Here is a 72,089-nt window from a genome sequence, read left to right as displayed (position 1 = left end):
TATCCTCATCCCTCCATTCACAAACTTCTTAATTTCATACTAAACCACAAGTTCCCAAAGCCTTCGATGCAAACCCTTATTTTCCTTTCCTTAAGAGTGGGGATAAAAATGTTCCCTTTAACTATAGGTCCATTATTATGGATTCCGTTTTATCCAAACTATTTAGGCTCATTTTGAAAGAGAATATTAGACTTTGGCTTGAGAGCCATGGTAATAGCTAAAGGGAAAGTTGGATTTAGGAGACATCACTCAAATATTGACCAAATTGTCACCCTTAGCATCATTGCATAACAACGTCACAATAGTAAAATTGATCTCTAATGTTATTTTGTTGACTTTAGAAAATATTTCAACATTGTTCCTGAGGATAAGGTATGGAAAAAACTCATAGAGATTATGGTTCTTCTCAAGTTGATATATGTTGCAATTAAACTATACGAGAACATTGTCGCTAACATTAAGACAACAGATGGTTAGTCTAAAGAGATTAAATTTATTTTTTCCATTAAGTTGTTGAAACGTGTAACTAGGTTCGTTCTTCATAAACATGAAATGATCTCTTGATTCTTGTTTATTGTAAAAAGACAAAAAAATTATTATTATTATTCTTGTATCATGGAATTCATGCTCAAGGTTATTTCGTTTAGAGTAAAGCAACAATTTGGTGCTTCTAGGTTTTTTTTCAAGTGTAAAGAAGTGAACAGAGTCATTATCATATGAAGAAGACCCCATTGGGAAAATTATAACGTATCAAAAGAATTATTTTATGTTAAAAAGTGTCAAAATACCCTCCATGACTAGGTCATCTCAGTAGATAAGATGTTTTCCTCATTAGGTCATGTCATCCTCCATGGAAGCCTGTACATAGGAGGGAACTTGACCTCCTATGGACACTCACTCACTCCTCGCCATCTAGGTGAAGGAGAATTAGAAGAAAGGAAACAGAAGAAGGATAGAAGGATGAAGGAAGAAGTTCTTGGGTTATTTATCTCTCTCTCTCTTACATGTGTGAAGATAATTCTAGGGTTTTTGCGGTTGCAGGGTAGAGGTTGTGAAAGTTGTAGAAATAAGGTCGAATAAGGGACTATCAGGCCACCTAAAAGCCCTAGAAGGAGAAGAAACAAAAGAGAAGATAAAAGGAAGCCTTGGAGGCCCTAAAATTTCTCACATGTGTGGAAGCAACAACAATTATAGGAACCAAGAATTTCAAACTTGCAGTGGAGGCTGAAATTCTGTAGTTGGGAGTTGAAATTATGTAGCTAGAAGAGATTTGACTAGGTTTGACTTGGATAGAAGAAGAAAATCACCAAGAAGGTTTGGATTGGTCTTGGAAGGGTATTTTTATTGGCCTAGAGGTATTGGAATTCAACAGTTGAAGAATCTATAATAAGAGGAGATTTGTGGGTTTTCCTGTCAAGTGGAGAGGTTTTGGTCCTAGTTTGCAGCCTACATCTTGAGTTCTTATGTAATGTATATATTCTTGTTTTTGTATTTTTTTAATGATAAGAACAACATAATAGCAAGAGATGAAGTTAATAATCAATAAAAAGTAAAAATACATCACAAGCAGTTATCAAGTTTAAGAGATATCATCCTAATTATAGCCCTCTAGATTTCTCAACATAGTTTCAGAGCTAAGCTTGACTAAGGAAATGATGAATATCACTATGTCTTTGAAGAACTCATTGAAGCAATTTTCTATGGTGGCAAGTCATCTCAAGAAAGGCATCAAAATGTTTTGGAATCTCCTATTGTATATCAAGAATCATATGACTAAGACGTCTACAAAGGAAAAGGGTTATTCTTAGCACTTACACGTACGTTTGAAGATGAAAATATATGGATAATCAATAGTGGAGCATCTATACATATGATAGGTGAGCACAAACAATTTAAGACCCTATAAATATTAAAATATTCTTAGTCTTTTAAACTTGGTGATAAGAAGAGACATACTGTAAGAGGAATTTGATTAACATGGTTGGAGTTGGAGAATGGAGGAAACATACATCTCAACAACATTCTATTCATACCAAGTTTTCAAAAGAATTTACTCTCTATTTCATGTCTAGAAGATAAGGGAGATAGATTCACTTTATAAATGGAAAGGTTATGGTATGGGATAAAAGTTCTAGCATCAACAATGCAAAAGTAATTGGGATTCATGAAGGAAGACTCTACAGGTTGTTGACACCTCTCTCTCAATATTTGGCTCACATTGAAGTAAGTCCATGCAAACTTTGGCATGAAAGGTTTGGACACGTTCACTATAAAATCTATTATGAAAGCACCTCACAAAAAGATAGAAAAGGTAGATCAATGCCTTAGAAATAAGCCTCTTCGAGGGGGAACTTGCTTTACATTACACAAATGAACAATTCTTAGATGATTCAAATAAAAAAACCTCCTTTCTATATATAGGAGTTTAAGGGGTCACAATATACCCAAATCCGACCTAACAATAATAATATAAAGGCACAAAATAACAATAGTGGGATTTTATGGGGCACAATAATAACAATATGGGGACAATAGGGGCACAACAATAATAATAAGGGATATAACGACAATAGTAATGGGGAAATCACTAGTATTATAGGTACCTAACATGCCCCTCTCCTTCAAAAAAGTGTTTTCGTCAATTCTTGAGTAGTTTTGGATGCTTCTGTATAAAATTCTCATCCTCCCATGTGGAATCTTTAATGGGTAAGTTCTTCCACTTGATGAGGTACTTCGAAATTGATTGATTTCATAGCTGTCGAGTTCTTGTTTCCTTGACTGCTTCAGGTTCCAATATGATTTTTCTTTCCTCATCAAGTTTTGGCAATATTGTTTGGACTAGAAGCTTGTCACCTAGAACCTTATTTAAGCATGAAACATGGAAAACTAGGTGCACTTGAGAATTTGCAGGAAGCTCCAATTTGTATGCCATAGTACCTATAGTTTGCAACACCTTGTACAAACCATAATACTTTGGTGATAATTTATTATCCTTCTTAGCTTGCTTGAGGGACATTTTATTATATGGTTTTAGCCGTAGGAATACCCAATCACCTACATCAAAAATTATTTCGTTGTGATGTTGATCTGCCTGTTGTTTCATTCTATTCTATGCCAAGGTGAGGTTATCCTTTAAGAGTTGGAGAACCTGTTGCTGATGCTCGATGTGATCCTCCACTGCTTGAACCTTAGAATTTTCTCTTAAATATGATGTGATGGATGGTGGATGATATCCATAAAGTGCCATAAATGGGGTCATTTTTGTTGTAGTATGGAAGTAAGTGTTATACCACCATTAAGCCATAGGCAACCATTTGACCCATTGTTTTTGTTTATCAGATACAAAGAAACAAAGATATCCTTCCAAACATTTGTTTACTATCTCAGTTTGCCCATCAGATTGAGAATGATAGGATGAGCTATGAGCTAACTAAGTACCAAGAAAAGAAAATAATTCTGTCCAAAAATTTCCAGTGAAAATGGGATCTCTGTCACTTACAATAATTTTTGGGTTTCCATGTAGCTTTTGAATTGTTTCCATAAATGCAGTAGAAACTGTACTCACTTTAAATGGATGAGATAATGAAAAAAAGTGTGCATACTGGGTAAGTCTATCAATTACCACCATGATAACACTATTTCCTTCATACTTGGGTAAACCTATGATAAAATCCATTGAAACCTCCTCCCAACATTGGCTTGGAATGGATAAAGGTTGTAATAGTCCCGGGGTCTTAATTGTCTCAACTTTATTTTGTTGGCAAATAAAACGCTCTGCCACAAACTTTTGAATATCTGATGTAAGTCCATCCCAAAAAAAATCCTTCTTAACCTTGTGATAGGTTCTTAGAAATCCTGAGTGCCCTCCTAAGGGAGAGGTGTGCAATTCCCTAAGAATCTTTTGTTTGAGTTGAGAATTCTTACATAGGTATAGCCGATCCTTGCACCATAACAAATAATTTTTCCAACTAAATGTATCAGATGTACCGGGATCTTGTTGTATCTTTTGAATGAGTGCCAACAATTCCTCATCATTCTTCCATTCATCCCTTGCTTTGTTTATACAATCTGGTTGGATAATAGAAATGGTGAAAATAAATGCTTCCACATCCTCATCCTTTCTTGAGAGTGCATCTACCATAACATTTTTCTTCCCTTTTTTGTAGATGATTTCAAAGTCATAAACCAACATCTTTGTGACCCGTTTTTTCTACTCTTTTGAAGATAATCTTTGTTCTAAAAAGTATTTATGACTATCATGATCTATTTTTACTTTGAAGTGTCTTCCCATTAGGTAGGGTCACCATTTCTTAAGGGCATGTAGTATTGCCAACATTTCCTTCTCATAAATAGCTTTGTGTAGATAATTTCCTTTGATTGTATGACTTTCGAAAGAAATGGGTCTTTCTTCTTGCATTAAAACAACACCAATTCCATTTCCTGAGGCATCAAATTCGACAATAAAGGTTTTTGTGAAGTCTGGTGTAGCTAAGACTGGTGCTTGGCACATTTCCTCTTTAAGATGTTCAAAGGCATTCATTGCTTCTAGAGTCCATGAAAATGCATATTTCTTCAATAATGTTGTTACTGGTGCTTCTATTCTCCCATAATTCTTAACGACCTTGCGGTAATACCATGTCAACCCAAGAAATCCTCGTAGATGCTTTATGGATGTGGGAATTTTCCATTCCTTAATGGTTTTAATTTTTCTAGGGTCTACCTTAACACCTTCGTGACATACAATATGACCTAGATATTCCACCTCTTGTACTCCAAAGAATCATTTGGAGTTTTTTTCATATAATTATTTCTCCTCCTACAGTTTGAGCACCATGTCAACATGTTGGACATGATCTTTCCAAGACTTGTTGTATATTAGTATATCATCAAAAAATACTAACACAAATTTTCTAGGTAATGGTTTGAAAATGGAATTCATCAAACCTTGAAATGTAGAAGGTGCATTAGTAAGGCCAAGAGCCATGACCAAATATTCATAATGACCCACATGAGTTCTAAATGTTGTTTTTGGAATGTCTTCAGTCTTCATTCTAATTTGATGATATCCTCAATGAAGATCCAACTTGTTGAAGTAAATTGATCCATGCAATTCATCCAATAAATCATAAATGAAATGAATGAGAAATTTATCTTTAATAGTGAGCTTGTTTAGCTCCCTACAATCTGGACACATGCACCATGATCCATCCTTCTTGTGAACCAATACTACTGGAGCAGATGTTTGGAGGAACACTTACTGGAATCAAATTAGTAGCATGATCATGATCACAAATAGGTGGGAGGCCTTTGAGAGTCTCAAATACCTTGGAATGATTTTCCAATAATTTTTGGAGATCGAGAGAAATGGATGATTTCAATGTGGGACCCTCTAGTGAACATAATTGTGTAATTATGCCTCGTTTTTCTTTCTCTAGAAGATTTTTCATTCCATTAGAGTTGATTATCTCTCTTGGTTTCCTTGTGATACCCCTTAATTCAACTTCCTTTCCTTCTAAAAAGAATTTCATGAAAATTTCTTCAAAATTAAAAGCTATTATACCCAAGGATTGTAGCCATTAGACTCCTAGTACAAAATCAACACCACCCATTGGAATAGAAAACATTCGGCTATTCAATACATATTCTCCCATGGATAGCTTGATATTATGGTACTTTCCTGAGAAATTTATTGTTCCTCCACTTGCAACCATCACTTGACACTCTGGTGCTAGATATAGGAAGCAATTCAATTCCTTGGCTATCTTATAATGAATAAAATTATGGGTACTTCCCAAACCAATTAACACTATTACCTTTTCTTCTTGATATGCCCTTCTATCTTGATAGTATGAGGAGTGGTAATTCCAGTCAATGCATTAGAAGATATGGTCAGATTCATTTATTATTTTCTAGGGTTTGTTCCTGGTGTATATCCTCTTCTTTTGACGTTTCTTGTTCATTTTCTTCCTCCTCTTCACAATCTATGTAAAATAATTTCTTCTCAGCACACTTATGACCTTTAGTGTATTTGCTATAACAAATGTAACAAAGCCCTTTCACCCTTTTTTCTTCCAATTTTTGTGGTGTGAACCTTGTAGGTTTTGGATGGCTAGGGGCAGTAACACTTCCATCTTTATGATTGTGAGTGGTAGGCTTCCTTGTTGGCATAATTTTTCTTTCCATTTTTCTTGCCAACTTGAATGCTTTCTCCAATGAATTTCATTCCCAAAGGTGAAACTCATGTTGGATGTTATCTTTTAAATTCCCGATGAACACATCAATCCTATCCTCTTCTGGAATGTCCCTTACCCTTATATTCAATTTTTGGATGTCCTCAATGTGCTCCATCATTGGACCGTTTTGTTTGATATTTATCAATTGGCTAAAAAAAGTGTTGCTTTTTGTATCCTCATAATGTGCTATCATTTCATCCATAAAAATAACCCAAGTGACAATTTTTTTACGAGATAAAAGCCATTGATACCATACAAACTGATTTGGTTCCAAATATAAAGTTTCAATGCTTAACTTTTGTGTGTTTTGCACATTATGGTGATCAAAAGAATGCTCCATCTCTAGTATCCATGTTCCAGGATCCTTGCCATCAAACTTCCTCATATTGATCTTTTGAACATGGTGGTTCTTCGATCCAACATTAGAGTCTATGAAATCATGATTAACGTCTATTTTGTTTTCATCATGAGTTTCCTTTATTACCCTTTCACCATTAGTAATAATTTCTTGTACAAAATTTGTCAAATATGTCTTCAAATCTGTCTTCAAATCTTCCATGCCTTTCTCTAAATCATCCATCTTAGCTTCCACGCCATCTATCTTAGATTCCATACCATCCATATTAGCTTCCACGTCATTCATATTATCTTTTATGTCTTTCTTTAAACCATCCATATTAGCTTCCATGCCATACATCTTAGATTCTATGTATTTCTTTAAACCATCCATCTTAGCTTTTGTCACTTTTTGTGCGAGTGAAATTTGTTGAACTTGTTCTTGTAATTTTGATATATCATGTTGCATTTTTTCCTATTCTTCATGAGTCATGTTAGAGCCTTCAGGTTGCTTACTAGGTGTTTCCATTTTCTTTCTTCAGGGAATTAATTACCGATAATAATGCTTCACTATGCCATTTGAATTCCTTCAAACTAATTTTTCAAACCAAGCTTATGCCAAAAAAAAAAAACTACACACCTTTTTTCACTTTGTAGGAGCTCGATATTAAATCTCTAATGTATCTCTTTAATTTTGGATCTCCAAGGTTTGAAATTTCTTCCTGCAGTAACCCTGTGAGTAATATTTCTAACCCAAAATTCTGATCAAGATTCGATTCTCCAGTGAATAGTTATGCCAAATCTCCCATGATGACCTATTAAGTATAGACTAGTTCGGTAGAGTGAACTTGTACGACATGCCGCGGGGTAGTTTTCAACCTTAGGTTTTGAAAATGATGTCCAAAATACTACATCCTGTCCTCTTTCTATAACTTCTTATGAAAATTCAATCTAATGCTCAGCGTGAAAGTTATGATGATTTTCCCAAGGTCACCTGTTTGGAATGTAATTTAGGTATCTGCTAAAAACCCTAACTTCCTGAGATTATATCTCCAAAAATATAATGAGGCAAGATCTGAAATTTGGACCCGACGTTCAGACTGATTCTGTCTCAATTGGGTTTTTAGTTTAGCTTCTAGACTTTGTAGCGAAAATGTTATAGCAAAAATTCCATGATGACTTGTTTGGAGCAGTGAAACCCTAGAATCCAAAGCTCTCATACCAAATGTTATGAAACCAAATAACAAAAAGATAGAAACACTATATCAATGCCTTATAAATAAGCCTCTTCAAGGGGTAAACCTCCTTTACATTACACAAATGAACAATTCTTAGATGATTCAAATGACAAAACCTCCTTTCTATATATAGGAGTCTAAGGGGTCACAACATACCCAAATCCGACCTAACCATAATAATATAAAGGCACAAAAATAAGAATAGTGGGATTCTATGGGGCACAATAATAAGAATATGGAGATAATAGGGGCACAAAAATAAAAATAAGGGATACAATGACAATAGTAATGGGGGAATCACTAGTATTATAGGTACCTAACAAAATCTTACCAACTCTAAATTTAATGGCTAATGGAATCCATAAACTTAAGGAGGATCATAAAGGAGTGTGCAAGGGATGTGCGTTGGGTAAAAATGTGAAGAAACCATTTGGAAGTGGTGCTTCAAGATGAAAATAAATCTTGGATCTCATTCAATATGATGTCTATAGTCATATGTCTACAACGTCTCTTGGAGGTCATCTATATTATTTAACTTTCATTGGTGACCACTCAAAGAAAAAATGGATCTATTTTTGGAATTCCAAGGATGAAGTATTTAAAAAATTTGAAGAATTCAATGCAGAAGTAGAAAATATTACATAAAGAAGGATAATGATACTAAGATCTGATAATGGAGGAGAATACACTTCAAAGGAGATGATAAACTTTTGTAAGGAGGCTAAAATTAAGAGGGAGCTCATAGTTCCATATAATATAGAGAAAAATGTAGTAGAATGAAAGAATCACTCGATATATTAAAGTGTTAGAGACATGTTACATGATCAAGACTCGCATAAATTTCTGTAGGGTGAAGCAACCAAAAATGTTTTTTAGATTCAAAATCAAAGTCCTCGTAGATCACTACACAAAATGAATCCTGAAGAAAGATTCATGGGGAAGAAACTGTGTATACCATCTCTAAATATTTTGATCATCATGTCTACATTCACATTCAGAAATATAAAAGAAAGAATTTAGATCCTACAAGCATGAAGGGTATATTTGTTGGCTATAGTAACACTTAAAATGTATATACGATTTACATAAAGGAAGGGCACCAAATTGAAGTAAGTTGAGCTGTGATCTTTGAGGAAAGTATTGCATTTAAGAAATCAAAGGACCTTTCAATTGAATCTTATGATGAAAAAATCATATATTTGAAGAATTCCTAGGGAGGAAGAGGATTGAAATCATGAAGAAGGTAATAGTGAACCTCTGAAACAAGTCGTCATCCCTGAAAATAGAAATATACCTAATTAGTTAAAGTCATCTCTTCTAGATGTGGAAGGACATTGAGCAACCAAAGGTACATTGACAGAAAGTAAGAATCCTAAAAGATTTTCAGGGTAGGTAGCTTATATGAAAAGGTTAATTGAAGAAAAACCATCCACCTTTGAAGAAGTCAAACATTAAGAATGGAAAGATGATATGAATGAAGAATATCAATCAATAATGAAGAAGGGGGTTTGGGAAATAATTCTTAACCCTAAAGAAAAATGTGTGGTAGCTTCCAGGTGGCTCTACAAGATTAAACATGTAGCAGATGGAAGTATTGATAAATACAAGGAAATATTTATGGCTAGGGGTTCTCCCAACAAGAAGGCATCTGTTATGAAGATAGATTTTCAACTACATCTAGGTATACAACTATATGATTATTGTTCTCTTTGGTGGCATCAATGGGATGGAGAATCCGTCAAATTGATGTTAAGCCAACATTTTTGAATGGAACTATTGATGAAGAAGTATATATAGAATAGTCGTTTGGATTTGAAGTGAATGATTGAGAGACTCATGTCTACAGGATGAAGAAGGCACTTTATGGCCTTAAGAAAGATCCAAGGGCTTGGTATGCAAGGATGGACACATATCTACAAAAACTGGGCTTCTCGAAGAGTTTTCTGATATGAATTTCTATATCAAGGTTGTGAAGGGTAAGCCTATAATCATTTTTTTATATGTGGAAGATCTTCTCATGACAGGTGTGAAAGGTCATATTCAAGAGTGTGAAAAGCTATTGGTAGCGTAATTCAATATGAAGGATCTAGGGCTAATGCATTATTACTTGGGATTGGAAATTTGGTAAGGACATGATGAGATATATCTAGGTCAAGAAGAAGATGGTATTAAGATGTTGCAAAGGTTTGACATGGAAAATACTGAGATATTTGCTATGAAAAATTCAATACTGCCTGAAGTATGATAGAGAGAATGATATTTAATTGATTGGATATACATATTTTGATTGGGGCGGCAATGAGATAGATGAAGAAGCATTACTAGAGAATTTTTTATTTTGGGATCCTCTATGATATCTTGGATGAGTATAAATAAAGAGTTAATTGCTTTGAGTAGTGCTAAGGCTCAATACATTTCAGGATGTAAAGTAAGAAGGGAAGTTTTCTAGTTGAGGAAGTTATTGTCTGACTTGTTTGCAGGAACAATGGACCCTACAGTTATATGTTTTGATAACACTAGATGCATAATGTATTTTAAGGCCTAGAATTCCATGGAAAGGAAAAGAAAATAAATAACAACTATCATTACATACGAAATTTGGTGCAAGATGGAGCATTGCAGCTATAGTATATCTCCACTCATGAGAAGGTAGCTAACATTTTCACAAAATATCTTCCTAATAAGAATCTTGTATACTTTACACACAAGCTTGGATTGGTTGATATATCATCCCTAGTTGATAGGGAGAGATAGGCACATCATTATTGTATTCACTTTGTGAAGAAAGAATGGAGGATTAGGTAAGAATCTAGTTTCTGATACTGTTTGAGGATGAGGTAAGGCATTTGATAGGTAAGATTAGTCGAAGAGGAAATTCCTTGAGAATGTGTTATTTCAAGACATGAATTATCCTAAAAGGACATATCCTTTGAACACCCATTGTGGGCATGTGCCTTCAGAGACAATGATGATGGTTACTATCAGTCATTGGTCTCGCTAACATTGTGCTCTAATATTGTGGAGAGATAGAGCTATTAGCCAAGGCCTTTCTATGTGACAATGTTGGTTGGTATGATGAGATGAAAATAGATAAGATGAAATTATAGCTTATAATATGGCTTACCGATCTGATTATTCTTATGAGATATCTTCATTTTAAGAATGTCCATGTACCATTATGAACCACCCCCTAGTTAAGAGGGAGTGTTCAAATGTGTAATTAGGTTCGGTCATCATAAATATCAAAATATACTCTTGACTCTTGTATATTGTAAAAAGAAATAAAAAATATTATTCTTATTTTTGTAGCATGGGTTTCATGCTCAATTTCATTTTATCTAGAGTTCAAGCACCCATTTGGTGCTTCTAAGGTTTGTCCTAGTGTCATGAAGTCAACAAAGTCATTGTCATATGAGGAAGACACCATTGTGCACATTGTAACATGTCAAAATAATTATTTTTGAATTTAAAAGTGTCAAAATACCCTACAAGACCAAGTCGGTCTGGAAGCTAATAAGTCGACCTCATTACAACATGAAATCTTCCTTGGAAGCCTATATATAGAGGTAACTCAATCTCCTATGGACACTCACTCACTTCTCATTATACAAGAAAAGGAGAACTAGAAGAAAGGAAAGTGAAGAAGGATAGAAGGACAAAGGATGAAATTTTTTTGTTACTTCTATCTCTCTATCTCACATGCAAAGATAAGGCTAAGATTTTTGCAGTTATAAGGTTGAAGTTATGAAAGTTGTAGAAAGAAGGTCGAAGAAGGGACTCTTAGGTCACCTAGAAGCCCTAGAAGGAGAATAAACCCAAGAGAAGGAAAAAGGAAGCCTTGGAAGCCATAAAATTCCTCACATGTTTGGAAGAAACAACTATTACATGGGCCGAAAATTTCAGACCTATGGTGGAGGCCGAAATTTTGTAAGTGGGTTCGAAATTGTGCAACCGGAATAGATTTCACTGGCTTTCACTTGGATAGAAGAAGAACATCATCAAGAAGGTTTAGCTTGGCATTTGAAAGGTATTGATCTTGGTCTATAGTTATTGCAATTCCTCATTTGAATAATCTATAAGAAGAGAAGATATTTTTGGGGTTTCCTCTCAAGTGGAGAGGTTCTGGCCCTGGTTTGCAGCCTACATACTTTGTTCTTGTGTACTATTGATATTCTTGTTTTTGCAGTAGTTTGATGATAATAAAATACATAATAATAAGAGAAGAATCTAATAATCAAGGAAAAGTAAAAATACATGACAAGTTGTTATCAAGTTTAAGATAAATCACCCTAATTGTAGCCCTTTAGGTTTCTCAACATATGAAAATGTGGCCCCATTCTCCTACCCATTTGGAATTTATAGTAGTAAGCTATAAGAGTATTTGGAAGTTGCGGGATGAAATGTCCCCAAGCTCACCATTAGGGTCATTACTCATCTCCTTTATTCTAACAATATATTTCTTCTATCTAGAAGCCACGATGATCTCAATAAATAGCTTAAAATCCTCCATGATTACTACTCCAAGATGGGCATGACTATTAATATTGACAAGACTAAATTCATGATAATTAAATTCAAAAAAATTAACCAGGATATTGTTATCTATGATAAAAATTACCAAGAAAAGTTGTATTCATATAAATATTTACATATTTATTTTCATCATCAACTCGACTCGAATTATAGAAATGAGAAAAGGATCATAAGAGGTCGGAAAGCTTATTATGAGTTTTAAAACAATTATATATTGAGTAATATTTTGGTTTGGAGTAGGAAAAAATTTCCTCTTTGAGATTCCTGTCAGCCATGTATCTTATATGGTCATGAGGTTTGGGGCTACAATATCTCTAGAGAATTATGGATGAATATTTAGTTGATCGAAAAGAAATTTATAACCTACAACCTTAAGCTTAAAGGAAATACTCTCTATCATATCCTCTTGATTAAAGCTAGACTTTCCCCATTGAAATCATGGCTATGTTTAGGTACCTCATGTACAAGAATAAGATTTAGAACATTGAAGCGAGGGGGATCCCCAAAATTGCTTCTAACTGTAGCAAAAATGCCCATCTTCGGCTCAAGTGAGAATGGCACAAGGTTGCCTAGTCTTGGCTCGACAATTAGAGGGTAAAGGAGGATATCATCTTGGAGAAAAGGCATAATATTAAAAATACTTACCTCCAAATTTAAGGATACATTGTGGGATGATCCAAATTAGATCCTAGAAACTCTCTAAGTTTTCATGACTGTTTCAAATTATGCTAAAAGATTCAAGTCCTAGAAAAATAAAGCTATTAGAAGGAATCCTCGTAAAAATTACAATTGCGGCCAGAGCGAAGAAACAAGGACCCTCAGTCAAGCGCACAGACCGTTGGCCCATGGTGAGCATGCGATGGCGCAAAACTGGAAAAACTAGAGGTCAAATCAAGAAACAGGGGTGGTTTCTGATACACGATTGTTATAGACATATTTGGGCACTGCAACCCCAATCAAATATGTCCATAAACCAAGTGATTCTAAGTCCCTAAAAGTGTTGTTTCATACCCTAAAGGAACAAGGTCATCTGATTACATCATCTCCCAGAAGTTCTCCATGAAAAACTACTCAGAAATGGTCAAAACTGGACCATACTAATTACTCAGTGCTGAGGGTGAGATGCATCGCACCTATTACACACGGGGAGTGCGATGCATACTGAAAAGTCCTTCTATAGGGTGTGATGGATGAGAGTAGACAAATTGCGGAGGCAGTTTGCTAAGTGGATGATCTTGGAATCTTCTAGAAACTTCCCCAGGACACTTGTCTCTCTGAATTCTCCCAGGGATGAGTAAGAGATCATCAATCTCCAAGTGGAATCAAGAACTATCAGAGAGAAGACACTAATCAAAATACCGGAAGCTTACTCACCTCCCTACAATCATCTATATATGGATCCCTCATCCCAGAGATCGAGACGCTGGAATTTTGTATCTTGTAAGGAAGTGTTGTTGGTTTCTTGGTGGAATATCATAGTGTTGGGTGATCTAAGCTTTTCATGAGGTGAATAAGGGCTTTCATGCTTAGAGGATGACACTGGGTCAGAACAATTGGTTGTAATCCTCTTTGATATTCTTGATATTAATAAATCTATTCAAGTTTTCCTCCACATTCTTGTATGTTTGATGATATATGCATTTGTGTGGTCAATATATATCTGGTACTATATTATTTATGATTGTAGATCTCTATTCTTCGATAGTATTATGCTGCTTTGATTCCACGGGTGCTCTCTGAAGCTGTGTAGATGAAGGAAAAGCAGCAAGGATTTATCAGAAGCGAGAGGGACCATGAAAGGAACCAAGCACAAGACTGAGGTTGGTGTCCTTTGTTCCCCTCTTATCTACTTCTCACAAAGGAAAGCGAAAGTAGTTTTAGTTTGTTTGTTTCTAAGATATCTACTAGTCTTAGTGGGATTAGCAGCTCTGAGTGGAAACTAGATTTCTTGATAAAAAAATGGCGACTCCGTTGGGGAGCGAATAGATTGTTTGCTTGTCTATATTTGTTTGTTTTATAAACTTACAGACGGAGCTTGAAGTCAAGCCAGCTAGCCTTCGAACTGCATTTGCTATGCAAGTGCAAAGTAGATCAATGTTGCTTCTGTCTATCTCCGGGTTTTGTTTATAAACTGAACAATCGATTTGCAAACCTTCTAATTTCCCTAGTGGTGGCTCTAGTAACCTCATTAGATCAACCCCTGTCATTTATATTTATTGAACATCACTTGCTCAGCCTAAATCCCTAAACTAAGCTACAAACTGTGACCCGGAACCAAGTTGAAGTCTCGTCCCTAGACCATCGCAGTTTATCCTCTTGGGAATTTGGATGAATCACACCTCCCGTGTGTAGTAGGTGCACTGTATCGCACTTTCCCTGTGTTGTAGGTGTACTGATCAGACAAGACCTCTTTTTCTCTCAGATTTTGGTTTCTGTGTTCACTCTCTTCAGCTCTGTTCAGGAGTTTTGTTTTCTGTGATTAGTATACCACTGTAGAAACTCCCTTCCTTTGCATGATTCTGCCTCCATAGTACAAATAATTTTGAATGTTTTTATGTATTGTGCGCCATTTACTGTTCTCTTTTACAAAAAAGTAGCATAATCAAACTGTCGTCTTTTGGTTTTAAAGTGTCGCAAGTGTTGTTTTCAGTCAAAGAAAAGAATTCTATTGTTCTTGATGGTTGATTATATAGTTACTCTTGTATTTGATTTGAATTAGTAGTTTTCCAAGTGTTGAAAGAAATTTTCAATTCAAAATAGCAAAGTGTCATCATTATCTTCCTTTCATTTTTGAAGAGAAATTTGTTAGTACTGTCACTTTGAAAAGGTAATTCAGATTTGTACTTAGCATTCTTCCTGTCATTCACACATTAAGAAAGCTAAAAACAAATACATGCATGTGCATTTTCATTTAGACTGCTTATTGGTTTGATTTAGGACAGTGCATCTAGTGTGTGCTCTCTGCTCTATGTTGAAAGAATATCATCTCTCTTTCTTTAGTAGCTAGGATTTTCATTGCAAAAAAGAATATTAAACGATTTTTTATCATCATAGATTGCATTTTATGAATTTTATATCTACATCACGCGGTGAACCTGAAAGGAAAATTCCTTAAGAAAGATCAACTGTAAAATAAATGTAATGAACATAAAAACGCCTTGGAACCTAATGCACAACATCTAGAAGTCTAGGCTAGAGACTTATTCCGGCGTCGTAACACCTGGTAACTATCGCTTTCATTGTTGGCTGGCTAATTCCTCCTGTTTGAGACGACAAGTGCCAGTACGGACTTGTGCTCCCACGTACCGTTGAGTATATATTGGGAGACCATAATAGGCTATATCCTTTATCCATAGGAAGTCATGTCTATCGCCTTATCGATCGCAATGCACTGAACACAGCATTCAGGAAGATTGACTGACGTACCGTAAAAAGTATTTTGCTGTTTTGCGATTGGTTTGGTAATCGCTTTGTCTAGATTTCCAGAGTAGTCTCTTTCATTCCTTTTCGGACTCCTTAAAGGAAAGGGTCCATCTGAGCACTTGTCACTTCAGGCTCATTAAAAATCGAAGGCGACTAGAGTCATATTTTGTTTTTTCTCGACTCTTAAAAATTGAAAAAAAAAGTTGTGTCAAAGCATCTAAAATTCATTTAATTCGGAATCATTTTCCCCTTTATTTTTAGTTGATCAAGTAATCTGCAATCGTGGAGGAAAGTCAATTGAAACCCCGTCATTCGCGGAGACTTACAAGTCAACTGTCTTTGTCCCTAGAATCGAAACTATTTCGGACAAAGCGAACTCGTTTAACCGGTTCAAGGTCCCCTGGTCTGGTTGGAACAAGTGTTCCGACACCCTCAGAGACTCTGGTTACTCCAAAAATTTCTAGTATCCCTTCCTTTACAGAAGAAGTTCCGCAAGCACCAGAGGACAGTAGAATTGATCCTAGTGTAAAGGTAAACACTTCTATTCCTGAACCGGCTCCATCTACAGTTGATTTGGAAGGTGTTATTCCCCAAACATTTGTCGCTTCAGAATCTATACCTTCTTCGGCACCAGAAATATTTTACGGACCTGACGGTCTACCTCTTCCACCTAGATTGATTGCTATAGAAGAGATTGTAGAGGATCCCCCATCTAGCACTCCATCGCATTTTGGAGTTTGGATCACCCTATATCCTTCTTCGTCAGAAATTAGTCTACTGTTATCGGAAGTTCCTGTAGAATCACTAGGAAATCTTTTGGATAGAATAGATATGTCTGAAAAACCGCCGACATCTAGGATTGTGTCATCTGACACAACAATGGCAGAACTTCCTGCTGTCACTCCAACAATGTTTGTCGGCATACCATCTGTCACAATTATCTCTCAATCACTGGATGGGATCCATCCAGGGGTTGTTTTGACGGTATGGTCTATTCCCGTTTGTTCATTCGGAATAATATATGGAATCTTTTATGTTGAGTCTTAGCAAATTGATCCTTCGCAATGTCAATTTGGACAGTCCGGTCCTCAAAGGCAAATCATTCCCTTAAGCACTTGATTACCGCCATATGGGGGGCAATATGCCCTTTCATTGTCTCCTCCGGGAGAACAAAAATACGAGAGTTCACAACAGAATTCAGGTTATGCTGGAATTACATCCAGTGGTTGGATGCCAATACTGCCTCAAAAACCAAGAGTTATATACTCAACGCAACAAAGTCTGCCTATGTCAAACATCCCCACTACACCGGCTATTGTGACAGTGTCGCAAGTACAAGCGTTACCTGTTGTATGACAACCTCAAGTCTCTAAGGTTGCAATCCAACAACCCCTTGTCCCTGTCACGCCACCACAATCATCGATTAGTGGCTCTCTAACTGGAGTGACCCAGGCTCAAACGGGTACCATTAGCCCTCATCTTGGTCAAACAGCTAGTATTGGACAATAGCACATGGTCTCACAACCATGGTTGGTGCAATATCAACAACCACAATTCCAACAAGTTTACCAAGGATCTGAGCACCAAATCTTTGCAAGTAATGGGCAGCCGTATATTCCAAACAGTCAACATCAACCATTTCATAATTGTTATGCCCATCAACCTTACCAAAGTTATCAGCATCAAATGCACTATGCTGGTATGCAAAGACCTACTACTCAGGCAATCCCACCTTATCCTGGGTATGCTTCCCTGAACCTGAATCAACAGTTTCCCTTCATGGCAACTTTAGAGTTACCAGATCCGAATCGGCTAAAAAAAATCCAATCGCTTACGCCCCTTGGTGGCCAGTGATTCCTCATAAAATTCCGTCAGATATTCCTAAATTTAATGGAAATATGGGTGAAGACCCGTCGAATCATGTGATGACCTTTCATCTGTGGTGTTCATCTAACACTCTGAATGATGATTCGATTAGGCTTCGCCTTTTTCAGTGAACGTTAACTGGTCCGGCAACAAAATGGTATATCGAATTTCCTAGAGCTTCGTTTGATAACTTCAGTACCTGAGCCACAACCCTTTTAACCCATTTTCAGTTACCCATAAGGTACGAAACGGGAACAGAGCTTCTTACCAATTTCAAGAAAACGACAGCCACTCACATATCCGATCATATTCATGAGTGGCGACGTCATCGTAGAATGGTAAAAACATATGTTCCTGATCAGTTGTTGGCTGAGTGGTTTATTAAGTCATTGTTACCTTCTATTATAGAAAATGTGGCAAAGGGAGGAGTCGTCACTAAAGAGCAAGTCATTGCTCGTGCGCAATATTTAGATTTGATCTATACTGAGTCTGGCACGCTCTGCGATAAAATCCCTGACGCTCCTAGACCGGAATTTTCCGTTCCTCCCTCTCCTAAATCAAACAAATGCCAGGGACAGCGTGATAGGAATGACCAGCACAAAAAACGTAATGGCTAAGTCGAAGAAGGCCCGTACAATTTCAGGTCAAAATGAAAATGAATAACTTCTCGCCTCGAAAGTAAATTCCGTATTGACTAACAAAGGCAAAGAAACCAAGAAACCAGGAGGCAAGAAGAAAAATAAAGGGAAGAAGAAGAAAGAGGAGGAGTCGTCCACTGAAAATTCTTCTGCAAACCCTTCTAGAGATAGGAAACCAAATCGTCCATGCCTTATATGTGATGAGGATCATTGAACAAGAGAGTTTCCATATAAAGCTGAGCTTAGAAAATTCTTCAAGAATTCAAAAACCTCGGCAGTATTGACTGATCCGTTTCCAAATCCAGAAACAAATCTGGTTGCTAGTGACAATGCTTCCCCGTCCCAAGTGCTAATGTTTTGGTTTCGAAGCAGCAAAATGATGCTTTGATATCGACAAGGAATAAAGACTACGAGAATCCACAGCTGTCGGACAATAAGGCTAATGATCAACCTAGTAGTTCGACAACAACTTTGACTGAAGTTGTGCCACCCATCATTCCTGAGTTAACGATAAAGCCACCAAAGGGAGTAGTACACAAATCGACATTTAATCCTCGTGCCAGAGCAGCACAACATTATAATATAGTGGAGGATCTGGCCCAATCGCCATCCGCTATGTCGACACTTGAGGTACTGCAAAATTTCCCCTCCCAAAAGCAGGCTTTATTATCAGCAATAGGTGGGATTGACCCAATGGATTCCAATCTTGTGTCCTTTAATCACAAAGGATACGATCCTTAGTTACCAGATCAACTAGCTTTCCTTATTCAGGTGAAAGCCCTCAACAAAACTATTCATCGAACAATTATTAATGAGGGGGCATCTACATGCATTATGTCGATGAGTTGCTAGAAAAATTTAGGACCTCCACCCTTATCGCAATCTTCGACCAAATTAAAAGCATTTGATGGACGAACATACACCCCATATGGGATTTTAAGTAACTTGCAAGTTGAACTGGGGGGAAAAAAAGTAGAAATAGATGTTGAAGTAATCGACGGAAACCTCAATTACAACATCCTACTGGGAAGGCCCTGGATATATGCTATGGCTGCCATTGTGTTGACCTACTTCAGGAAGATTGCATTTCCCTTCCAAGGAAGTATTACAATCGTCGACCAAAAAAAATTTCTCACCAACAGTTCATAAGTTATGGGAAGCTTTCCAATGATCCATGGAAGCCATCATTCGCTTGAAAATGTCAGAGTAGGCCTACTAAAGGACCCTACATTGATGGGTACTTTTTCCCTACCACCTCCAAACAATCTGGCGGAAGTGGCCACGGTGGGAACCTGCAATATGATATCTTCTATATCTAAAACATTCGGAAGATTCCTAAACATTTTGTCAGCATGGATCATGGCCATTTTAGAAATATTGTAGCAATAAATTTTCTTAGCCTCGGGGTCAAACCCAAATCAATTCTCATCGAGTGTTTGCATAGATAGGTCTAAGGAATATGACACCCCTTCAAATCCTTCGTCACAAGTACATTCTATAGCCGAAGGAATTGTTCAGTCAATGATGATTGACAGGGCACCATGGGAAGATTACCACCATCGTTCCCATCTTCCATATTGTAAGGAAGATAGTTCCAGTGACCTTAATCAACCTTCAGTTTTTTATTTTCTATCAAATACTATAAATATGGTGGATTCGGAAGACGGTTCTTATCTCATGATGACCTCATTAAAAAATTAAACAAGGAGTCATGAGGATAGTTCTTTTACTATGTCAATCTCATTAAAAAATGAAACAACTCCCTTTCCAAATTGAGTCTTTGATTACGATCTTGTAAAATCCAAGTCGAGCCTTTCAAAGATCTCGAAGGTAAACCTTCATTCCAACCACCGTGTTGAATGCAATGAAGCTTGGGTGGTATGCACCTAGATTTGCGTTATTATGCTGGGGGCATGCAAACTTATCACGAGCAATGTTACTGCATGGTTCAAGCTCATTAAAAAATAAACCTGCAACAAGCAGTGTTACCACATGGTTCAAGCTCATTAAAAAATAAACCCGCAATGAGCAGTATTACCGCAGGGTTCAAGCTCATTAAAAAATAAACCCGCCATGAGCAGTTTTTATGAAACGTTCAAGCTCGTTAAAAATTAAACCTAAGCAATGAGCAAATGTTTCCCCCGGAGTTTAAGATCATTAAAAAAAATGAACCAATTTCCGGTAAATAACCATTGTGAATGCATTATCATCAGCTTTTGAGCCTTGTTCGTGTTCTCATCATCACCTCCACTCTGTTTTAGCTGATCATACACCTCCATTTGATTGTTTACACTTTTTGAGGAAAATTTGCAACGATGATTCTGTTAGCCATCCTTGTGACATTGGCCATGATTGGAAAATTCCAAACTTTACATGGAATCAACTGCTACCCGAAATTATCAATTGTTCCTCAAAAAACGAGTCTCCTTTAAGCTCTTTTCACCTGACTCATAAAATATGAAAAGATCTCCGAGCAATTGGCCTCTCCAGCTTGTTAAAGTCATCAGAAGTGCTATCCCTCCTTTAGATTTTAATCTTTTTGGACCTGAGGGATTATTACACAAAAAGATCAAGCACTTGTTTTGTTCGGCTCGTTAAAATTACCGAAAATTCATCCCTCTCATATTATTTTATACTTTTTTGGACCTAAGGGATTATATGACGAAAAATGATTATTGGAGTTTCCTTTACGTCCCTTTCAAACGCTCTAAAATTGAAAAGGACTAAGTTATCTTTGTCGTTAAACTCGTTAAAACCAAATAGTGACAAACTTGTCCATATAGACAAGAACGAGTTTCAGTGTCGCTAGGTTCGTTAAAACATAGCGATGGCTTTGCCCGAAGGGCAAATTATAGAACAAGCATATGTTATCCTCCTCAAGCTTGATAAAAATAAAGAGGTACTGGTCAGCAATGACTGGGGAAAAATTGGGAAGAAAACTTGAAGAAACTTTATTGGTAGCAAGTTGCTCTTGAACATGACACTTTCACTCCACATCCGAGTCGGGTTGGGTTATTCTGTTCACCTATCATATCACTATTGGTCCATTGCAGCATCCATATTTGGGGTTAACGCTACCAATCCATGTCAGTGTCACCGGTATGTTCAAGAGAAGTCGCTTAGAGAATTCACCTGTGTCTCATCCGTTACAATACATTCACGCTCCATTCTTTCATGACCGCCACCTTGAACCCTGTATCACAGAACTTTTTCAACCCCGAAACCATTTACTCCGTTCCGTGTCGTAGATGTGGGATTCATTAAGGCCCTCCTACGATGGGTCACTTCTTGGCGACATCAGCTCATTATCCAAGAAGTCGACTTAGGAACAACCCTTTCAGTACTTTGAAGCTTGCATGCCTCAATGGCAAGTTTCTCACTTCCGGCGACAGGTTTACATCAATGGCCTTCAACCGAAAGATTTTGCATGGTGTTCAAAACCAAGTCCCTTTTTCACACCATGTGAATTGTACTGTAGTACCTTGAGGTTCATAATCATTATCGGTGATTCCTCTCACGCCTATTAACAGCTTACATCATTGGCTGGTAATCAGGCGATGTCTTTCCGTGTTCGACTCCAGAACATCTTTCACATGGATCGACTTGTACTCCAAGTGAAGATTGGATGAGTTTGAAGACTCTGGATCTAGTTTCATCCATCCAAGCTACGATATACATCAAATTTACATTTTTGTTGCACAGGTGATCATTTGAATCAGAGGATGATGACTCTATCAGAATCATCAGTCTGCCACACAGACGGTTGTCTGTCTTATGTACATGAAAATGAATTTATAAAGTTGAGCATGGGAATGCCCGCCTCAACTAGATCATGAAAAATATTATGAAGATAATGTATTGTGTTTTATCTTATTACAGGTCGCCTTCTAGCTCGAAGAAACTTCGGATCCTCATGATAAAGCATTTCACCCAACATCAAAAGATTAACGACCTCATGCTTTAGGGGCAACTGTTATAGACAATTTGACCCGACATCAAAAGATTAACGACCTCATGCTTTAGGGGGCAACTGTTATAGACATATTTGGGCACTACAAACCCAATCACATATGTGCATAAACCAAAGGCTTCTAAGTCCCTAAAAGTGTTGTTTCATACCCTAAAGGAACAAGGTCAGCTGATTACGTCATCTCCTAGAAGTTCTCCATGAAAAACTACTCAGAAATGGTCAAAACTGGACCATACTGATTGCTCAGTGCTAAGGGTGAGATGCATCGCACCTATTACACACGGCGGGTGCGATGCATACTGAAATGTCCTTCTATAGGGCGTGATGGATGAGAGTAGACAAATGGCGAAGGCATTTTGCTAAGTGGATGATCTTGGAATCTTCTAGAAACTTCCCCAGGACACTTGTTTCTCTGAATTCACCCAGGGATGAGTAATAGATCATCAATATCCAAGTGGAATCAAGAACTATTAGAGAGAAGATACTAATCAAAATCCCAGAAGCTAACTCACCTCCCTACAATCATCTATATATGGATCCCTCATCCCAGAGATCCAGAGGCTGGAATTTTGTATCTTGTAAGGAAGTGTTGTTGGTTTCTTGGTGGAATATCATAGTGTTGGGTGATCTAAACTTTTCATGAGGTGAAGAAGGGCTTTCATGCTTGGAGGATGATGCTGGGTTAGAACAATTGGTTGTAATCCACTTTGCTATTCTTGATATTAATAAAGCTATTCAAGTTTTCCTCCACATTCTTTTATGTTTGATGATATATGCATTTGTGTGGTCAATATATATCTGGTCCAATATTGTTTATGATTGTATATATCTATTCTTCGATAGTATTATGCTGCTTTGATTCCATAGGTGCTCTCTGAAGCTGTGTAGATGAAGGAAAAGCGGCAAGGATCTGTCAGAAGGGAGAGGAACCAAGCAAGGAACCAAGCGCAAGACTGAGGTTGGTGTCCATTGTTCCCCTATTATCTACTTCTCATAAAGGAAAGCGAAAGTAGTTTTAGTTTGTTTGTTTCTAAGATAGCTACCAGTCTTAGTGGGACTAGCAGCTCCGAGTGGACACTAGACTTCCCGATAATAGCGATTAGCGCTTGTGCTAATTGCATATCACAGGGGTGCCCCTCAATGAAGGAAAGCCCCGAAGCGCATGGACCCGAAATTGCTATAAAATCAGAAAAAGTAATGCATTTAGATCCGTATGGCATGATTCCCCAAACCGGCAGGATATCGGAAGGCTTCAAGGCTCTAAGAAATTTTGACTAAGTCCCATTCGATGACCTACACCAAGCGACATGCGTCTGGTGGATGAGAGAGGGAATCACTTGCATCGGATGGGCAAATGTCATGAAACTTACCTACCCGATATGAGCGATGACCATAGGATCTAGGGGGCCTAGATCGACAGTGAAGATGTGTCCCAATGACTGACCAGATTTGACAAGTCAGAAAGCAAGATTAAAGGGGATTTGGATTCCGATGAGGATGATGAGTTGGAAAACGATTCACGTTCCTAGGTGATCTTGAAGCAAACAGAATTAACGGCCATTCTAATATGATTCAAGGAATCTGACACCAGTTCATTGGGAAACAGGTGGCCACCTCCCTATGAGATGTTACCAAGTGATATGACACAGAGCAGAGGAATTTGAATGGACAGAGGTAAAGAATCTAGAAGTCCAGGAAGCGGAAATGAATAGTCAAAACAACAGACTAGCTTTAAGAGCCATTAACTGAAAAAAGCAGAGCAAGAGGCAGAAACCGAGAATACAAACAGAAAGGTAGTGACAAGAGTTAGTCATAGAAATCTAGCTAAGAGCAGAGAGTAGAAACTAAGCTAACCTAAAGGCAAGATCAAGTCAAACAGAGCCATAGTAGAATCAGAGAGTCTGTGTACTCTAGAAGGCTTGAGAGGTTCAAGAAAACTCCTCGACATAGGCCTGTCATACTACTTTGACCCTCAGAGGTCGAGTAAGTAAGGAGAGTCTGTGTACTCTAGTCCTACTGACTTACATCTGTTTAAGTGAGACTCAATTTGAGTTCATGATTGTAGAAAACTACTTGAAAACATAATAGAGAGGCCACCATTGAAAGGTTGGACCAGGAGACGTAGCCCAAAAGCATTGGGTGAACTCCTTATTAAACTTGTTTGTTTACATGTTTGACTATTATGTTTTTCTCTCATTGCCTTAATGTCTATGTATTCTAGCAATCTTATCAATCTGTTGCATAGGTAACATAGGCACGTCCATGTGCATGAGTCTGTAATACCTTTAATTCTTTATCCTGGATAAATTCCAGATCAAGTGGTATCAGAGCTTAGGATTACTAAGGTTAGACAAGCTTGTTCTGGATTTTTTTTGTTGAATGCTAACTAGATCAAAGCTTAGGAGAGGGAGAGTTGGCTGAAACTAACTTGGAAATTGGAAGAGTCTATTCTAAGAGGAAAATTTCATAAGAAAATCCCTTGGAATTAGATCCCCAGTTCATGGATAGTTTTATGACCATGAAATTCATGGTGGAGGAAATGTATAGAGAATTCAGGAAAAGTAAGGATGAAGATTCATCCAACTCCAAACAGGACAAAGGAGTAGAAGAATCTCTCCTCCATGACCACTCTAAAGGCAAAGGGAAAGAAGAAAAATTTCTTACACCTCCTAATGGCCCTCAAAATAAAAAGAATACTTCTTTGATTAAATTAGATGTTAAATTTGATTTACCAATATATTATGGAGAGTTGAATGCGAAAAAGCTGGATAATTAGATTAGACAGATTAATGTTTATTGCAGAGTGCAAAGAATTGAATTAGACAAGAGTAAGATTCAGCTGGCCAGCCTACGCCTTAGAGGCATTGCCTTGGTATGGTGGGAAGGCAGGACACAAGCTGACATGAAGAAACATGGTAAGATTATTTCTATCTGGAGTGAATTTGTTTCTGCAATTAAAAAACAATTCTATCCATTGGCTTACATGTAGCAAGCCATGATGAGCTGGCAAACTCTTTGATAGTTGAAAGGGCAAAGTGTACAAGGTTACACCCAAGAATTTAGGAAAAGAGCTTTAATTCTAGGAATTTCTTTAGACTCACCTGAGACTCTGTTGAAGTATATAGGTGGTCTACACAGCTACATGAGGCACACTATCCTCATGTTTAATCTCACTAGTATAGATGAGGTATCCGTTCACGCTATGCATCTAGAAGCTAGAGGTAATAATGGAAACCCAGAAGTTGGGGGATCATCCCAACCCACTGCAAGAAAAAATAAGGAGAAAAGAAAATAGAAATGGAAAGGGAGGAAGACAAACACTGTACGGAAAAGCAAGTCTTCATGCACTCACTGTAAGAAGGATGGGCATGATGATGAACATTGTTGGATTCTGCATCTAGATTTGAAACATAAGAAATTCAAGGGCAAGAAGAAGAAGACTGTTGTAGCTATTCAAAAGGATTTGGGGTCAGACTCAGGAGATGAAGCAACAATCGCAGCCATAGGTATAAAAGGTTGTCCGCTTTAGAGAATGCATAAATCAAGAAGTAGGCATAGGAGTTGCTCGAGAAGGGTTTCATCAGACCTAGCACATAACCATGTGGGTCTCCAATTGTTTTGGTGAAAAAGAGAGTTGGCTCGTGGAGAATGTGAATTGATTACCGAGCACTGAATAAGATAACGATAAAAAATCATTATCCCCTTCCTTGCATAGATGATCTATTAGGTCAGTTGAAAGAAGCTGTTTATTTTTCCAAGTTAGACTTACATAGTGGCTATCATTAGGTTAGAATTGCAGAGAAAGATGCATGGAAGACTGCTTTCAAAACAAACTAGGGATTGTATGAGTGGTTGGTTATGCATTTTGGCTTAACTAATGCTCCTGCTACTTGCATGAGAGTAATGAATGATGTACTCAGACCTTTTCTTGATGATTTTGTTATTGTATATCTGGATGAAATTCTTATATTCAGAAAAACATGGGAAGAACATTTAAAGCATGTTAAGTAGATACTAGATGTTATAAAAAGAGAAAAACTTTATGTTAAACTCTCAAAATGTGAATTTGGCAAAACATCTTTGAATTATTTGGGATATAGAGTAGGGGTGGTGAATTGAAGATAGATCCCTCTAAGGTTGCAGTCATTGTAAACTGGCCTAAACCCAAATCTGCTACAGAAGTTAGAAGCTTCTTAGGGGCAGCACAATATTGGAGAAAGTTTATTTCTAATTTTTCCTTAATTGCAACTCCCTTACATGCTTTAACAGGATTGAAAAAGGTGTTTCAGTGGGGAGGAAAACAACACAAAGCCTTCAACACCTTGAAAGAAAAGATTAGTACAACACTAGTACTAGCACTGCTTGATCTTCAAAGACCATTTGAGATTCAAATGGATGCCACTGACTATGCCATGGGAGCAGTGTTGATACGGCATGGTAAACCCATATGTTATCATTCTGAGACATTTAATTCTACAGTAGTTAACTATCCCACATATGATAAAGAATTGTATGCATTAGTACAGAGTGTGAAAAAGTGGAAACATTACTTAATGGGAAAAGAGATAGTTATGCATACTGATCATCAACCACTTCAATATCTACACTCCCAAACTAAGTTGCAGCAATCAAGACACTCTAGATGGGTGGGTTTTCTACAACAGTTTCATTTAGTCATCAGATATAAAAAGGGCATACACAATAAAGTTGCAGATATGTTGTCCAGACCTATTATCAATGCATCTACTATACTTAAGCATAATTCAGTATTGCATGAGAGCTACATTAAACAATATTCTCAAGATATAGATTTTAAAGACATATATGCAACTTTAAGTCAAGGTAAATGATTAGAAGAATTGGATTATCATGTTAAGGACCAACTCTTGTATCATTTTGGGAAGCTATGCATTCCACAAATTGAAAGAGTAAAGATAATTCGAGAGGCACACACTTCTCTAATATCAAGTCACTTTTGTGTAAGTAAAACAGTTACATAGCTGCAAAGATTTTGTTATTGGCCAAAAATGAATGAGATAGTTTCTAGATATATAAGAGGGTGTACCATGTGTGCAAAAAGCAAGCCCAACAATAGAAAACTAGTCTTGTACACTCCACTACTAGTTCCTTCTCATTCTTGGGAAAGTGTTTCCATGGACTTTGTTGGAGGACTGCCTAAATCTAGGAAAGGTCATGACTATTTATATGTTGTTGTGGATAGGTTCAAAAAAATGTGTATTTTAATACCTTGTAACAAATAGATTATAGCTAAACAAACTGCAAAGTTGTTCTTTCAGCATGTATGGGTTCGTTTTGGATTACCCACTTCCATAATATTTGATCGAGATACCCGATTTGTTGGGAAATTTTGGTCAAATTTGTGGGAATTGATGGACACTAGGCTGAAGAAGAGCACAACTTTTTATCCACAAACAGATGGTCAAATAGAAGTGGTCAATAGGACAGTGATCCAATTGCTCAAAGGCTATTGCAGCAAGCATCCTTTGGATGAACATTTATGTTATGTGTAGCATGCTTACAACCGACCTAAACATTCTTCTACACAGAGATCTCCTTTCGAGACATGTTTTGGTTTCACACCAAGGTCTCCCTTGGATTTTGCCTTTGGTAAAGATATAGTAGTTGATGGACACAATGTTGTGGACAAGGCAACCAAGTTCATTGAACAAATCTAAGAGATTCACCAAGCACTACAAGAATATTTGGAAAAGAGCCAAGCCAAGTACAAGGCAAGGCATGAAAAGCATTGGATGGAGCATAGTTTCCAAGTTGGTGATCAATTCTGGCTGTATATCAGCAAAGATAGAATGTAAGGTGAAGGTAAGAAGCTGAAGCCAATAAAGTATGGACCTTTCAAGATAATTGAGAAAATTGGTGAGAATTCTTTTCGCCTTGATTTACCAGCTTACATGCACATCTACTTAGTTGTTAATGCAGACAGCTTGAGGTTATTTAAACCTTCATTAATTGAAGATCCCGAAGAGCATAGTCAATTGCCTTCTATTGATGATCTGTTGCCTAAATATATTAATGAGTTGTAGGAAGATATAGTTCTGGACAGGAAGGTGAGAACCATGTGCAGAGGAGATGTTGAGTACCTCAGGATTGGGCTCAAAGGTTCAAAACCAAGCAGTGCGAAGTGGACAGAAATTGAGCAAGCGAGGAAGCAATACCCTTACTTGATTGATTCTTAAAAGGAAACAAACTTTTGGTGCTGCAAAATATTTTTCAGTGGGAAGGTCGTTATCCAAATTGGATCCTAGAAGCTCTCTATGTTTTCATCACTGTTTCAAATTATGCTAAAGGATTCAAGTCCTAAAAAAATCAAACTATCAGAATGAATCCTCTTAACAATTGTAGTTGTGGTGAGAGTGGAGCAATGAGGACCCTTGGTCAAGTGCGCAGACCATTGGCCCATGGTGAACACGCGATGGCGCAAAACTGGAAAAACCGGAGGTCAAATCAAGAAATGGGGGTGGTTTCTGATATGCTAATTGCATATCATAGGGCATCCCCCTCAGTGAAGGAAAGCCCCAAAGCACCCGGACTCGAAATTTCTATAAAATCAGAAAAAATTAATGCATTTGAATCCATAGAGCAAGATTCACCAAATTGGTAGGATATTGGAAGGCTTCGAGGTGGTAAGCAGTTTTGACTGAGTCCCGCCCGATGCCATACACCAAGCGACACACGTTCGGTGGATGAGAGATAAAACCACCCACATCAGACAAGTAAACGTCATGCAACTTACCAGCCCGATATGAGCAATGACCATAGGATCTGGGGGGCCCAGATTGTCGGCAGAGATGCGTCCCAATGACAGACCAGATTTGACAACTCAAAAAGCAATATTAAAGGGGATTTGGTGTCCGACATGGATGATGAATTGGCAAACGATCCACGTTCGTGGTCGATCTTGAAGCAAATAGAATTAATGGCCATCTGAATATGATTCAAGGAATCTGACACTAGTTCGTTGGGAAATAGGTGGCCACCTCCCTACGAGGCATTGCCCAGTGATGATGATGTAGAGTAGAGGAATTTGAATGGATAGAGGTAAAGAAACCAAAAGGCTGGGAAGCGGAAATGAACAGTCAAAAGAACATACTAGCTTTAAAAGCCATGAAATGACAGAAGCAAAGGAAGAGGCAGAAACCGAGAAGACAAACAGAAAGGCAGTGACAAGATTTAGTCATACAAGGCTAGCTAAGAGAAGAGAGTAGAAGCCGAGCTAACCTGAAGGCAGCATCGAGCTAGATAGAGCCAAAGTAGAGTCAAAGAGTCTGTGTACTCCAGAAGTCTTGAGAGGTTCAAGCAAACTCCTCGACATAGGCCTGTCATACTACTTTGACCCTCAGAGGTCGAGTTAGTAAGGAGAGTTTGTGTACTCGAGTCCTACTAACTTACATCTGTTTAAGTGAGACTCAATTTGAGTTCACGATTGTAGAACACTGTTTGAAAACATAATAGAGAGGCCAGCACTGAAAGGATGGAGCAGGAGACATAGCCTAGAAGCATTGGGTGAACTCCTTATTAAACTTGTTTCTTTACATGTTTGACTGTTATGTTTTTCTATGATTGCCTCAGTGTCTATGTATTCTAGAAATCTTATCGATCCGTTGCATAACTAACATAGGCACATCCATGCACATGAGTCTATAATACCTTTAATTCTTTATCCTAGATAAATTCCAGAACATGGGATGATAACGAGATAGAGAGTGAAGGAAGTTAGGGAATTATAAGAAGTTGATCAATCCCACCATTTCTAACCAAAATTATCTTTCTATCTTGTCCAATGCTAAGAAAAAGATGAAAATTACAAAGATTATAAATAATTCTTATGAGCTTCAAAGTGAAATCGGGTATGGCCCATTCCCAAAACACCCTTCTCTTTGATTGCCCATATTTTACTCACATCCATTCTTATTTCCAACTTATTTTCCACTCTACCAACCTTTTTGACTTTTTAAGTCACAAAATTATAGTGAGATTTAGGAACTCTTATTTCCTTTCTTTTCGATCATAAAAATAAAATATTGAGCCTTAATTAATATCTCAATTTCTTAAGGTCTGATAGTCCACATTGGTATTAGTGGATTTTAATCATAATCATCATAATATATATATATATATATATATATATATATATATATATATATATCAATTTCTGCATTGAAAAGAGAGGTTTGCACCTTGAGAGATTTGACCCCTCTAGGCCCTTGATATATCCACAGTTAAATGGATATTCCATATTAACTCTGGATCTATCATTCCTCAATCAGGATCAAATCTCTCAAGTTTTGCACTAAAAATAGAGGTTTTCAACTTGACCATGTTGTATAAATGAGAGTTGTATATATATTGTTAATTATAATATTAAAATAAAGATATATAAATTATTACAATAATTAATTATAATTTAATTATTTTTAGGTAGGTAGTAATTTTTATTACATAGATAGGTGTTTATTTTGAAATATGATTTATAACATAATATTATAATATTTTTATTGGAATAAAAATATAAATTAGAGTTATATTTAAACAATATTTATAATATTAAAGTAAATTTAATACAATAATATATATACGACCTCAATACCATAAATGGAATTTTCACTTGGAACAACTGAAGGGGTGGTAGGCACCAAGTTGCAAAAAGACTAGATAGATTCATAGTTTTTGAAGAGGTGATCGAAAAAGATATTTTGTTAAAGTTAATATCTCCCACATCTTGATTCGAACCATTGGTATATTCATCTTGGGACAGATTTAAAGGAAGCCCATAAGAATATGCCCCTTCATTTTGAAGGATGTTGGCTCTAAGTTCCATATTTTGTGGAGAAAGATTGGTGTTGGTGGGGAAATATTAAGGTGACTTGCGCAAACAAGATGCACACCCTCTAGCTGAAATTAAAATATCTTAAGGCCAAGATTAGAGTTTGTAATAAGAAGGAATTTCATCAAAACCTAGAAGAAAAATAATTTCGGATGATCAAATGAAGGACATACAATAAAGAATGATTTTAAAAGGGAGAACAAATGACCTGGGTGTTGAGGAAGGTGATACCCTCAGCAAATTGGAGCATAGAAGGAAACATGAAGAAATTCTTTGGAGGTTGAAATCAAGAATCTATTGGTTGAGGGAGAGGGAAAAAAATACCAAAATTTTTCACAATTTTGTGATCAAACATTGACTTCGTAATACAATTTTCTCACTTATGGGTATGGATGCTCATAAAAATATTATCCATGAGGAGAATGAAGAAGAGTTTGTGGATTTTTATAGTGGAATTCCATTCTAACCATCCCAATCTAGGAAACATACTATAAATAAGGTCATGACCTGCATCCCTAGCATAATAATCAAATATCAGAACAATGCATTACTGAGGGAGATATTGATGAAAGTGGTGGAAGATGTGGTGGTTCCTATGTTTCATAATAATGCCCTAGGGCCGGATGGATTTATTGCAAACATTGTTAAATAATATTGGTGCTTCCTTGGCGAGGAAGTACATGTGGTAGTGGAGGAATCCACATAGGAAAAAATGGTTTACTGAGGGTTAAATTCCACTCTCTTAACTCTCATTTCTAAATAAATAATGACATAATATCCCAATGGCTTTAGACCAATCACTCTTTTCAATGTCATTTAAAAAATAATCTCTTCAGTTATTGTAAACTATTTGAAGCCCCTCCTAAAGGGTCTGATCGCACTTGAGAAAAAAGGCTTTGTGGAAGGTCACCAACTCTCAAACTGGATAATCACAACTCATGATATTATTCACTCTCTCAAGACCAAAAAAAAAAAATTACTAGGAAGGTAATTAAACTTGATCTCTCGAAGGTGTACAATACATTGAGTTGGGATGTAACATCCCTCATAAATCTTCATAATATTATTTAATAGAGAAAAAGGACAGGTAATTTTTTTTTAAAAACTATTTCAATGAAGGAGTCTTATATCAAGATGTCCAATTATATGTTAAGAATAGCCCAGAAATGGTAAGCTCTAACCCTTTTGTTTTTATTTAATTACATTCATATTATATAAATGGGCCATAAACATTCCTTACCATAACATTTCCACCAAATGACTTCTAGGTCAATTACCATATTTTCATGTTGGACTTTATCTCTTGTCATTCCATATGTGTATCTTTTTCAATTATCTTCTTCGTTTACATACATATGGTTGTATATGTCCCCTCTTAACAGAGTCAATAACATAGTTCTATTTTTTTTAAGTAAAAGGTGGGTCCTATAGGACCCATTAAAAACATATGTTTAAGGATGCCCACTCTATTGGGTACCATGTGGATCTTGACTTTGGTTACGAATTATTTTTCTAAACTCCAATAGATTTTAATGCTCCACCTCCATCATGGTCTTACTACATTACCATAGAGGCATTAATTGTTTCATCAATTCATTATATGGCCACCATAATTTATTAAATGTGTGTACAAAGTAAATTTTATATATTTTCATATGCTTTGATACACATTACCTATACTACAAATCTTTGTACAAAACATAGTTTGTTCCTTTCGAAGTCTCTAGATAATGAAGGTTTTCATGCGATATGGTACATGTGTGGTAACATGTTAGATATTTTGTCATAAAAAATCATGCTCTATGATGTGTATTAACATCAAAGGTCCATTATTTTATGGTTTTCGATGGATAGCAGAGGGTTCTTTTGTTTAGTTTGGTGTAACTACTCTCACCCTCTCCATCACTATAGTTTCATTTTCACTCTCTTTTATTTGAAAACAAGATCTACAACTTTAGTTTATCTACTATGCTCTTAAATAACTCTCTACATTAACGACAATTGACTCTTTGCATCTATTGGACACACTAGACTTCCATAGTTTTGATAGGAAATTATGGTGGTGTCAACACAATATTTTTCTTCTCTAGGTTAGGGTTTTCCTTTTTCTCTTAATCAACTTGCACAATTTCATTTCTATTAGTTTTTTGCAATTCATATCTGCTGAAATTTGTTATAAACATAATTACAATGCTTATTCTCTTTCTTAGGAATTTTTTTCGCAGTTACTTCTCTTTCAAAATGATACAGTGACAAGAGGTCCCCTCTAGCTCTAGGTCCCCAAATTTGATTTTCTCATGCATTATGATTGTCGTAACATATGAGAGGAAAAATATTTGTTTTGATGAAACATAGGTCCATTTTTCCCTTTTCTTTTTAAATTCCAACTTTCCTTATTAAAATTTGTAATATATTATCAATTTAGGAGTAGGATATGACATCTTGTACCCTCCGCATGAAGGTAAAATTATTGTTCATAATTTTCTTCACCCATAATATTCAATTCAATGGTTGTATAGAATTATGGTTTCCTTTTTAGCCCATGGGACTTTGGATTGATGATGAATGGGTGCACTGTTAAGTAACTCCTTGCGATAGGTCATTGGTTGAAATCCCCCATGGGTGCTTAGCTACCCAAAAAAAAAAGAAAAAGAATTATGGTTTCCTTTCCACATCAGTCATTTTCAAGGCTTCTAAAATTACTTATTTCCAATTGTAAGTTTGTTCTACCACAAGATAACCCTAGGTGGGACTATCTTCTTATGAGTTCTTTTTTTCATGGATTCCTTGCTTGACTTGAGATAAAGCATGTTCTTATGTAGACTATTACTCTGTTCCAAGGTACTCGATTGTGATGTCCAAGACCCTTACTCTAGATTATACGACTTAGGTTTTATCTCGACAATGGAAATTTGTTCAATGAGTTATCCACTTGACTAAAGCTACTCTGAAATTTATAAACATATTATATTATGAATTATGTATTGTTTAATTCTTGGATCTAGTTGACCCTAGTGACAAGGGTTTTCTAAGAAACATTTCAAATAAATGTTTATTGCATTTTTACTTAGTATTTTCCTTATTTCCGTTGTGGTTATAGTATCTCATTGTAACTATGATTAGAGTGTTATTCTAGGAATAGTTGTTATTAAAAGACAACCATTCTCGAATATGGATATATATATATATATATATATATATATATATATATATATATATATATATATATATATATATATATATATATATATATATATATATATATATATATATATATATATATATATAGATATAGATATATGTTCACGAGTAGTTATATTCTTACAGATATTACATTTCCCGATAAGCATGTCAATAATGCCATTTAAAATACAGGGAAAAGATTACAATTTTAGTTTTTTTGCTACTACTTATCTTGATGAATGTTTAAATATTTATATTTTGTTCAAATACACAAATTTATATTGGAAAGATTTGTATCATAAATATAATAGAAATATAGTTTTAGTTTCGAGGAGTAATGGTATTATTCTCTTATGTCAATCTCTATAATTTATTTTATGTCTCTATTTAGTTTTCTAGTTATATTTTTCATATATTTATATTAAAAAAGGTATATATATGCATATGAATATACATAATATATTATTTTCTGTGACTCTTAGTCTAGAGGACCTCGCGGGACTTTCTATAGGACCTTCCCCTTCTTTCTGAGACCTAACAACCTAGATTCTAGGGATTTTACCCACCCAGGTAGGTATATATACACCTTGTCTACCAATATCCCTATGGTAACTAACTTGGCTCAATCTTTATTAGTATATCCTCTAGTAGTTTCTAGTTATTGTATATGTAATTTTGTTTGTTTTTTAATATTTTTCTCTAAGACTACATCACCATTCCCATTTATAATGATAACTCAAAACCTTGATAGTAGGCTTAATCATAAAACCTCTCCATTTATCATATTTTCAATGGAAACCTTACCTATAGACACATATTCCCCAAACCTCTATTACAAGAATTTACCTTGCCACAATGAACAAACTCTAGTGGCTACAACAAGTTACCTATAGTTTACAATTTCTTATTTTTATTAATACAAGTTAGGAAGGCATATACCAATTCTCAATCATAGAATTATAGATTACACAACTATGTTATTACAATAAATATGAAAATTCAAATTCCAAACATATTAATATACTCTTAACCATATCTACTCAATAGCAAATTGACCTTAACAAAGTACTTATCTAAGCTTTTGTTGGGAATGTGTGAAAGGCTCTTACTATTGTCCCAACCCTATGTTGGCTTCCATAGCAAGCTACCCCTAAGATCTAATCCTCTTTTTTAGAGAAATGGTTTAGGAACTCTTTTAACAATATTTTTCCTAGAACCATTAAAGAAACATGCAGCTCAATTCCTTGGGCTAAAAACCAGTCTTTCTCTCTTACTAGTTAGACTTGGGAATAATTTCCTTTCTCTCCCACAATATTCCTATACAAAATCCACTTCATGATACTTAAATGTAGTCATTGTTTCTACTTGTGGTCTTTGTTGGAATCATGGCACAGGTTTGGAGCTATGGCACAGGTGTTGTCCTTGATGGCAACTCTCTTTGATAACATATCTTAGTTCAGGCTTTCAGAATGAAGGAAAAGACATATACGTAGGTTCATCTAGACGAAGATGCGTATACACGCAATTTAGATGTTACAAAGGCACGTATGCGTATACACGCACTTTCACGCAAAGAAAAGCGTGTATATGTTGGAAAAATTACCTTTGGTCCGTGGCAGTTAGTCCTTGGTACTTGAACCTATGGTTTTGGACCATGGTATCTCGTCAGAAGTGTTGATCCCAAGTATTGGGCCCGTGATATTGTGTTATTATGGTTTTGGACCGTGGTATTGATAAAGGCCTAAGACTATAAAAGTGGAAGGAGATCATTTGGCAAAGCATCTTTGGGAATCAATTGAATATCTAACATGTGCTAGATCTGAAACTTTTGTGATTGGGGTTATGGTGCAGATCTGGATCTGAATGAAGGAGGAACCTAAGCACATAAAGAAGGATAAGATCTATTGATGGGTCATGTTGTGGGGAAAAATGCCTATGCAGGACGATCCTATCCACCTAAGGTGTGACAGTGCCTTAGCAACAAACAGAGACAGCTATTCTGGTTTCTTCCTTTATGAAATGGGAAAGAAGAGAGATCAATGGACTTATCGGTGTCTTCCATTTGTCCCTCGATCTAGATCCTCTTCTCCTTCGGGTGTTCACAGCTACTTGCCTCCTCGCTCATCCAAGAGAACAACTACTTGATTCCTGCGAGATCACAAGAGAACAACTACTTGCGACAAGAGAACAGCTACTTGAGACAAGAGAAGAACACAACACAAAGGCAGATATTCATATTCATAAAAGATTCAGGATTAGAAACAAATCAAATACACTAATGCAATCATACATCAAAGATACATCAGTATATAGGAGAAAACCAAGATAGCTTTATTGATAAATAACAAGGTTCAGGAAGAGATACAACCCAGAGGGCTCCAATCCAGCATCTCCTTCCCAGCAGAATGGAATTCCTATCTTCACCTCCCTTCAAAGCATTAAGCACCCAATGATTCCAGTCTCAAACCAACAGCAATTCTTTGCAATAACAAAATTCCAGCCTCTAGATCTCATGGAGGAGAGATCTATATATAGTTATTTTGGAGAGAGGATGAGTCAGCTTGAGATCTGACTAGTGTCCTCTCCCTCTATCAGTTCTTGAGTCCACTTGGAGGTTCTTGCTTCCACTTGGAGATTTGGAACCTCTTACTCATCACCAGTCGAATTCCCTGAGGCAAGTGTCATTTTGGAAGCTTCTTGAGCTCTGACACCTTGAGGAATGAGTCTGCCACATGTCCAAACTCGCTCAGCACAGGTAGCTAGTGTTGGAGTTGACATTCAACACAGGTAGACAGTGGAGCCACTGACATTCAGCGCAGATGCTCAGTGGAGCAGTTGACATGATCCTGAATTGACTTGTTTTTGAGCAGTTTCAGGTGGAGAACTTCTGTGAATTGCTGTGGTTTGTTAGCCTTGTTCCTCTAGGGGTAGGAACAACATGTTTAGGGACTTTGGATCCCTTAGATTATGGACATTTCATGCTCAATGCTGTAAGGCACAAAAATGTCTATAACAGTTGCCCCCTAAAGTATGAGGCCGTTTATCGGGTGAAATGCTTTATCCAGGAGGGTCCGAAGTTCATCCATTTGCCGGGAGGAGACCTGTAATAAGATACAATACAATACATTATTTTTCATACTGCTTTCATGATCTAGCTGAGGCGGGCATTCCCATGCTCAGCTTTATAAATTCATTTCTGTACATAGAACAGACAATCGTCTGATGGTAGACTGATAATTTTGGTGAAATTATCATCCTTTGAGTAGGATGATCGTCTGCTGCAATGATGTACATGTCAAATGTCTTTATCTTTCCTGAATATATATCGCAGCCCGGATGGATGAAACTAGATCCGGGGTCTTCAAACTCCTTCGATCTTCACTCTAAGTACAAGTCGATCCATGTGAGAATTGTTCTGAAGTCGAACATGGAAAGACATCGCTTGATTACCGGTCAATGATGTAAACCATTAACAAGCGCGAGAGGAATCACCGATAATGATAATGACCCTCAAGGTACTGCAGTACAATTCACGTGGTGTGAATAAAGGACTTGGCGTCGAACACCACGCAAAATCTTCTGGTCGAAGGTCATTGATGTATACCTGTCGCCGGAAGTGAGAAACTTGCCATTGAGGCATGCAAGCTTCAAAGTACTGAAGGGGTTGTCCCTAGATCAACTTCTTGGATAATGAGCTGATGTCGACAAGAAGCAATCGGTCAAAGAAGGGCCTTAATGAATCCCACATCAATGACACGGAACGGAGCTACTGATTTTAATGGAGGTGAAAACGATCTGTGACATATGATTCAGGGTGGCGGTCATGAATGGATGAAGGATAATGTATGGCAGTGGATGGGACCTGGTTGACTCTTTCTGAACGACTTCTCTTGAACATATGGCGACACTGATGCGATGGATCGGTAGCATTACCCCAATTATGGATGGTATGGCGAGACCATGGTGATGTGACCGGTGAATGAAACAACCAAACCCGATTGTGGTACGAAGGAAAAGTGTCATGTTCAAGAGCGACTTGCTACCATCAAAGTTTTCTTTAGTTTCTCCCAATTTTTCCCCAGTCATTGCTAACCAGTACCTCTTTATTTTTGTCAAGCTTGAGGAGGATAACATATGCTTGTTCTATAACCTATCCTTCGGGCAAGCCCATCGCTATGTTTTAACGAGCCTAGCGATAGTGAAACTCGTTCTTGTCTAAAGACAAGTTTGTCGCTATTTAATGATTTTAACGAGTCTAACGACAAAGATAACTCGGTCCTTTTCATTTTTAGAGAGTCTGAAAAGGTACATAAAGTTAACTCCAAAATTCCTTTTTCGTCATCTAATCCCTTAAGTCCGAAAAAGTATAAAACAATACAGAAGGGATGAGTTTTCGATCGTTTTAACGAGCCGAACAAAACAAGCGCTCAATCTTTTTGTGCAATAATCCCTCAGGTCCAAAAAGATTAAAATCTAGAGGAGGGATAGCAATTCCGGTTGCTTTAACGAGCTGGAAGGCCAAAACTCGGCGATCTTTTCATATTTTACGAGTCAGTTGAAAAGAGCTTAAAGAAGACTCGTCTTTTGAGGAACGAGTGATAAACAGGGTTAGCAGCTGATTCCAGGTACAGGTTGGAATTTTCCAATCACGACAGTGTCACAAGGATGGCTAGGTGAAATCACTCTTCGCAGCTGTTCCTCAAAAAGGGTAAACAATCATATGGAGGTGAACGATCGGCCAAATGAAAAGTGGAGGTGACGGTGCAAACAGGACCAAGGCTTTGATGGCTGATGATATTACATTCACAGTGGTTATTTACCGGGTGGTGCTTATGTTTATTTTTTAATGAGCATGAAGTCCGCATTAAAACTGCTCAAACTTATGTTTATTTTTTAACGAGCATGAACTATGCGCTAAAACTACTCGGATCTTGCGTTTATTTTTTAACGAGCATGAACTTTATGCTAAAACTGCTCGTTTTATGGTCAAACTTTGATTTTTTACCACAACTAGTTTTGCTCTTTTCAAAGATAGTACTGCATTCTCAATTGCTGCACCAAACTTGGTTAGAAATGAATAACATTTATTTGAAAATGAGATTAAAACCCTAATATTTCGCTTTGAACTACGTAAAAAGCAATTAAAAAGTGTTTTTACCTCTCATTTTACCATTTCATTTGAACTTGGTTTGTTGGAGCTCTGGAGGTGCCTCTTCCCCCTTGATTTTCACCAGCTGATTTCAGGAGATTCTGTGGATGATTCTCGGTGCCGTCTGGACCAGGTAGGAGCTAAACCCTAGCTCTTTTTTTTGATGGTTTCATTTTTCCATTCTGTGCCTGTTTTCCTGTTCTCCTGAGCCCCTGGGGTTTTGTTAGGGCGCTCTGCCATCAACGCAGGCAGTCCATTCGAAACCTGCGTTGAATGTCAAGCTGCATGAAGGCAGTTTGACCTTCAACGCAGGTGGGACACTAGCCAGTTGCGCTGAGCATAGAAAAACAGTTCTGTTGCACAATTTTTGATGAAAATTTTGCCCGTTTCTCATCAAATCCAGGATCTTACTCTTTCTCTTGTTTGTTTTGCAGGGACTTTTGAGCAAAATGACCCTCACATGGCGAGAACGAGAACATGAAGAAGAGGACATGATTGCCCTCCATGACCCTGTCACGGTGAACGCGCTGCGGAACTGTGGCCTGCTGAAGTTCTTCCGTATCTCTAGTATGAGAGCACAGATCTCCTTACTGCAGTATATGCTTGATGCTTGGGATCCTATCAACCAAGTATTCCAGATTAGGGGCAAATCCATCCCCTTGACCATCGTAGACATTTACTTCTTGACTGGGTTGTCAAGGCAGGGTGCCCCCATTTCTTTGTCAGGTTCGGCCCGTGGGAATGACTCCGTGAGAGATTATGTCCGCCAGTATTGCAGGGAAGGTTCCCAGCCGAGCAGAGATGGCAAGGTTGTTATCCGTGAGATTACTGACAGGTCTCTCAGGTCCATTCTGTATACTATTGGTAGGATGGCCGATAGCGCATCTCTTCATGTTGCCAACAGATCTTATGTGCAGCACGCCTTGGAGTGTCTCCAACCGAAAGTATTCAATTGGTGTGATGCAGTACTTCTTCAGATGAAAAGCCAGTTGAACAAGGTAAAGGACGGGAAGCTGAAGAACTTTGGATTTGGTTCTATTCTGACTGCCTTTGCCTTCGAGAAAATACCACTGATGTAACCTCAGTATATCGCACTCGACTTGCCTTCTCCTACCGAGCCACGCATGCAGAGATGGGTTGATCACATGTCTACGCATGCTGGTCAATCTCAGATTTCTTTCACTGATACCTTCTTCAGGTGGTTCGAGTGTCAGGAGATGGTCTATTCCGAGTATCCATACGTTGGTATGGATTTCCGAGGTGATCCGGACTTGGTACTGCCGGATGGCGAACAGTGGGGTGTTATTGGTAAAATCTTCGACCATATTACTGTTTACTGTTCTTATTTATAATGTCCTTGTGCTTTATTCTATCAATACTTTTAATCAAACTCATGTGTGCATGCAGATGTTGGTCCTGTTCATCCAGCAATTCGCCCGAGAGCACCAGTCGCTACCCCAGCAGGAGAGACTGCTGGGAGGGTTATTCTACGCGATCTTGACGTGGCCGAGACCCTTACAGCTGTGCAGGAGCAGGTTGAGAGCCTTACTCTCGGCATTCCCGATGTGAGGATTGATGAGTTACCTTTACAGTTGCAGCGGCATACTACTGGTGTGCCTAGACAATGGACTCGTCTCTTGCGCATGATTGCACAAGCCGTGACGTGCTATCATGAGCATCACTAGGCTAGGGTGCCCCCTAGCATATTTGAGTTTTTGGGTCATGCGACTGATTTTTGTCTTGGTTACAGAACATTATGTATGAACGATAAACAACTTATATATATATATTTTGATTTTCGGGGTTTATTCTGGTTGAGTTATATGATCCATATGTACAACATTGATGATGTGTCTCTTTTTATAAATGTCGCAAATGTCTATCTAACACATAGTTTGCTAATGAGTCGGTTAATGTGTTTAAGTTCCTGGAAATATGTTGGTATTGAATTAAATCAAACTGTCTTTCCAAAATCTTAACCCTTAGAAACATGTGATAAATAGCTGGATTGCGGACAGAATATATACCATTGAGTTGTAGTATCACGAGTTGTGAGTCTAGCCTGACGATTAGTCGGCGTATACCATGGGTGATGGCATCAGAGAGGAGTTCTATCAACGCGCTATACTCAGCGATATTATTCGTTGATTGCCCAATAGACACACCTCTGAAACTCACTAACTCGCCGCTTGGATCAAAAATGGCCCAGGCCACGGAGGACAGGTTTCACGAACTACGACTCGCTCCGTCGGCATATCCCACACATGTCTCAGAAAGGTTCGACATCTGCAATAAATGTAAAAAGGTGGATTACTCGACCAAAACAAACACTTTAGCGAAAACAAAATACAACAAAAGCACACAGGTTACTATTTAAGCATAGTAACGCTTGAGGTACAACCCATTGCGGGGTTGCGCCAGTGGAATTCCGTCATAATCCATTAACTCGTAGGCTCCTTTTGCTAACACTCGTTTAACAATATAGGGGCCCATCCATAAATAATTAAATTTACCTGCTCCCAATTTGTCGGATTCTTGGTCATAAAGCAAGACCAAGTCACCTTCCGAGAAGACACGGGGTTTGACATTTTTGTCGAACTATGCCTTGACTCGTTTCTTATGTCGTTAGCCAAAGCGGTGTCACGATGGGTTTCATCCAATTGGATTAATTCCAAGAAACGGGCCTCTTCTTCTGAAGTTCCGGGGAGGAGGTCGATTGCGAGTTTAAGGGACGAAATTTCGCACTGGACTGGTAACACTGCCTCCAGGCCATACACCAGTTGGAAAGGTGTGAACCCAGTCGCATTCTTTACCGATGTTCGGTAAGCCCAAAAGGCTGAGTAGAGGATTAGGTGCCACCTTCTTTTGTGAACTCTGATCATCCTTTGCAACATACGCTTCAGGACCTTGTTGATCGCTTCAACTTGTCCATTGGCTTGCGGGTAATACGGGGTAGAGCTGTCGTGAGATAGCCCTAGCTTGGAAGCTAATTCAACCATCATGTGATTGGGAAAATGCGATCCATGATGTGTAACTATAGCCTGTGGTACGCCGAACCTGGCGACTACATGATTGAAAAAGAAAAGGGCAGCTGTTTCACCAGTGTTATCCAATGTAGGCATCGCCTCGGCCCATTTGGTAAAATAGTCAATGGCGACTATAATATACCCATGCCCCCCGGTCGAGGTGGGGTTACATTGCATGAAATCGATGCCCCATTTGGCGAAAGGCCCAACAACAACTATTGGCTGTAAAGGTGCGGGTGGTCTTCTGGTTTTGCTATCAAAAATTTGACAAGTGTGGCAACTTCTGACTGCGATTATGCAATCTTTGAACATTGTTGGCTAGAAGTATCCTGCTCGTAAGATTTTTTGTGCTGTTGCATATCTAGATTGATGCCCCCCACACGCGCCTGAATGACACTCATTCAGGGCTTTTTCGGCCTCCTCATGGGTAAGGCACCTTCTCAGAACTGTATCGATACCACGACGGTAAAGTGTATCACCGACGATCATGTAGTCTTTCGCTTGGTATCGTATACGTTTATGTTCAGAGTGAGAGGTGTTAGGCCTGAAATTTTGGGTTTGGAGATAAATTATGATATCTCCATACCACTCATTGCTTGCAGATATCAGAAACAAACTCTCGTCCACGATTGATTCTTCGGATGTTTCATCGTTGGACGACGATGGGAGATCGCACAATAATTCTGCGAAAACTAGAGCTTTCTTTGATTTGGATTTTACAAATTCCAGATCAAACTCTTGAAGGATCACTATCCATTTTGAATATTTGCCCCCCAGCAACTGTCGCGACAGTATATAAGTCATGGGGTTGCAATCTGATAAAATGGTAGTTTTCCGAAAGAGGACATAATGTCGAAATCTTTGAATCGCTTGAACAGCTGCAAGCGCTAGTTCTTCAACATAAGAATATTTGCTTTCTGTATCATTTAAGTTCTTACTTAAATAATATATAGGATGTTCAATTCCATCAACTTCTTGAACTAAAACCATCGCAATGGTTGTATCTGTTGCAGCCAGATACAGGTTAAAATCTCTTTGATAGTCTGGGGCATACATTAATGATGCTTTTACTAGAGAATCTTTTAGAGCATCAAAGGAAGCTTGCGCTACCTGATCCTAGACAAAAGGTACATCCTTTTTCAAAAGACGAGTATAACCTTTAGCAAGTTCTGCGTAATTTGGAATGAACCTCCTCAGAAAGTTTGCTTTCCCTTGGAGTTTCTGAATCTGAAGCAAATTTGAAGGTGGAGGCAAATTAATGATTGCCTGAACCTTGCAAGGGTCGAGACGAATCCCATCCTTGGAGACTACAAAGCCAAGTAAACGACCAGAACTGACGCAAAACACACATTTATGTGGATTGAGTCTTATCTTGTAGTGTCGGCAACGTAGAAATATCGCTCTTAAATGCTGCGGATGATCAGTCCGCTTTCGCGAATGAGCCGGAAGGTCGTCGAGATATGGTTGAACGATGTTCTTGATGTCATGGAAGGCATAATTCATTGCCCTCTGAAACGTCGCCCCTGCGTTCTTTAAACCAAAGGGTAATTTTCGATAAGCGAATGTGCCCCACGGACAAATGAATGCAGTCTTTGACTGGTCCTGTGGGCGGATATTTATTTGATTATACCCGGAAAATCCATCCATAAATGAAAAGATTTCACATCCGGCGCATTCATCAATTATCTGGTCGATGAAGGGTGTAGGGTAGTTGTCTTTCGGACAAGCTTGGTTTACATCCCTATAGTCGACACACACTCTAATCGTCCCTTGTTTCTTCATAACAGGGACAATATTCGATACCCAATCGGTTAGAGGAACCGGGTAGATGAAACCAGCATGGAGAAGCTTTTCAACTTCTGCTTTAATGGCAGCGGCTTTCTTGGGGTGCACCTGCCGAAGCCGTTGTCTTACTGGTTTGACATCAGGATACATCTTAATTTCATGTTCAACAATACTCGAGTCAATGCCTGGCATTTCATCATATGACCAGGCAAAGACATCTCTGAATTCGCGGAAAAGAGCGTTATATATTTCCAGTTCTGAAGGGGAACAACCTTTGCCGACATAAATATTCTCTACAACATTTGTTTTAGTCGAGATATTTATGGCTATAGTCTCTTCAATATTGGATAAGTTTCGCTCGGAATCCACCGTGTTTACAGTATTTGATAGGAATTCAAAAACTGAAGGGTGATAAAGGTCATGTTGAGTATCTTCTTCATGTCCTAGAAAAAGGGAACGATGGTGGTGATCATTCCATGGTGCCCCCTCAATCAACATTGATTGTAGGATTCCTTCGTCAGTTCCATGCACTTTCGACCAAGGATCTAATGGGGTACCATATTCCCTAGACCTATCTACCCAAACGCTTGATGAGCGTTGACTCGGGTTTGCCTCCCATGCCTGGAACATTGATTGCTACAATATTTCTATAGGGCTTGGGGGCAAAACCATTGCATGATCCATGTCTTCATTTTCTGCGACCTTCGTGGAAGATATCATGTTGCAGGTTGCTACTAACGCTATATTTCCTATATAGATGGGAGGTGGAAGCGCGAAAGTTCCCATCAATGTGGGGTCTTTCAGTAGGCCTACTCCGATATCTTGAAGCGAATGGTTGCTTTCATGGATCATGGGAATGCTTCCTGTAACTTGTGAACCATTAGGGAGGAAGTTCTGTTGGTCGACGACCGTAATTCCTCCTTGAAAAGGGAATGCGATCTTCCTAAAATAAGTCGACACTACAGCTGCCATGGCATATATCCACGGTCTTCCCAGTAGGATGTTGTAGTCAAGATTCCCATCGATGACTTCGACATCTATCTCTACTGTTTTTCCTCCTAGTTCAACCTTCAAGTTATTTAGGATGCCGTACGGGGTGTACGTCCTTCCGTCGAATGCTTTTAGTGTTGTCGAAGATCGCGACAAGGTTGGAGATCCTAGAGTTTTCCAGCAACTCATCGACATGATACATGTAGATGCCCCCTCATCAATAATTGTTCGGTGAACAGTTTTGTTGAGGGCTTTCACTTGAATAAGGAAAGCTAGTTGAGTTGGTAACTGAGGATCGTATCCTTTGTGGTCGAAGGATACAAGATTGGAATCCTTAGGATCAACCCCACCGATAGCCGATAACAATGCCTGCCTTTGGGATGGGCAATTTTGTAGTACTTCAAGAGTCGACATAGCAGATGGCGATTGGGCCAAATCTTCCACTATGTTATAATGTTGTGCCGCTCTGGCGCGAGGATTAAATGTCGACTTGTGTACTACTCCCTTTGGTGGTTTTATTGTTAATTCAGGAATGATGGGCGGTACAACTTCTATCGAAGTTGTTGTCGAACTACTTGGTTGATCTTTACCTTTGTCGTTCGACAGCTGCGGATTCCCGTAATCTTTGTTCCTTGTCGAAATCAAAGCATCATTCTGCTGTTTCGAAACCGACAACATAAGCACTTGCGATGGGGAAGCATTTCCACTATCAACCAGATTTTGACCTGGATTGGGAAACGGATCAGTTAACACAGCTGAAGTTTTCGGACTCTTAAAGAATCTTTTAATCTCAGCTTTGTACGGACATTCTCTTGTCCGATGGTCCTCATCACATATTTGACATGGATAATTTGGTTTCCCTTTCGCAAGAGGGTTTGAAGAAGTTTTTCCGGGAGTTGACTCACCTTGTTTCTTCTTGCTTCCTGGTTGTTTGGTTTCTTTGCCTTTATCTGCTGATACGGCATTTACTTCCGAAGCAAGAATTTCTTCTTTTGCATTTTGATCCGAATTCTTACGGGCTTTCTTAGACGAAGCCTTTGTCGATTTCGCATTTGCGGTGCCAATCACACCATCGCCGGCATGAGAGTCACTATTTGATTTAGGAGGAGGAGGAATTGAGAATTCCGGTCTAGGGGCGTCAGGTATTTTGTCATAGAGCATGCCAGACTGAGTGTATACTAAGTCTAGATATTGTGCACGAGCAATAACTTGCTCCTCTGTTATGACTCCCCCCTTGGCCACATCTTCCGTTATGGCAGGAAGTAAGGACTTGATAAACCACTCAGCTAATAGCTGATCGGGAACGTAAGTCTTCACCATCCTACGACGACAACGCCACTCATGTATATGATCGGATATATGAGTTGCCATCATCTGCTTGAAGTTGGTTAATATTTCCGTTCCCGATTCATACCTTATCGGTAATTGAAAATGGGTTAAGAAAGTCGTGGCTAGGGAACTGAAATTGTCGAAAGAGGCTCTAGGTAATTCAATATACCATTTAGCCGCTAGACCTGTCAATGTCCTCTGAAAAAGGCGAAGCCTTATCGAATCATCGTTCAGGGTGTTCGACGAACACCACAGATGAAAAGTCATGACGTGATTCGACGGGTCTTCGCCAGGATTTCCATTGAATTTAGGAATGTCTGATGGAAGTTTGTGAGGAATCGCTGGCCACCAAGGGGTGTAAGCAATTGGATCATTCGTTAATCGGTGTAAATCCGGTAATTCTAAAGTTGCCATGAATGGTAACTGTTGATTCAGGTTAGGTGAGGCGTACCCAGGATACGATGGAATCACCTGAACAGTTGGTCTTTTCATACCAGCATAATGTAATTGATGTTGGTATGACTGATACGGTTGGTGGACTTGACCACTGTAAAGCGGTTGGTTTTGACCGTTTTGAATATACGGTTGTCCACTGTTCGCAAAGATCTGCTGCTCAGAACCTTGGTACACTTGCTGGAATTGTGGTTGTTGGTATTGCACCAGCCATGGTTGTGAAGCCATGCTCTATTGTGCTATACTAACCGACGGACCAAGATGTGGGGTAATTGTACCCGTTTGGACCTGTGTTGCCCCACCAGTTGGCGATTGTGGTTGTGTCACAGGGTCAAGGGGCTGTTGCATTACAACCTGAGAAATCTGAGGTTGACACACGACAGGCATCGTTTGAACTTGCGACACTGTTACAATAGCTGGCGTTGTCGGGATGTTCGACACAGGTACACATTGTTGCATAGAATACACAACTCTTGGCTGTTGGGGTAGCATAGGTACCCAACCACTTGTCGTAACTCCAGTATAACCTGAGTATTGTTGAGAACTGCCGTATGGATATCCTCCCGAAGGGGGTAATGAAAGGGCATACTGCCCCCCATACGGTAGCAACCCGGAACTCAAGGGGATTGTTTGCCCTTGGGGACTGGATGGCCCAAATTGACCTCCATAGGGATCAATTTGTCGAGTCTCGACATAAGAGTTACCGGATATTACTCCGGAGGAACAAACTGGAACAGACCACACTGTCGAAATAGTCCCTGAGTGGACTCCTTCTAGCGGTTGCGAGCTAGTTGGGACAGATGGTACATCGGCAAACATCGTCGGAGTGACGGCAGGGAGTTCTGTTGTCGCTGTGTCATTTGACATAGTCCTAGATGTCGATGGTTGCTCAGACATTTTGAGTCTATCCAATAGATTGCCTAGTGATTCTACAGGAACTTCCACTGGTGATGGACTAACTTCTGATGTAGAAGGAAATAGAGTGACCCCTACTCCAAAATGGGTTGGAGTACTTGCTTGCGGATCCTCTACAATTTCCTCTATCGCAATCAGACCAGGTGGAAGAGGAAGACCGTCAGGTCCGTAAAATATTTCTGGTGCCGAAGAAGTGGTTGAATCGACAGCGACAGTTGTTTGAGGAACAAGACTCTCTGGACCGGTCACAGATGGAACTGGTTCAGTTACACAAGTACTTGTTCTCAGACTAGGATCAGTGTCACTGTCCCTCTGTGGCTGTTGAACTTCTTCAATAGAGGCAGGGTTTCCAGAAATGTTTGGAGTAACCGGAATCTCAGATGTTGTCGGAACACTTGTTCTAACTTTGATAGGAGATTTCGAACCGGTTAAATGAGTTTGCTTTGTCCGTACTATTTTCGATTCCGGAGACAAAGACGGTTGACTCGTAAGCCTCCGCGAATGACGGGGTTTCAATTGACTTTCTTCCACGATTGCGGATTACTCGATCAACTAAAATACAAAAGGGGAAAGTGTGTTTCTGAATTGAATGAATTTTTTAGACGCTTTAGACACAACTTGCTTTTTCACTTTTAAAGAGTCGAGAAAAAGCTAAAGATGACTCTAGTCTCCTTCGATGTTTTAACGAGCCCGAAGTGACAAATGCTCGGATGGACTTTTTCTGTTATAGAGTCTGAAAAAGGCCAAAAGAAACTTCTCTGGAGTTCTAGGCAGAGGGTGTGCCAAACTTTTCGCAAAACCGTAGAATACTTTTTAGGGTACGGGCGGTCGATCTTCGTGAATGCTGTGTTCACTGCATTGCGATCAGTAGGGTGGCCGACACGGCTTCCTAAGGATAAAGGATATATGCCTATAGGGGTCTCCCAATATATACGCGACGGTACATGGGAGCACAATCCGTACTAGCGCTATCGTCCCTCAGGAGGAATCACCCACCTTCCACGAGATTGACAGTCACTAGGCTTAACGACGCCGGAACACGTCTCTAACCTAGACCTCTATGTTGTGCATTATGTTGCAAAGCGTTGTTAGGTTCATTCAGTTTATTTTAAGTTGATATTTTTAGAAGTTTGCCTTTCAAGGTTCACCACGAGATGTATGATACAAATTCCTAAATGCAGTCTAAAGATGATAAGCAAGCTTTATATCTTTTTAACTTTGAAAATCCTAGCTACTAAGGGAAAAGAAAGACACCATCTTTTCTCAAAGAGCAATCAGCACACTCTAATGCACTATTTCTAAATCAAGCATGCAAACTTATCAAAATGCAAATGCACAATGCAGGTGTTTGTTTTCCGCTTTCTTAGTATTGATGCCTACAAAGAAAGCTTTTTGTACAACTTTGAATTTGCTTTTAAATGACCGATACAAATAGGTTTACTTTTTTCGAAATCAACAAGGGTAGAAGAGATTACAACACTTTGCGATTTTCGAAATGAACAGCTTGTTTCGACACTTAAAAGAGACAAACTCAAACCAATAAGCAAAAGTAAATGTATAATCAACTGTAAACAGCCAATGAACTCTCTCCTAAGATCACAATTCACAGATCTGAATCAAGGGCTACAGGATGATTATTTCACTCATGCAAAGGAAAACTGTAAATGGTGCCACAAACACATAAAAACACTCACAGTATTTTTGTACAAAAGGAGGCGGAATTTAAGCAGAGAAAAGGAGTTATCAGACTGGTACCTATGCTGGTTACAGGCTGCAAAAAACAGAGATCAAAACAGGGCAACAGAGAGCAGAGAACCCCAGCTGCACAAGGCTAAACTGGTTCAGCGCAACTCCAACACTATGGGTTTGACATTCAGCGCAGGTAGCCTTCACGGGACCTGCGTTGAAATGCAGACTGCCTTCACAGCAGTTGCGCTGAAGGAGAAACTCTCGTTTCTCACAGGTTCTGGGTCACAAATTGCTCAAAAATCAACAGTTTCAGGCCAAATCAGAAACACAAGCAAGGTATAATCAAAGGGATGCTTTGAGAGGGTACTAAGATCTATCACAAAGGATCATCAAATCATTTGTGAGTCCATTGTTCAGATCATAGACAAAATCCAGTGAAGGATCAAGGCAGCAACTGTCTACTTTGCAACTGAGAATAGCAGAAGCAGTTCGATTGTTGCTGTTGAGTCTATGAGGTAAACAATGATAGAAACACAAATAAAATGACTAAAACAAATCTCCCCAGCGGAGTCGCCAATTTGTTGTGGGGAAAAATGCCTATGCAGGACGATCCTATCCACCTAAGGTGTGACAGTGCCTTAGCAACAAACAGAGACAGCTATTCTGGTTTCTTCCTTTATGAAATGGGAAAGAAGAGAGATCAATGGACTTACCGGTGTCTTCCGTTTGTCCCTCGATCTAGATCCTCTTCTCCTTCGGGTGTTCACAGCTACTTGCCTCCTCGCTCGTCCAAGAGAACAGCTACTTGATTCCTGCAAGATCACAAGAGAACAGCTACTTGCGACAAGAGAACAGCTACTTGAGACAAGAGAAGAACACAACACAAAGGCAGATATTCATATTCATAAAAGATTCAGGATTAGAAACAAATCAAATACACTAATGTAATCATACATCAAAGATACATCAGTATATAGGAGAAAACCAAGATAGCTTTATTGATAAATAACAAGGTTCAGGAAGAGATACAACCCAGAGGGCTCCAATCCAGCATCTCCTTCCCAGTAGAATGGAATTCCTATCTTCACCTCCTTTCAAAGCATTAAGCACCCAATGATTCCAGTCTCAAACCAACAGAAATTCTTTGCAATAACAAAATTCCAGCCTCTAGATCTCATGGAGGAGAGATCTATATATAGTTATTTTGGAGAGAGGATGAGTCAGCTTGAGATCTGACTAGTGTCCTCTCCCTCTATCAGTTCTTGAGTCCACTTGGAGGTTCTTGCTTCCACTTGGAGATTTGGAACCTCTTACTCATCACCAGTCGAATTCCCTGAGGCAAGTGTCATTTTGGAAGCTTCTTGAGCTCTGACACCTTGAGGAATGAGTCTGCCACATGTCCAAACTCGCTCAGCACAGGTAGCTAGTGTTGGAGTTGACATTCAACGCAGGTAGACAGTGGAGCCACTGACATTCAGCGCAGATGCTCAGTGGAGCAGTTGACATGATCCTGAATTGACTTGTTTTTGAGCCGTTTCAGGTGGAGAACTTCTGTGAATTGCTGTGGTTTGTTAGCCTTGTTCCTCTAGGGGTAGGAACAACATGTTTAGGGACTTTGGATCCCTTAGATTATGGACATTTCATGCTCAATGCTGTAAGGCACAAAAATGTCTATAACAGGTCATAATTTTTAAAGCTTGAATGATAGTATCTTTGTATGATTTTGATCTGTTCTGTGAGGCACACACTTGATCTATAAATCTGATAGTGTGGGTTATTTAGCACTTGACTGTTTGAAAGAGTAAATTCTCCTTTATAGATCTGTATGCAGGTTCAGTAAAGGAAAACTGTGTATACGCAGGTTTCTCCACCCACAGGAGCGTATGCATGCAGGTTTCAGGTTGTTTAAGTAGCATATGCATATTTTATTGTTATCTAGCTGCCTCTGTTTATTGTTGTAGTGTTATGGGTTCAGAATTTGGTATATGGTTACTGTTGCTGTGTTCTGGGTACAGCTGTTAGAGAAGTGTTTATTGTGAATCAGTTTTGTTCGGTGGAAAGGAGATTGGTTGAAGCAGAAATCTTGATGATTGATTGATGTTCATGGATCCAGTCTAAAAATTTATGAAATGTGGTCCCTGGAAGAAAGAGAAGGTTGTAGCCTTCAGTATGCCAACACCTACGTACTAGTATCTTGGCTAGTACAAGAGCTAAGGGGGTTGTAGCTCCCTTCTAGGAGAAGGTGGAAAACGAGAGAGGGTTGTAGCTCTCTGCAGGTTGTAGCCTGCGTACTGGTAAAGGACTGCACCAGTACATTGTAAAAGTAAGTTTCTAATTGAAGAAATATAGAGATGAATTGCAGCAGGTGGTTTTCACCCACATTGGGTTTCCACCTTATATCTTGTGTTCTTGTGTGTGACTGTCTTTTGTTTTGTTTTACTAGTCTGGTTACTGTTTATTTCACTCAGATACACAGATTAATAATCAACATCTGAAATATAAAGTAAATCATAAGTTTGCATTGTATACGCGGGTTTCCTTCTACATAGTTGTGTATATACGCGGGTTTTACTAACTGAAGTAGCATATATCCTCTGATTTTTAAAGGGAATATTTGGCTTGATAATACTAATTCACCCCCCCTCTCAGTATTATTTCCAACAATCGGTATCAGAGAAAGTCCTTCTGAAGAAGCTTGATTGCTTGGAGGAAGATCCATCATCATGACAAACTATGAGAGAGAAGCATCTATCAGGCCACCGATTTTTGATGGGACAAACTTCATATATTGGAAGGTAAGAGTTACTGCCTATCTTCAATCTCTTGGTACAGAAGTCTGGGATATCATCGATATAGGGTACACCTTTCCATCAGCAACTCCTACAGATCTGGCTGAGAAGAAGAAATATGAAAAAAATGCAAAGGCAGTCAATACCCTATTAGGATGTCTATCTCAATCAGAATTCATCAAGGTTATGCAGTATAAATCTGCAAAGGAAATATGGGACAAGATTGTTCTCAGCTATGAAGGAGATGAACAGGTAAAATGAGCAAAACTTCAAACCCTCAGAATTCAGTATGAAAATATCATAATGCGCAATGATGAAAGTGTGGCTAACTATTTCCTTCGTGTAGATGAGAATGTTAACTGTATGAAAAACTTGGGTGAAGAAATAAAAGAGGCTGTTGTGGTTGAAAAAGTTCTAAGATCTTTGTCCCCTAGGTTTGAATCTAAAGTTTCTGCAATAGAAGAAAAAGAGAATCTACGAAACCTTACCATGTCACAGCTGCACGGGATTCTACCTGCTTATGGAATGAGGAAAGGAGGACCATCGGACAGGAGAGAAGCTGCTTTCAAGGCTTCAGGCAAAGGAGACTACTATGAGTAAGGACACGTGTCAGAAGAAGAAGAAGAATCAAATTTTGTCAAGGTTCTTCAACGGGGTGCTAGAGGATTCCGAGGTAAGTTACCTTTCAAATTCTTTGCTTGTGGAAGAGTCAGTCGTTATGCTGCCAAGTGTCCTCATAAGGATAAGATTGACGAAGGGAAGGAACCTGTTAGATGGAACAAGAAACATAATGCAACTAAGAAAAGTTACTACACTCATGAAGACAGTGATGGCCTATCAAATAGTGACGAAGATGAACGAGGTAATGATTATAAACTTTTAATGGCTTTTGAAGATGATGATTACATGGATCCTATAGATGTAGATGGTTTTTATGAAGATATTTCTAGACTCAAAACATGTTTAGAAGAAAAGGGTATGATCATTGATACTCTGCAATTCCAACTTGATGAAAAAGAAAAATTTCTTGAGAAGTTAGAATGTGAAATTGTTGGCCTTAGAAAAGAAATTGAGAAAACAAAGGCTCTTAATCTTAAATTTGTTAAAGGATCTGAAACTCTGGATGAGATTATCAATGTACAACGTTCTCCACTAATCAAGACAGGTCTGGGGTATAATGGAGAAGCATCTCAAGCATCCACCTCAAAGAGTTATCTTGATGCAGTAAGGAGGAATGAGCAAAAGCTCAATGGAGATCACCAGGTAAAACAGGGAAGAATTACATCAAGAATAAACAAAGACTACCAGATAAATCAGGGGCAATCCATCTTAAGGGTGAACAAAAGCTACAACCAGCCACGGGTAAAAACTTCTCAATTTGCTTCAAGAATGGATGACAATAGAAACTACAATCGTTTGGGTGGTATATTTGATAATCACAGAAGTTTCTTCAATGTCCAATGTTTCTTTTGCCATAACTTTGGTCACAAAGCAGCTCAATGTGTTGCCTGTAAGACAATCATGACTAGAGAAGCTCAAAAACAAAGAAGTATGACTGGGATTATGAAAAGAAACTATAACAACTTTTCGGCCCTTGAAAATGAAATTTAATGTTCTATTTGTATAACTTCGGTCATGAAGATTCTGAATGCAGGAGCAGGTTTCGGCAGACAAAGGAACAAGCCTCAAGCACCAGAACATGGAGAATAAAGGAACCACAACCAGAAAGATGTGGGATAGCTTTTTATGTAAAAGGACAGGAAAATCTATGGTACATCAACAATGGATGTTCAAAGCATATGACAGGTGATAAAGAAAAACTTGAATCATATAGTGTTTCAGAAAAGTGAAAGAAAGTTTCTTTTGGAAATGATACCCCTGCAGTCATAAAAGGAAGAGGCACTGCTCAGTTGAAAGAAAAGGTCAAAGCTGGAAATGTTTTGTATGTTGATGGCTTGAAGCATAATCTACTGAGTGTCATTCAGATGTGCGATCAAGGAACCGAGGTAATATTTCGATCAAATGGATGTAGTGTTCGTGATCTTGATACAGGAAAAACAGTGATCAAAGGTAGAAGAACTCCAAATAATTTATACATATTTGAAGAAGGACAACAACAATGCTATTTGAGCAAGGATGATGAACACTGGTTATGGCACCAGAGGTTGGGGCATCTAAGCTTTTCACAAATAAGGAAAGCATGCAAATACCAGGCAGTTCGTGGTCTTCCAGATATCAAAATTCCAGACAACACAATATGCAAATCATGTTAGTTTGGTAAGCAAACCAGAACTAACTTCCCTGAGAAGGAAGGATCAGCTAGCAGGCCTCTTGAGCTAGTCCATATAGATGTATGTGGTCCATTTAGAATAAGGTCACCTCGAGGAGAAGAATACTTTATATTATTCATTGACGACTTCTCCAGGATGGTTTGGTTAGGACTTATGAAGCACAAAGATGAAGCATTCGAAAAATTCAAATCCTTCAAAGCCTTGGCTGAAAACGAACCAGATCACAAAATAAAGTGCCTCAGGTCCGACAGAGGTGGGGAGTTTAGCTCAAATGAATTCTTCGATTTTTGTGAAGAACATGGAATAAGAAGGGAATTCTCTACAGCTAGGACTCCTCAACAAAATGGAGTGGTGGAAAGGATGAACAGAACGATCCAACAAATGGCTCGTGCTATGCTTGATGAGTCTGGAACTCCCGCAACCTTCTGGGGTGAAGCTGCATTTGTTGCGGTTGTTATTCTCAACAAAACAAATTTCCGAGTGAACAACACTCAAACTCCTCATGAGCTTTGGTATGGTGAGATTCCTTCGGTAAAGCATTTCAAAATTTTTGGAAGCAAATTCTATATTAAGAATAATGATGAACAGCTTGGCAAACTTGAACCTAGAGCAGATGAAGGCATTCTCCTTGGTTATTCTCCCCACAACAAAGCATATAAGTGTTACAATAAAAGACTTGGAAGAATTGTTGACAGCATTGACGTAGTGGTTGATGAAAAAGGATACATTCCTAGGCAAGTAAATTATGAAAATATCGAAGAGGATGAAGACTACTCTCCAAATCATACTGAAGATGAAGAAGAACGTCAAGAGGCACCAGAGGAACAGATAAGGATAGAAGAGAAGACTCCATCCAGGTATGTTCAAAAGAATCATCCAGAATCTCAAATTTTGGGGCAGAAAGAGGTAGGTATACAAACAAGAAGAACAATTGCAGAAGCCTCAAGCTATTTGACTTTTCTCTCCTCCACTGAGCCACAAAATGTAAAAGAGGCATGCAAAGATGAATGCTGGGTCAAGGCAATGGATGAAGAACTTGAGCAGATTGAAAAGAACAACACTTGGGAGTTGGTCCCTAGACTAAAGGATAAGAATGTCATAGGAACAAAATGGATCTTCAAGAACAAGTTGAATGAAAATGGGGAAGTTATTAGAAACAAGGCCAGACTTGTCTGTAAAGGGTATGCTCAACAAGAAGGAATAGACTTTGAAGAAACTTTTGCTCCCATTGCTAGACTTGAGGCCATCCGAATGTTCCTTGCTCTCTCAAGCTTTCAAAAATTCAAAGTATTTCAAATGGACGTGAAATCAACTTTCTTGAATGGAGACTTAGAAGAAGAAGTGTACATTGAGCAACCAGATGGTTTCATTCTTGGGAATGATCCAAATCTTGTATGCAGACTTAAAAAGGCCCTTTAGGGTCTTAAACAAGCTCCAAGGGCTTGGTACTATCATTTGGAAAAATACCTTCATCAACAAGGTTTTTCAAAAGGATCAGCAGATAGCAATCTTTATATAAAATTGAAAATGACAAATTGCTAATACTTGTTGTGTATGTAGATGATATTATCATTGGCAGCAATGAAGAAGCTATGAGTCAAAGCTTCGCCTTGGTGATGCAAAAAGAATTCGAAATGTCTTTGCTTGGAGAACTGACATATTTTCTTGGATTGCAAATCCAACAAAATGAAGGCGGTATCTTTTTGTCTCAAACCAAGTATCTCAAGCAGATCTTGAAGAAATATGGCATTGAAGATGAAAAACTAGTACGTACCCCCATGGTTACAGGATGCAGCCTCAGTGCAAATGATGAATCAGCAGCAGTGCATCAACCAACCTATAGATCTATGATTGGAAGTCTACTTTATTTGACAGGTACCCGACCAGACATCATGCATGCAGTGGGAATAGTTGGAAGATTTCAAGCAAATCCTAAGGAAACTCATCTTCAGGCAGTTAAGAGAATCTTCAAGTACCTTCAAGGAACTCAAAACTATGGTTTATGGTATCCTAGAGATATAGATCTCGCACTTCATGCTTATACAGATGCAGATTGGGCCGGAAGTGTGGATGGCAGCAAGAGCACAATTGGTGGTGCATTCTTCATGGGTTCCAGATTAGTATCTTGGTTCAGCAAGAAATAGAGTTCGATTGCTTTATCTACAGCCGAAGCGGAATATGTGGTTGCTGCATCTTGCTGCACTCAACTTCTTTGGATGATGCAGACCTTGCAGGATTTTTAAATCACTTGTACACCACCTATCTCCATCTTGTGTGATAATACAAGTGCAATCAGCATTTCAAAGAACCCAGTCATGCATTCAAAGACCAAGCACATACCGATGAAGTATCACTTTCTCCGGGAACAAGTGTTGGAACAAAAGGTCAAATTGGAGTATGTTCCTTCTAAGGAACATGTCGTTGATATTCTCACTAAACCACTGCCCAGGGAAACTTTTGAATACCTCAGACAGAAGATGGGGGTAGTTGATGCATCATCTTGCTATTAAATCTTGTCTGGTTCAGAGAAAAATGGGTGTACGTGAGTTGCCTGAGGAGGATTCGCGTACATACGCCGGTTTGTGCAGAGACAGTTGTGTATATAGAGGTTTGATGGATATCAGTAGGGACAGGCTCTGGTTGAAGATATTCTGATATGGGTCTGACAGAGACCATTCGACACAGGTTCAGGGGGAGTAGATAAACTTCTAATGATGCATTGTTGGAATTATCTTAGAAGATTTTGGTTCTAAGCTGTTGTTGAGTTCAGGTGGAACAAAGGCAGAGGGAGAACAGAAGGAAATCTTGGTTGCTGATTTGAATGGTGATTGACAGTTGCTGCTGCTATCAGTTATTGGTGACTTTCATAAGTATTTCGTCTCTATGTCATGTATCTCTTTTGTGGTATCTCTTTTATTGTGTCGAGTTCATGTAATGGCCTATTTTGGTTTCCCCACTATGCCTGGGATGAACATGTAATGAACTTGGTTGTCATATGTAAATTTATGATGTATCCCCACTTGGTTGGGTGATGGATGTATGTATTGAGTCTTTTGGTGATAGGAAGGTCTTTTATGATGTATAAGTCATGGTTCTTCTTGAAGAACATCCTTTTGCAGATCTTGCCTACAGCCAAGGGGAGCATGGTCAGCATAGCAGGGCAGAGATTTCAGCATGTACTCAGGGGGAGCATAACCCTTTGCCCTTGATGACAAAGGGGGAGAATGACTTTGAGGATCTTGGGGTTGCCATCAAGTCCAAAGGGGGAGATTGTAGGCATTATGACACAGGTTTGGAGCTATGGCACAGGTGTTGTCCTTGATGGCAACTCTCTTTGATAACAGATCTCAGTTCAGGCTTTCAGAATGAAGGAAAAGACATATACGCAGGTTAATCTAGATGAAGATGTGTATACACGCGGTTTAGACATTACAAAAGCGCGTATGCGTATACACGCACTTTCACGCAAAGAAAAGCGCGTATATGTTGGAAAACTTACGTTTGGTCCATGGTAGTTAGTCCTTGGTACTTGAACCTATGCTTTTGGACCATGGTATCTCGTCAGAAGTGTTGATCCCAAGTATTGGGCCCATGGTATTATGTTATTATGGTTTTGGACCGTGGTATTGAGAAAGGCCTAAGACTATAAAAGAGGAAGGAGATCATTTGGCAAAGCAACTTTGGGAATCAATTGAATATCTAACATGTGCTAGATCTGAAGCTTTTGTGATTGGGGTTATGGTGCAGATCTGGATTTGAATGAAGGAGGAACCTAAGCGCATAAAGAAGGATAAGATCTATTGATGGATCATAATTTTTAAAGCTTGAATGATAGTATCTTTGTATGATTTTGATCTGTTCTGTGAGGTGCACACTTGATCTATAAATCTAATAATCTGGGTTATTTAGCACTTGACTATTTGAAAGAGTACATTCTCCTTTATAGATCTATACGCAGGTTCAGTGAAGCGAAGGTGCATATACACGCAGGCTCAGTAAAGGAAAACTGCGTATACGCAGGTTTCTCCACCCACAGGAGCATATGCATGTAGGTTTCAGGTTGTTTAAGTAGCGTATCCATATTTTATTGTGATCTAGCTGCCTCTATTTGTTGCTGCAGTGTTATGGGTTTAAAATTTGGTATATGGTTACTGTTGTTGTGTTCTGGGTACAGCTGTCAGAGAAGTATTTATTGTGAATCAGTTTGTTCGGTGGAAAGGAGATTGGTTGAAGTAGAAATCTTGATGATTGATTGATGTTCATGGATCCAGTCTGAAAATTTATGAAACGTGGTCTCTGGAAGAAAGAGAAGGTTATAGCCTTTAGTAGGCCAGCACCTACGTACTAGTATCTTGGCTAGTACAAGAGCTAAGGGGGTTGTAGCTCCCTTCCAGGAGAAGCTGGAAAACGAGAGAGGGTTGTAGCTCTCTACAGGTTGTAGCCTGCGTACTGGTAAAGGACTGCACCAGTACATTGTAAAAGGAAGTTTCTAATTAAAGAAAGATAGAGATGAATTGCAGCAGGTGGTTTTCACCCACATTGGGTTTCCACCTTATATCTTGTGTTCTTGTGTGTGACTGTCTTCTGTTCTTTTTTACTGGTCTGGTTACTGTTTATTTCACTTAGATACACAGATTAATAATCAACATCTAAAAGATAAAGCAAATCATAAGTTTGTGTTGTATACGCGGGTTTCCTTCTACATAGTTGCGTATATATGCGGGTTTTACTAACTGAAGTAGCGTATATCCTCTGATTTTTAAAGGGAATATTTGGCTTGATAATACTGATTCACCCCCCCTCTCAGTATTATTTCCAACAGTCTTTTACTACCAACTTAACGTGAATAATGGAAAAAGGAGAAAAAATCTTACTTTTGTTTCTACCCTCCCCTTGGGCATAATTGATTCCAATTGTTTCCCTCACAGTTAGGAATTATGTTCCACGTGACAACCCTTAACACATTACCAATAATGTTAGCAATAAAAATACTTTATTTTCCATTAATAAAATTAAATATTTACATGAGGTGCTCATCTCTACTCTTTTTACTTTTCCAAGAATAATCAAATAATACAAGTCATAAATGATTATCCATGCATGTTACATCTCCTCTCCTCTTAAAACAAACATCATTCTCTGTGTTTGAGATTCCATTCTTATTTTTAATAACATAGGGAAAGAATTCCTTAGTTCTTCTTCCATTTCCCAAGTCTTATAGCATTATTCAACACTCCTGTAGACTTCATGATCTTATATGGCCTTGTGCAGTCCCTTTACCCTTGCAGACTTGAATTTATATTTAAAAAATATATTTCAAATTCCATACGCAACTCTTCCCACAAAAAACCACATTCATATGTGGGCCCCATAACATTATAGTCTCATATACATTTTTAAATTTGAAAAAATAAATAAAAAACTATTTTTCACGCAAGGTTTATTGGTTTTATCGAGAGCCCACCTAGACAATCTCAAGGCCTAACTAAAATAACCAATTTGAGGTGGTATATATAGAATCCTTCGGTATTCCTACTATATAGAAGAGGAGAGATATCGACATTATACTTGACTTATCCAAGATCAAGTTTGTTTTTCCTATGCCTCCTACACTCCCAGTCTCTAGGAAACCTTCGTTTCCTTTATAGAGATGTGTAGTCCCATTATCTAGCATATTATTTCATCTATTAGAGAGGTTGTCTTCATCCCTCATGTTGGACAAATATAGAGGAAGGATTCTTTAATACCTTTGGCTTGGATCAGGTTATATCTATCATATACTTATTGTTACACATCAATAAAGAAACTCATGTCTTGTTCCCGATATATGTTGTCATATTATGAATGATAGTCTAAATTTCTATTTATGATTATCTACCATATTATTATGCATGTACTTTGAATTATATATTGTATTTATGCTTATGTGATTAATTTACAAGTCTACACATCCTTGAGGAAGCAGAGGGTTTGGACCCTCTGGGAACATCTTCAAATGTAGGACCCCCAGGTATGTTCCTAACTCCAACATTAGTAATTCAAATGTTTGGCATGCTAGATTGAATGTTCCTTGTTTATTGATATCTTCCACTCTGTTGAGGATTTTGGTGTTGACCTTAGGGATTATTTCCTGCCAACAGAATTGGAAACTCCACTAGAGAATACCATCAAGTATTTTCTAGAAGGGTTGTTTTATTTGATCTTGATTTTTAGTTTTGTGTTTCTTGGTTGTTTTAGCCTTTTGTAGTCTTGTGAAATTTGGTCTTTCAACCTGATCTTTCAAATATGAGGTTTCATTTTTATTTTTCCTCAGTTTTCTTTCTATATTATTTTTTATTGTATATACAATCACATATATAAACAATTTGTTTTGAAGAAACTCACATATACAAACGTTTCTTCATACATGGCCACATATATGCGTTGAACTATGTTTGAATAGTCATGTATAGATCTGAAAAATGAAAATTTTCCATTTCTTAAATTTGCTAAGGCTTTGACCAAGTTTATTTAATCCATTTTTATCTTTGTGAGGTCTGGAGTCACTCTAGTGATTTCTTTTGTTGATGTTTTGTCTCTTGTTGGAGAAATGAAAATGTCAACCTGGGGTTTTTATATTTTGAAGTTTTTTAGCCTTTGTGAAGTGTTTACTTTTGTTGTAGCTCTAGAACAAATATTTATTGTTGCTATGTTGTCAATAACCTAGTGTTGGATTTTCTTTTTTTTTTGACCTAGAAGTTGCCTCTTTTTTCTTTCTCTTTCTTATTTTTCAAAAAGTGTTTGAGATTATTTGGTGAATGTGAAATTTCAGCTTTTTGAGATCTTTTTAATTCTATGAGTCTCTTACATATTTTTGGCCAAGTTCTTGAAGAGTTAAGTCTCTCGTTTGCACTATATTTTCAATCGTTATGATCATATTTGTGACTAAGTGGACTTGAGTGTTCTTCATGATGTTTGCTTTTATATATTTAAGATGATTCCCTTTTTTAACTTTTTATTTTTCAATATTCTGAAAAGAAAAAGAAAAACCAGTTTCATATTTCTTTCTTTTCTTTTTTGTCTCTTAGTTTTGTAGTCTTTTGGGTTTTGGAAAATGTGAAAGTTGTTTTGATAAATTCAAATATATTTTTTTCACTTTTGGAAGTGTTCTATAATTTGAGATTCATGCTTTTTGGATTTTCCTTAACCTTATTGGTCACATTTGTTTTCCTTTATATTTCTCTTTGAATCTTTCATTTGAATACTAGTGTGCATTAGGTTAGATGCATTTTAGATGTCATTTAGTTTCTTTTTCTAGATTTTGAAAGTGTGATTGCCAAATTGGAAAAGAAAATGGAAAGAAGATTTTTGTCTTATTAAGTTCCTCGGAGAAAATTTGTATGAGTCACTTTTCATCATGAAAAATAAGAGTTTCATTTTTATGTAACCTAGGTTTTCTTATTGATTTCTTTGCTATCATAACACCATCAGTTGCACTTCCATTTCCCTTATCCTAAACAATAGAAAATTAAAATGAATGATAAAATTAAAATGAACTAGACTTTTTCTTTTTGGCATAGCAACATCAATTAGTCTATGGAAGTTTTGGGCCTTAGAATATGTGTGTGGAGAGAAAAATATCCAAGGCCACTCAAACAGAATAGTATAGAAGTTGATTAATGAGTGGAAACCAAGTGTCATTAAGTTGTTTGAGAAATCTACTCTAACATGTGAGTCAAGCACGAGGACGTGTGAATATAGGGAAAGAGAGATACCGCTCTCCTACTTGTTGGATCACGCGCCCACGACTGTTCCCCCCGGATTCTAATTATGAGCTACTGACCTTAGTTTCTTATCCTAGGGACTAGAGAGGTGACTACGTAGGGGGAATGCTCATGGTACCTAAGGCAGACATTGCATCACTTTCATAGTACTTCTAGAGGGTTCCCTCATGAAGCTTAGGTACTTGCACCAAAATGGGATCTTGAGGTCAACATAACTATTTATAATACCTTCACTAGTAGGCCCGAGACCTCATCATCCCAACTTACCTTTGGGAGGTACTTTTATTCACTTTATTTCATTTTGGTGTACATTCCTAATCAGACAAAATGAAAATACTTGGAAATTGTTTACTTATTTATATCATTATGACTTTTATGAGAGAGAGTTATATCCTATTTTTCCTTATGCGATTTGAGTCTTCATTTTTTTTATCTATAAAGGTGGTTGATCGATCGGTTTGTCGGTGTGGAAAGCTTTCTGGGCTTTCACCTACAAGTGTTAATCCTTCACTAAGAAGGTGTAGGAGTAAGTTTGCTAGTTCTTTTGATCCAGTGCAAGCTAACATAATGGAGACAAATCCTTCAACCATGGTTCCTATTTCAGAGGGAGGACGTAGTCCTATCCATGGTTTGGATATAAATTCTCAAGTTCTTGCTAGACTACTCTTTGAGTCGGAAGACCAAGTAGAAGTTGAAGATGTTCCAGAAACCACTCAGAATCTTATAGATCTTCTTCCTTCCAACCTTCCTTATGTTGTATCATATGTGGCTACTCCAACTCATAGACCTAATTGCCCTCTTCACTCTCCTTATTTCTTCATGGCCTATGTTAGTAGCACTAGTGTGGTTACTGATACAATTATTGTGCATACTCCTTATTCATCTATATGAGGACATATTGTTTCTATCCCTACCATTTCACGTAGCAAAACATCTATTGGCTCTACCTCCATTTGCAAATCTGAAACTATTAATGATACATGAATAAAGTTAAAATGCATTATTGATAAATAATAAATGCTTTGATGGAAAATATGGGGAATGTCCTTGAAGATGATGATAGAGTGTTTTAAAAAGGACATTGGAAGAAACCCTTTAGATATTAAAAATAAACAATGATTCAAGTAGTGAGACTTCACTGCAATCACTAATTGTTGATCAAGTCTTGTCATGGCGACATTAAGATTGTTGGTAGAAATGATTAGTTATTGTTGCAAGACTAACTAATAAAACTTATATGCATGAATTGGATTTGATTTAACATTATTACAATTTGTAAACAAGTGATTATGGTAGTTACTTCATGTACTGATCTGTTGATGACAATATACCGTGGAAATTGGAAATGTTTGGATTGACACCCTAACTATTATTGACATTTACACATTAACGAATATTTTCATATTCTTTTATGCATGACAGTATTATATGCATGAAACTAAAATGATTGGGAAATAGAATACTTGTTAAATAATGTATGACTAAAGTTGTTGATGGGATTAAGCAGTGGTCGTCTAATGGCAATAAGAAAACTTGTCAACGTAAAACATTGCAATGTGAATTGCAATCATAAATGAGAAAGTATAAAGTTATGATTTACATGATTATGTTATTCAAAAAATCAGAATGTATACCACTAGTATGCTAGTTATGTTCCTTTCAATCTAGATATTGGGGACCCATGTTGAGGGTCATGTATAAATGCATGGTGTGCATAAATATCTCTTTTATTTTAATTATAATATGCACATGGTTCATTATATAAATCACTATGGGAAATATTGATGTAAGATAAATTTACATGTCAGATAGTTGTGAAAGTCCAGGAGGCCTTGGGTTGATGGTGTTTACCTACCTAGAGGGGTTGATGGTGCTTGCCTACTCAGATTTCCTCTCCCTAGATATAGATGATCTTAGTAAGGGAAATGATGGTGAAGAGGAGGAAATCCTTATGAAACTCTATTGATTTTGGAGCTTGTTGGAGGAGGCCCTAAAATTCCTCATAGATGGGACACTTTCGAAGGAATAAGCAAGAGGAATCCTATATTGGACACTATGTGGTCATTAGAATTTTTTAGCTGGTAGGCCAGTGGAATTCTAGAAGGCACTTGGTATGGTTTCTGTCAGAGAACAATCTAGATGTGAAAATGGCTTGATCTGGTTGAGGAAACTAGTTCCCATGCGTTGGGAAGAGCATGTGGTTCTCATAGAATAAAAAATTAACTAATCACTTATGTATTGTGTTAAAAATGAATTTTCTATATAACTGTGTAAATATTTTATGTAAATTTTAACAGGAAAGGAGACTATTTCTCGGAAAGGAATCACTGGATTTGTAAGTTTCTTTATTGTATTACCAATATTTTGAATATCTTAGTAGGGGCTAAGACAGTATGCACTTGGTGCATTTATTGATCATTTCGTTGATTAGAGAGTTAGGTGCTCTATGAGTACTTTTATAAGTATTGATAGTGTGCACATAGATTAGTGATTTATTATTTTGATGATTAGAGGGTTGGTTCTCTCTAAGTACTTTTCGAAGTACTGTGGTTAAAATATCACTTTACATTGCATGAAAAATTGGCAACTAAAAGTATTTCATTTGGTTTGTTAAACCATTGAGGTGATTGTGTAAAAGTGACCAAGACTTCCAAGTGTAATTGGTGAGCTTCTATGAATTTGAGTAATGACCAATTAATAGAAAGTAGAATCTGCATATTTTCACAACTATAAATTCTTATGACTATTGATTTTTCTTATGTTAAAACATTAATGTTTTTTCTTATTGATATTTCTTCAAATGAAATGCTTCAATTTGAAGGGGAAGTATCCCCTTTTAGGTTGTTTAGATTTTCATATAATGATTTAAATTCCCTACGAGAGATGAACACCAAGGATGGTGATCACTTTAAGGGGGAGCGTAGGTGATGTGATTAAACCCCAATAATAACATTTACGATTTGTATAAATATAGATAAACAAATAATGCTTTTACATGGTGTTTGGGTACTTCTTGTTATGCTATAGTTAGAATCAAGAAATAGTTATGAATTCTTGGTATCATCATTTCATTTCTTTATTTAACATATATCTATGCTTTGGATAAATAAATATTATCATAAAATCAGAAAGAAAACATTTTGTGTAAAATAGAATAGACTAGAGTTATTTTTCACTCGTTGGTTCAACCTTGAAATCAACTTCTAAGGAATGGATTGATATGCACAACAAACTATTACTGTTATAACTCTGTGAAATTATCATTAATAGGGAAAGTTGAGCCGCTCTGGTGGAGGATATTTGGAGTTGTCATCTGCCCTAGATATTGGCAACAGAGGGGCAATAGTGTTATATGATTTTGTAGTCATATATGCGATTTCAATATAATTATATATATTTTTGTTGCAATATATCTTTCTATTACAAATTATGACTCCTATAAAGTAGCATGGGATGATGTAGCCTTCACATGACTGATTCTAATTTTATTGCCATTGTGTGTGTGTTTGGCACATTTGATGGAAGAGGATTATAATGAAGAAATGTAAGACTCTATGATTCTATGTAAGAGAGTTGAGGAACAAAGACGAACTCTTCAAGGATAACATAAGTATTCTATGTGATGAATTTGTGGAAGAAAAATTGTGTGGTAAAAGAAAGAATATTTTATCAAAATTCTTTAGAATAATTCTTGGAAATACTTTCATGGGTTCAATGATCAATTAACGAGGGTAAATTTTGATCAATTTTCATAATTTGTGTACTAAATAAAATTTATTAGATTAATTAGGAAATTTGTGTTTCTATGCATGGATAGAAAAACTATTTGGGGTGAATTTCTCGAGAGAGAAACTATATTTTTTCTTGCATTAAATAATAATAATAATAATTTTTTGAGAATTTTTTTTATATATTTGCAGAATTCATTGGAAACTATATATATATATATATATATATATATAGATATATATATATATATATATATATATATATATATATATATATATATATATATATATATATATATATATATATATAATTATAATTTTGTAGAAAAGAAAATATATACATATTTGGATAATTTTGTAGAAAATAAAATATATCTATCTATTTGCTTTGCTCCTATACAATAGATTTTTGAAAAAGAATAAGTGCTTATATGCATTAAAACTTAAGGAATCTTTCTTAATTTCCTAAGACAATGCACTGGTTCAAATGCAATAAAAAGTTAAAGTAGTCGTGTTAGATTCCTAAGAGAGAACATGGATTGACATGCACAATCATTAACTCTTGTTATTGTCTTTCTTTTGGAAAACTTCTAAGTTTCATTCATGAGTATTATCTATTGTGTTAAGCTTCCCTTTGGAAAGACTTTTTTGGAAAGGAAAAAGCATGTCTTCTCATGTTTCAATTGTGTTAAAGTTAAGGATATTCTTAGATAGAAGCATGTTAAATGTAAAACTGATTATACTGGTCTTCAGTAAAAATATGCACATAATTATCATTTGCATAAAAAATTAGCCAGGTTATTTTAAAACACTACATGGTAAAATATAAATTAGTTGTTCTAACTCTTTGGAAAGAAAAATATATGAATTATGGTGCATTAAACACTAAAAATCGGGATTATTCTCTTGGAAACTTGCTTATGGATCATGTGCATATAGAAAAGAACCCATGCTGGCTTTTAAAAAAGATTGTGTGTTTGTATGCATAGAAGGAATGGCGATTGAGTTAAATAACACATGTTTCATGCACACAAATATTTAAGAAGTCATGCTATTGTTCATAAAGAATGCAAGTGAGCATTGCTTGAGAAAAGATAAAGCAATTAAGTTGATTTACTAAAAAAATTTATTAAGTTTGATATTTATTGAGACGAAATAAGTTATTTTTGTGCACAAAATAGAACTACTATGCTTGACATTTCTTGAGAGGGAATAAGTTAACTGCATGCCTAAGAGACAAATACTATGTTTGATATTTTTTCAAAAGAAATACTATTCTTGACATTTCTTGAGAGGGAATAAGCTAACTTCATGCACAAAAGACAAATACTATGTTTGATATTTCTTCAAAAGAAATATGTTATTTGTGTGCATGAAAAATAGAAATATTGTGTTTGATCTCTTGAAAGGAGATATTATCTTTGCATCCATGAAAATTACACTTACGATTCTAGATTCTTTGAAAAGAATTATGCATGGAAAGTATATAATTATTATGTTGAACGTTGGAATAGAAACAAGTAATTGCATGCAATCAATACACTAACTTTGATTTGGAAAAATAAATATATCCGCAGGTAAGAAATAATAACTAACATATTAGTTTTATTTTAGAACGGAATATGTAATTACGTATACAATAGACTTTGTAAATAGATTTATCTTGGGAAATATGTTTTTGGTAAAAGGGATTTACATTTTCTTGCATAATAGTAATAATAATATTATCTATTGTATTGGAAAGATTACTGAGTTACATGCATAAAGAGAAGTTGAGGGGATTACTTTCTTTGAATACAGTTTATCTAATTATATGCACCGAAATCAAAGATAAGATGATAATACCCTTTAAATAAAAATGGATGGTTACAATGGTGTTCCATTCGAAATGACCATATGCCTGTGCGAGAAGGACCATGGTAGCATTGTATTTATTTTGACATGCATTGATAATCATATGTTTATAATGAATTTATGATCAGTGTTGTTAGAGAAAGTATGTTGTGATATTTTATTTACATTTAATGTATGCACATAAATAGATGTTGAAGGATCGATATTTAAAATTGATTATTGATTTATTAATGTTTTATCTAATCATGTTACCAAATCTTGTTGATGACAACAATGACAGGAAAGGATGGTGATTTGTGAAAAAGACAAATTATGTTTAACATTGTGGCAAATAAATAACTAATAGTTCATCGAGATGAGTATGAGCTACAAGATGATCCACTTATGGAACAATCATGACACAAGGATATAAAGGGTGGTGATTTGTGGGTAAATGGTTTCATGATGATTGTAGTAGGTTTTAGCTAGGTATATTGTATTTTAATGATATTTCATTGTAATATTTTATGAAAATGGTTAAGGGATGGGATCCCTTATAATCCATTGAGTGAGGGGTGAGCACCCTCACAAGTGTTTAATAATAAAATTGAACGTTTGTTGGTTTTCACCCTACAGGGTTTCTAGGGTATATCGGTGTTCAATATTGTGATTGATTATTGTATCAGTTTGATGATGTTGATTCCTTGCTTGATGTGATGTTCATAATGTCAAGTATGTGATTAATTAATCTAGCTAAGGGAATCATGAAATACACGCAAGTTTACATCATACAGTTTATGCTAATATATAGTTATGCAACTTATTCCTCTACTAAAAGTCACTCTATGTATTGATAACTATTTTATCTAATGGTTAATGAGGATTTGTAATAGTGATTTAGATAATTACCCATGGGTAATTTGTGTAAAAAAATAATAATTCGCATTTTCATGTGAGGTTACAAGGGGATGTTACAATACACTTCTCATTATTAATATTCACAATATTACATCTCAACTTCATATAAAAAAATGAATGAACTCAAATCACAAAAGGAAAAAAACCATTAACTAAATAAGAATTCTCTATATATATTACATATTAAACTTTTTATTATTATTATTATTAATATATTTTAAATGTTATATATAAAGTCCATCTTAAAATTAATAAATTATATACATTACTTACAACGAAAAGTAAAATAATAATATTTGTTTTAAATTTAAATTGCTTTATTTTTCTTTATATAAACTTCATAAAAAACTATATATATATATATATATATATATATATATATATATATTATTTATGGTTAATAATAAAATATATTTTTGTTATTAATATTTATTTTAATTATGGCATGCATTCTAAACATAAAATAAATTACATACCATGTAATATCAATATCAATTATATTATTTTTACATGATATTTTTGAACTCCATATTAAGTAGTAATCAAATTACATATTTGTTCATATTAAAAAGTAATTTATTTCTTTATTCTTAATTATTTTATCTCTATATAAAATGGACGATAAATGCAAAATAGAAATAAAAGTGTTTTATTTATAACTAAAACTAATTTTTTTGTTATTACTATTTTTTTAATTTAATTTTTAAATAATTATTTTTAAATGTAATGCTAAGTGTCAATATCTCCCTAGTAAGCAACTCCCACAACAAGGGGACTTCCTTGATTATGGGGCCACCATTGGTGGTGGACCTTGGATTGGAAACCTCCTCCATCATGAATACACACTAGCTACATGTTATATATATATATATATATTTCTGAAAAAAAAAAAACACACCTCCTATAAAAAAGTTTTGAGATTCTCTCTCTATTAAGAATTCTCTCTCTATATATATAATTGGCATTGAAATATTTTTTTATGATTCACATTCTACATATTAAAATATGAAAACACAATCATATTTGGAAACAAAAAAACATATATCTTATGGATATATGTTTTTTCGTTTCCAAATATGATTGTGGCCTCATATTTTAATGGGTAGAATGTGTAGAATGTTAATTTTGTCATCAATATTTAGAATATTACATGTCAAGTCCATATCAAAAATGAATAAATTAAAAATGTCACATAAAAAACATGTTAATGAAATAAGAATTCTCTATATATAGATATTCCATATTAAACTCTCTTTTTTTATTATTAATATATTTTAAATGTTATATATAAACTTCATCTTAAATATGTAATAAATTACACATATTGTTTACCATGAGAAATAAAATTATTTATATATATATATATACATACTTAACATAAAAGTGTCAAGTTTCACTAGCACAATTGGTTGAAGATGGGGCTTGTTAGCAAGGCGACCCAAAATCAAACCTCACCGGGGTGGTTGTGTCCAAGGGAGGAGACATGTTAAAAAATCTAGTGAGCTTAGGGTTGGTGTGGCCGAGGCCAAGCGCTACCCCTGTGTGACTTTGATGGATTAGATGTCCGTGGATCATGGTTCCTCAAGCCACAGGTCAAGCTTGGAGGATCACAGACAACTAGACAAACAAAATCTGTATATATATATATATATATATATATATATATATATATATATATATATATATATATATATATATAACACTTCAACATGTAGTCAATGCTTATTCAAGATCGAGGAGGTCTGGAATGTTCATTCCAAGGCCCACCACCAATAGTGACCCCATAATCAAGGAGGTTCCCTTGTTGTGAGATATGCTTACTAAGGAGATGTTGTCACTTAGCATTACATTCAAGATCGAGGAGGTCTCAAGAGTTCATTCCAAGGCCCACCACCAATAGTGACCCCATAATCAAGGAGGTTCCCTTGCTGTGGGATGCGCTTACGAAGGAGTTGTTGTCACTTAGCATTACATTTAATCGTAATGCTTAAAATAATAAACTTAAAAAAATAATAATAACAAAAAAAATTAGTGTCAATTATAAATAAAAAACTTGAGTTTAAAGAATGTCTTATGTATATATGTCTTTTACTTCCAAACATGATTGTGGCATAACATTTTAATGCATGGAATATTTTATGTTTTTTTCGAATCTATATCTATATCTATATATATATATATAAAAGAAACCTCCCAAAACAATCTATTAATAAAATAAGAATTCTCCATATATATAGATATTCAATATTTAACTCTATTTTTTATTATTAAAATACTTTAAATGTCATATTTAAACTATCTATTAAAAATGCAATAAATCAGGCATATTTGTGACTATGAAAAATAAAATAATTATATTTTTTAAATTGAAATTACTTTGTCTTTCTTTATATAAACTTGATATAAAACAATATTATTTCATTTTAATGTTTAGATATTTTATTTATACTTAATAAAAAAATATTTTTTAATTATTAATATATTTTTATTTCAAGTGCCGCATGTAAATTAAACATAAAATAAATTAAGTATTATGTAACATCAATATCAATCATATTATTTTTATATAGTATTTTTGAATTTCATATTAACTAAACTAAATTTAAAATAAATTACATATTATGTAATATCAGTACCAATTATATTATTTTTATATAGCATTTTTGAATTTCATATTAAGTAATAAAAAAATTATATATTTTTAATTATTGTCTTATTTTTAATTGTTTTATCTCTCTCTCTCTATATATATATATCCCAAAAACAATCTATTAATAAAATAAGAATTCTCCATATATATAGATATTCAATATTAAATTCTATTTTATTATTATTAAAATATTTTGAATGTGATATTTAAACTATATATTAAAAATGCAATAAATCACACATATTTCTTACTATGAAAAGTAAAATAATAATATTTTTTTAATTGAAATTACTTTGTTTTTCTTTATATAAACTTCATATAAAACAATATTATTTCATTTGAATATTTAAATATTTTATTTATAATTAATAATAAAATATTTTTTTAATTATTAATATATTTTCATTTCAAGTGTAAGATGTAAATTAAACATAAAATAAATTACTTATCATATAACATTAGTATCCATCATATTATTTTTATATAGTATTTTTGAAT

Source organism: Pinus tabuliformis, chromosome Q, assembly GCF_031772625.1.
Source record: "Pinus tabuliformis cultivar Carrire ecotype Pingquan chromosome Q, CPIR1, whole genome shotgun sequence".
NCBI classification, from domain to species: domain Eukaryota; kingdom Viridiplantae; phylum Streptophyta; class Pinopsida; order Pinales; family Pinaceae; genus Pinus; species Pinus tabuliformis.
The sequence above is the reverse complement of the archived record's forward strand: the minus strand, read 5'-3'. Positions refer to the sequence as shown.